This window comes from Patagioenas fasciata, chromosome 12, assembly GCF_037038585.1.
Source record: "Patagioenas fasciata isolate bPatFas1 chromosome 12, bPatFas1.hap1, whole genome shotgun sequence".
NCBI lineage: Eukaryota > Metazoa > Chordata > Aves > Columbiformes > Columbidae > Patagioenas > Patagioenas fasciata.
In genome coordinates, this window is record NC_092531.1 from 4784461 (window position 1) to 4845408 (window position 60948).

At 48.6% G+C, this 60948-nt stretch overlaps 10 non-coding genes across 10 annotated transcripts; 6 read left to right on the forward strand and 4 right to left on the reverse strand.

Moving 5' to 3' along the window:
• Window positions 1-9362: 9362 nt before the first annotated feature.
• On the reverse strand, window positions 9363-9434 carry TRNAQ-CUG (transfer RNA glutamine (anticodon CUG)). The gene has a single exon. It is a non-coding gene; the product is annotated as a tRNA-Gln (tRNA).
• Window positions 9435-11552: 2118 nt separating this feature from the next.
• Window positions 11553-11634, forward strand: TRNAS-AGA (transfer RNA serine (anticodon AGA)). Its single transcript has one exon. It is a non-coding gene; the product is annotated as a tRNA-Ser (tRNA).
• Window positions 11635-13114: 1480 nt separating this feature from the next.
• TRNAM-CAU (transfer RNA methionine (anticodon CAU)) lies at window positions 13115-13186 on the forward strand. The gene has a single exon. It is a non-coding gene; the product is annotated as a tRNA-Met (tRNA).
• A 2467-nt stretch (window positions 13187-15653) lies between these two features.
• On the forward strand, window positions 15654-15725 carry TRNAQ-CUG (transfer RNA glutamine (anticodon CUG)). Its single transcript has one exon. It is a non-coding gene; the product is annotated as a tRNA-Gln (tRNA).
• A 21293-nt stretch (window positions 15726-37018) lies between these two features.
• Window positions 37019-37090, reverse strand: TRNAQ-CUG (transfer RNA glutamine (anticodon CUG)). Its single transcript has one exon. It is a non-coding gene; the product is annotated as a tRNA-Gln (tRNA).
• Window positions 37091-39557: 2467 nt separating this feature from the next.
• On the reverse strand, window positions 39558-39629 carry TRNAM-CAU (transfer RNA methionine (anticodon CAU)). The gene has a single exon. It is a non-coding gene; the product is annotated as a tRNA-Met (tRNA).
• Window positions 39630-41109: 1480 nt separating this feature from the next.
• On the reverse strand, window positions 41110-41191 carry TRNAS-AGA (transfer RNA serine (anticodon AGA)). Its single transcript has one exon. It is a non-coding gene; the product is annotated as a tRNA-Ser (tRNA).
• Window positions 41192-43309: 2118 nt separating this feature from the next.
• On the forward strand, window positions 43310-43381 carry TRNAQ-CUG (transfer RNA glutamine (anticodon CUG)). The gene has a single exon. It is a non-coding gene; the product is annotated as a tRNA-Gln (tRNA).
• Window positions 43382-52944: 9563 nt separating this feature from the next.
• Window positions 52945-53026, forward strand: TRNAS-AGA (transfer RNA serine (anticodon AGA)). The gene has a single exon. It is a non-coding gene; the product is annotated as a tRNA-Ser (tRNA).
• A 1358-nt stretch (window positions 53027-54384) lies between these two features.
• Window positions 54385-54456, forward strand: TRNAG-UCC (transfer RNA glycine (anticodon UCC)). Its single transcript has one exon. It is a non-coding gene; the product is annotated as a tRNA-Gly (tRNA).
• Window positions 54457-60948: the final 6492 nt, after the last annotated feature.

The window sequence follows — 60948 nt, forward strand, 5'->3', positions numbered from 1 at the left end:
CAGACAACTTGCCCAAAGAACCTGTGAAAGCTGAGAATGCTAAGGTCGTAAATAAGTGTACTGTCAGTCCTTTTACCAATTTGTATCTGCCTTTACCATCTTTTAACCCTCCAACTTCCACGAGAGAGCAGAAGGAGTCACTGGGTAAGAACTGGACAACAGAACTGTGTGAAAGATCAGATCAGCTATTAGCGAGTGAATCCAACAGTCGGCTATGCGGTCATGATGATCGTGACAGGAAAGGGGGTCCTCCTGGGGACTCAGATAGTACGAATAATTATGATGCTAGAAAGTATTGGCGAGAGTGTGCACTGTTCCGAACCCCCCTGTTACTAATGATTCTCCAGCACCATTCAAGTCCGCATTATCTGAGGACTCGGATGAGGACGGGGGTTTGCAGCATTTTCTTCAAAAGTTAACAGGAAAATGAGTATGTGTACATGTTGCCCTGAGATCAGATAAAAACTATGACAGACTCAACCAAAATTAGACTTATGCAATGTAACAGCTATAGATCATCTAGGACGGAATGATGGGGCAGGTATCTCCCAACTCTTGGAACAGACACTAATTGACACACCACAATTACAGGTGCTATTAGTTTTTGAAATCCTGAGGCAGTCAACAGACCTTGCATATCAAGCTATAGTAGAGGTGTCTGAAACTAACAAAGCAGCCAAATCTTTTATAACTACTATCAGGGTCCCAGTGAGAATTACATGCAATTTATTGACCATCTTCAAGAGGCTATCAATAAGCAGGTTGAAAACTTAAAAGTTAAGGAAGCACTGGTGTTGAAATCAGCAGCAGAGAATGCTAATGTTTGCTATCAACATGTTATCTGTGGGTTTTACAGTACATATTACGTGCTTCTGTGTATTGCCCCTCTGAAAATCAAACAGCTTGTCAGGAATGTGAGTTAAATGTTTCACTGGTTGTTGTTAAAATTGTTTCTTTGTGGTATAAGTACACTGTAAAACTTTCTCCCCACTTTTCCCACTCACGCTGCAAGCAGCCCTGTGCTTTCCCCCCCTCCCTCCCTCTCTCCCTCCCTCTTCGCATGTTTTTTACTTACAAGATGGGGTCAGGAATGACTGGTTTTAGTCGTGTTCCTAAGAAATCGTATTGGGAGGTGTTTTAAAACATAGGAAAGCACTTGGAAATATGAGAAAGGAAGATCTTGTAAAATATTGTGATTAATGGTGGTGGCTGTATAAGTTAAATGATTGGGAAAAGTGTCCAGAGAATAGAATCTTGAAGTATAACACTTGCAATTAATGTTGTTTTTTAAGGTGAGAAGAGTAGGACAAAATAAATCCCTACAAGAGATCATTGAATCATTTCAGACAGTTTTACAGGCAGAACGGTTTGAACTTCAACAAGCTGAGGGAGAGTTAACTGATAACACACAGGTCACAGTAAACTTGCTGAAGTCTGCAAGATGCTTTCCTTATTAACCTGTTTTCTTTGTAGGTATTTGTTTAAGACTATTACAGTTTAATAGGTCTTTGTCTGGTATATGGTACAGTAAGTTCACAGACTGTTAAATCATGAGAATCCATTGACTCAAAAAGTGCGTTTTGTGATATTACAGAAGATCATGAGTAACTTAGTTCCTTACTGCGTGAACGTGATGATAAGATTTCATGTGTAATAGCTGTTACTTTTCTTTCTAGCAGGCTAGCTTTATTCCAATGTCCAGACTTGCGCAACTCTGTGATAGGCCGTGTCTCATCTCGATGTGCTGGATTTGGCTTTTTTGTATGCACACCAAGTAAAGAATCCTGGTTTTGGGATCACAGTTGTAGCACCCCACATGGGACACTATTAAAAGCCTTGCCCGGTCCAGCTTGCTGCAGCGGTAGGGGGGCGGGTGCCGATGGGGCTCCAGTGCGCACTGCCTTGTTTTGTCAGGGAGACCCAGCGGCACCGCTACCTGGCTGAGCAGTAAGCGGTCCAAAGGTGTAATGCAAAAATTGAGATATTGATTTGAATAAGTGTAACACTGATCTGTCTGCATATTTGAACTTGGTATTTGGTTTTCATATCTGAGCTCAGTATTTTAATTTGCATATTTATACTTGGTACCAAGAGAATTTTGTTTGGGAAGATAATTACAAAATGGGAATCGATTCCACTGCTAAAATTCCACCTTACTCCCCCTTAGGATGCATCGTTATGCATTAGAGTAATTGCTTATATTATTATCTAGTAATTTTGAGACCAGAAAAGAATTTAAATTGTTAAACTCTGCTTTGCAAAAAAAAAAAAAAAAAAAAAGGGAAAAAGTAAAACAAACAAAAAAACATCTAAATGCTATGATGGATGTGAACTTGGTATTGTATGAGGTTGTATTTAAAAGTTGCTAGAATATGAACTGATTTGGAATCTAGGAAAATGGAATAATGCATTGATGCTTAATATACTGTTTTTTGACATCTGTAAATTGTAAAAGGTAAAGGGGGCTGAGGAGTGTGGCAACTCTTGAGCTGGTTGGAATTGTGTATGAAGTGTGTTATGGTTGGAGTGAAATGGGAGAATAAACAAGCAAAATATCCCAGGCCTGTGCCTGAACATGGATTTTGGGTCTATGTGAAGCTGCCAGATAAACTCAGGTCATTGTAACCGAGGAGTTTGCCAGAGCCTCCTACTTCGTACCAGCAATTACGCCAGCTGCGTGGCCTTGGCTATGTCTGAACTGCAGCAAGAAGAGAAAGACTAAAAAAAAAAAGGAAAAAACCTGTTTTCCCGCTGCTAAGCAGAGAAAGGGGGGCTTTACTGCCCCCACTCTGTCTTTTTTTTTTTCTTTTTTCCCTGGAGTATTGTCATCCATCCTTGTTGTGACACTGTGTTGCTTCTCAACTTTGAATCAGGGGTTGTTGGTGTTGTTTCTTTTTGCTTCTGTCTTGTTTCCTGGATTTTGACACATCTGGGAAGAGAGCTCATCATTTTACCTCCTTGCTGACATCAGTCTTTTCACACTGGTCAGCTTTTGGGGGTCAGAGTGCTCAGTGCTTCTCTGGGTCAGAGTGGTACTGATTCGGGTGTGGAGTGGAGCCAGGTTGGTTTGATGTGGAGTTCGAACTGATGTGTTTTCACACTAGGCTGGAGATCCTGCCATCCCAGATAGGGGCGAGAGGGAGGTTTTATTCCACCTCCAGCAATGTTACTGCTAGGGAACTGTGATACTGCATCAAGGAGTCTGAGGGTTGAAATTTAAAGGCATTACCAGTGGATCCATAGTTCTAATGGAGCTGGGAAATTAAACCATATTTTTTTTTAATAGACTTATTCTGTGGTAATTGGTTGTAAGAGACTTCTTAGTAAATTCACCGTGCTAGTTTTTGAGGTCATGGGAGAGAATGAAAGAAAGGCTCTTTTTTGAGACCAATAGAATGCCAAATTTGGAACAAAGTTTTAATACATGAATTCTTTTATTTGCCAGAAAGCCCTATACCTCTCTTGAGTCAAGATTCATTAAGAAAATTGTAAGCTCAAATAATGTTTTCTGAGAATTCTGTTTAGTTGCATGTCCTACAAGAAGCTGCTTGGATGGTGCAGATCTGCTTGCTGCAAGTGAGAAATCTCCAAGGAAATTTCGAATGCTGTATTTCCACTAATATTAACAGCCAATGTTTCGATAAAGTAAACACTACACTGATAGATCTGAAACAGGACTTCGATCTGGTAAGGGAAAACACTATCCAATAAATATGACAGCTAAAATGGAGTTGGAAACTTTGAAGAATAAATTTATGACAACCTCACAGGCTGACTGCATTCAGTCAGACTTGCAGATTTGTCAATTTATAGCTACAAGATAGAAACAACCTGTGGCTATTGTGGGACAGTATGACGAGAATGCTAACAGACTGATATACCATCTGTTACTCTGATCCAGAAATGTAGGGAATTAATTTAAGTCTTAATAGGCTATGATCCTTTTGTCATACATGTACCATTTGTGAAATTTAATTTTGACTTTTTATTTGCAATCTACATCCTTGTAAACTGCATTAGCTGATTTTTTTAACAGCACAGCTTTTGGCATGCCTAGATGTAAACTGATGCAGAACCTGCAAGTCTTTAACATCAGGTCACAGAGCATACTTGTAGTTGGTCTGATCCTACATACTTGCACAGTTTTTGTTGATGGTTCTGGGCAGTCTCATAAAGCTGTAGTGGTCTAGTGTGAAGATAACAATTGGCATCATTCTGTAAAAATTATTGAAGGTTCAACCCAATTAGCAGAACTTGGCGCAGCTTTACATTACTTAGAGCTTTTTAAGGAGAAATCTCTAAACTTGATATGTGATTCTGAGTACGTAGTCAAGGTCCAATGCAATTATCTAATTCTGAACTGTTTTGGTTTTGTTTTTGTGGGTTTTTTTAAACAAAAATGGGGAGAAGTAGGGAAAACACAAAACCAATTGTCAAAAGCATTGTATGTGATGAATCACTTATATCTAAGTGATGCAGCCCAAATTTGCCCTGTGATGAAACAGTTTGCAAGTATGACCCAAAACCATGCTAAATCAGGAAGAACCTACATTAGTTATGGTCAAATCACTAGTTAATGGTAAATGGAAAAGACCACGTCAATTGATAACCTGGGGAAAAGGTTATGCTCGTGTCATTACAGGCCGAGGATTGAAGTGGATTCAACATAAATTCAGCGGATGCAGGTGGACAGGAGGGAGATAAATTGTGAGGACTGTTTCAGATGTAAACCACGGATCCTAATTCAGTGTTATAGATGCTCACAGACCTGATGGTCTAGAAGCCTATTAGCAAGCAGGTGGTGTACCTTCTGTGGAGAATGGCAATTTGAGCAAACAGCAGGAGAGTCAAAAGGGTGATATTACACTCAGATAGTCAATGCAAAAATGAGGCAAAATTATGAGACATTCCTACCGTAGTATCTCTAGTATCTAGTATTCTCCCTAGTCTAGCAGCTGGTAAAGCTTTAGGAGACATATCAAAGTTAAGCTATTGGTCTTTTAAACAGGCTAATCTAACTTCTGAGATATTAACTCAATTAATAGTAGATGTTGATGGTATTAGGTATGTTATACTTCAAAATCATGTTGGTATAGATTTTTGTTGTTATCGTAAGGACATGGTTGTGATGAATTTAAGAGAAAGATGTTGTATTAACATGTTTAATCATTCTGGATCTATTCAGAGTACTTTAGACAAAGTAAAACAGCCCTCTAATAAGATTGTCATAGTAGAATTAAAGTTTGACAAATGGTTTAAAAGCTTGGAAATAGGTGGGTAGTTGTTTGATCTTATCATGTAAGGCTTAGCTACATTATATGTAACTGTAATCATCGTTGTTAATCATATGTTGTATGCTACAGTGTATTTCAAAGATGATTCCGTGCGTTGTAAACAAGGCCTGGCTGGTTCAAAAACAAAAAGGGGGAATTACGGGAGATTTAAGGGATTTTCTTAAGGTTGTTGTGTGCGTGGGTTTCTGTTAAATAGAGATTCATTTCTGAACTAGACAAAACAACTCCAAGGCCGGCACAAAGGTTGAAAAACAACACCTGTTATGAGAGTGACGTAATTCTATAATAAGACCTGAACATGGACAACATCTGATCAGCCAATGCATGTTTGGAATGTGGACGCGTGATCAAGAAATAACTGCGTATACAAGGAGGCTTGTGTCTGTAATAAATGACTTTGCTTGAATTCATATTGAATTGTGTGGAGTCCATGAGTTTTCACCCTCACAACCAGTTGGGATGACCATCAGGGCTGCAGGCTAAATGTGTGGGTGAGCAGAGCAGGCAGCAATCCCCTCTCTGTACACTTATCTGCTTGACACTTCATCAGTTCTTCTGTGAGGCTATCAGGGGAGTGAGCTGCAAAAGTCTTGTTAAATTCAAGAAAACCAATATCACTTGCTCTCCCCTTGTCCCCAAGGTAATAATCTCTTCATAGAAGGCTTAGGTATACACATCACAGATGATTTCCCATAAATCCATGTTGGTTACTCCAAATCACCTTTCTGTGCTTTACATGATTTGAAATGGTTTGCAGTATTACATGCTCCACCACCTTCCCAGAAAATCAGGTGAGGCTATCTCAAGTTCCCAGAGTCCTCCTTCTAGCCCTTCTTGAAGACAGGCATCATGTTATCTTTCTTCCAGTCCTCAGGAACCTCTCCTGATTATTATCACTGTTTGAAGACTGTCAAGAGTGGTCTGGCATTGGCATTGGTGAGCTCCCTCAGTATTCATGGATACATTCCACAAGGGCCAATGGACTTGGGCAGACCAGGTATTTTTAAATGTTGCCTAACCTGCTCCTCCTCTACCAAAGGTAAGTCTTAATTGTTTCACATTTTCCCACTGGGCTCAAGAGCCTGTGTTTCCCTAAGGCAAAGCTTACCATTGAAGACTGAACTAAACTGAAGAAGTTGAACTCCTCGTTTTTTTCCTATGTCCTCTGTTACCTCCCCACGCAATTCAGCAGTGGGATCACACCTTCTTTAGTCTTCCTTTTGCAGTGGATGTACTTGTAGAAATCTTACTTAATGGCCCCTGATGGCCCTTGCCAGATTCATCTAAAGGTGGGAGGTCAGGTCAAGAAATTCTCCCTGAAGTTGAAGACTGCTAGTGCAATGCATGAGGAGCATGAATTTTGGGGTGGACAATCAAAGAAATGAGGTAGTTTCTGATTGCCACATGAACAGCTCTTTCATGTGTCTTTAAGCATGGGAGTTCAGCCCCTAGAGATTCAAGGCATTTCTGCTTTTGCCCTGGTTGCTCCAACCTGTCCCAGAACCACTGTGTCCACTCAGGGGAGTGCAACACCATGTATGCCATCTGTCCCAAGTGCTTTAGCCTTACCTCCCATGGTGAAATGAATGCCAGGCCCACCAGCCCCTTTACATATGACCTCCCAAGGCCACAACCCACTGTACAGTGTTGCAGAGCCCAAAGACTCAGCCAGGACTCATTCTGGGACACCAATACCTTCATCATAGATATCCATTGGCTCTGAGGAAGGAGAGAGCAGCAGCCAAAATTTCAGCTGTCCCCAGGAAAAGTAAAATTTTCTCTACGCATGCATTAGCCAAAAAGCAGACAGGAAGTGTCAGGGATGCAGGAACTTTGAATGAGGGGAGCCAGGATGTGAGAAAAGCCTCTGCCAGAAGCAAGAAGACAGAAACCCCCATGGAAGGAGGAGAAGTGCTCAGCCACCATCCTACTTAGGGAGCAACAGGATATTCCCTGGGTGCAGCCATGGGCAGCTCAGGCTCTTGCAGCTTTATCGTTGCCTATCAGAACTCTGAGACTATTTTTATGGACACAAGTCGTCAACAGACTGAGGCCCATACCCTGAGGATGTTTGTTTGCAATGGAGTTTCTTGGCATGCCACAAAGCCACTCCAGACTCTGGCAGGAGCATAGATGACACTGAACCTGCACACCCCCACAGCACTGAGGGTGAAAGCTTCAGAATGACCAGTAGGCAAAGACACAAACGTAATTAATTTGGCATGCTTTGGAAATGCACTTAAGCCAATCCTCCTTGATCTATGCATTCTCCTCCTCCTTCTACCTTCACCCTCTCTTTTCCCCCTTCTCTTCCCTGCAATTCACTGTAGTGCCTTCTTTTACTGAACAATTAGATTATACTTACGAGAGACAGAGGCGTTCCCTGAAACTTTCTAGGATGTGGTGCAACAAGGAGTCAGCAGAATTACTTTGGCTTCAGTTCAGTTGTTGCAGACTGAAATGAGAATACCCAAAATGTCCATGGGATGGCAGCAAGAGAACATCCATGGAGTTTTCATTTTATTCTATCTCAGCTGTTGACTCTCCAGATGCACTTTCACCAGTTGCTCAGACTGACAAAGGGACCTTTCCTTCCAACCTTAACCAACGTCTTCTGAGGCCTGCTAAACCTGCACAGAGAGAGGAAAAATGCATCAGAGATATTAGGTGTGGGTAGTCGGGAGGGAAAAAGAGAGTTTGGATGGGTGGAATTGGATTGTACAGGGCATTTTCTCATCACTGGCAAAAGAGCTCTAATTCCTGACTGGACACAAAAAAATAAAACCACCCTACAATCACATGATTTCTAGCACTGTATGAAAGTACCCTCAATTCCCGTTTAAGTATGAAGTAACTAAAAATAAGACACATTAATTTATCTTGCAACTTATGGCTTGTGGGCCAAGGGAAACACAAAGAGCTAAACTCTGGCCTTCACTGTGCTGACACTCAAAACACCAATCTAGGCAGTGGGGTCATATGTGGGGTTGGCTTAGTACAGAATTTACAAACTTCTACTCTGTCATTGGCAGTGCTACAAGAAGATGAAGTTACAAAGAGCGGGATTGCGATTGCGCGTGCTCGGTTCCCTACTGGAAAGCCCGCCCTAACCTCATCTTGTAGTCACACTGCTCACCTGAAAAACAGTGCTTTCCTCTTTTCTACTCTGTACTCAACCCCTGGAGTTTATTCCCACAATTTCTCTGAGAGAATTTCCATGACTCTGTGCTTCTCCCCTGTGGGTATCCAAGTGTAGCCCTGGAAGTTCTCCCAAGCTTTGGCTCCCAGCAGACACCTTCACATGACCCACATCTCAGCCCAAATGGGCTCCTGGTAGTCTGCAAGGCCAGAGGCACATGACCAAGCCACTCTCTAGCTTGCCAAGGCCTGCCATCAGCCAGAAAGACTTTCCAAGTTCTGCGAGAACAGCATCCCCACTGGGTCCATCAACAAAACCAGAACCTGAAAAAAAAGGCCCAGGAGGAAGCAGGCAAATGTCCAGACATAGAGGACTCAGCCCAGTGGGACCTGTAGCATCCTTGAGATTAGTTACTGCCTGTAACCCACGTGTGTACAGCTACCCAAGAGAGCAGTGCCGCTGGAAACCCTCTGGCAGGGGCTGGACCCCTGTTAAGGAGACTTGGGAGCATGAGGTATATCTGGTCTTCAGGGCCAGCTGTAAGGATTCAGGGCCCAGAAGTGGTCTGGTCTTCTGTTAGGGTCAGTCTGTTAGGGTCATTCTGGCCTGAGCTGCAGCCCCCAGGTGCTGGGGAGCTCTGTGAGATCTTTGCTATTCATTGAACCTATAAGAGAGGAACAAAGTACTCTCCCTGCAGTGTCACCCAGGGCAGAGTAGCATCGAGGGCTGAGGTGGAAAGAACATTTGCCATCAACTTCTGGAAGCAAATGGGCTGGAGACTGCGGCAGACTGAGCAGGCAGGGGGAAAAGGAGTAGGCATGCTGAGGAAAACCTTGCGGCCGATGGGAATGTATTAAAGAAGTGACCCAACAGCAAGGCTGTTGAGGTGTGTGCATGCTGAGGAAAGCCTTGAGGTAGCTAAAAACTTGAGGTCCCACTGAGATTTGAACTCAGATCGCTGGATTCAGAGTCCAGAGTGCTCACCATTACACCATGGGACCTACTGTTCTCTTTCTCCTGTGACCAGCCTTGTGGAGCCATATGGTCCTGGGTGAGCCTGGCACTCTCTCCAGCTCCCTGGCCATCACCAAGTACAAGCTCCCTTCCTCCAGGGCCACCAGGCACCTGCAACTCACAGGACCTTCCAAGAAAGTGGCAGAGCTCTTTGCACAAGCCTGGCATGCCCTCTGTTACAAGACTCAGGCTGCTAAGCCCTTGTCTTCTCCTCATAAGACCTGGTTATTCCATGACTCTCTTTCAGATGAAGTTTGCAAATAACAGTGAAGACACTGAGAAGTTAACTCTAAAGATTTATATTAACATTCACATCTGAACATTCGTTATCACCCAGAATTCCAGTAACCTCATCCATCACTCATAAAGCCTAAAAGGCCCATGGCTCCATGTTCACAGAACACCTTGTGAATGGTGTCATGCTACACCATCAGGACAGGCAGCCTTTTTAGGGAACCTTGGGAGAATGTTTTTAGAATCAAACGTGTGTCATCTTGACTCTTCTTGGTGCCCAGTACCCCTTCAAAGGAGAAAGGGGGATGTGACCCCTGGCTTAAGGCCGTCTGCCCAACAAGATGGAGGATCAGGGATTAGGAGTGGGAGGCGCCAGTCACAATGGCATCTGGAAACTAAAATTATTTTTACACTCTGGTATAAGAAACTTTTTGTGTCTCCCACTATGCTCTTTTCCAATAAAGACGGGATGAATAAATGAAGACAGGAGATGGAGACAGCTTGTCCTGGGTCTTCACCGCCAGCTTTCCCAGAGCCCTGATTTTAAGACAAGCACATGCCCGGGGACGGTGGCTTTGCCCTGGAGATGTGATTGTTGCCAGGTCTGTACTTTGCTCCTGAGCGCAGTGTGTGACGTGGTCACTATGTGGTGGGAAGGGAGGGCTTAGTGCTACTGAGCTCCTCCAGAGCCCTGCAATGCTCAGGGCTCCTGGGGTGCTGCACAAATCCTGATGATGTTATGCCTTCCTACACATGTAACAGGGATGAGAGAGGGGTGGGCTTTGCCCTTTGATCAGCCCAGTGATGCACCCAACGGCAGGTTGAGGTGCCTCATACTGACACATGATCCATGCTGGTGCAACTGTGTATAAAGGACACAGCTCACACTACATCTTTGCAGACTCTGTGTAGGAACTCTTACGGACGTAGGACCATGTCCAAATCATTTCTCATTAAATCTCTATATTTAAGTGCAAATGTATATTTGATTTACCACAAGAGGTGCAACAAAAATTCCCCAACAACGATTGCCTCACCACCTCCACACTGACTCCTTAAAACCATTTTCCAAGTATTCTTGTTCCAGAATTAAAAGGTAACTATATTTACTTTCAGCTCATGAAGAAAATGATCATCTTTGCACACTGTTTAGCTTTCTTGTTCCTGCTTAGGCATTGGGCATCCCTTGCTAGTGTGGACAAAAAGCTTTAAACATATCTATTCTCCCAAAAAACCCTCTCTCCTGTCTCCCACCACATCACCCACTTATTTTTCCTTTGCCCCTCCTCAGTAGTCAGCCAGGCTCCACCTTGTTTTTTCTATATCTCTCTCTCACTCTTACAAGCCATTACCTCTACACACCACTACCTGCATGACAGTCAGAGTCTTTGTTCAAGGATTGACAACACCCCATGTCTCCCAGAAGATTGTGGTGTTGTGTGGAGGTCACCATCTTCCCTGCAGGAATATCCCTACTTTAGTGATCAAAGGAGGCTTGAAGACCTCCTCAGATAAATTAGAGAAGCAAAGTGGAGTCTAAAAGCCCACCCCCACAACTACCACCATCTGTGGTTGTCTCTGCGCCGTTGCCTTCCCTTCTTCCCTGGAAGCAGACCAAATACCATCTGGAGAGTGAAACCATCCTTCCATGGCAGGATATGCCAGGAGCCTGTGTGAGGAGAAGGTGCTGGGATGTGCAGCCCTAGGCCCTGTGGTGACAGCTGTCGAGGCCTGCGGAAGCCTGTCACCTGTCCTGTTCAGTGGAGCTCCCAAATGCAGGGCTAGAAGTGAAGCCTGGCCCTAAAGCCCCCAGGGAGCCGGGTGTCATTGCACGGATCATGTGAAGAGCAGGGTAGAGAGGGCTGGAGCAGGTAGTTGTGGCCGAGTGGTGAAGGCGATGGACTAGAAATCCATTGGGGTTTCCCCGCGCAGGTTCGAATCCTGCCAACTACGGGCTGCAGTTCCCTTTTGGGCTGCCAGCAACTGACCATTCTGCATCTGTGGGACTCAGCTCCACACTGGACCTGCTGTCCAGGGAGACAGTCATAACCCCTTGCTTACAGCACCTGTCCTCCTTCCCCACAGAACCTCTGGGATGAAGGGGAAATCCTGTTCCCATTGCCAAGCTAGGCAAGCTGGGGGAAGGGAAAGGGCCAGTGCTGAGCAGGAGCCATGAAAGGGGTCCTTCTGTGCACACATGGCCCTTGTTCGTAGTGATGACAGCCTGCCTGAGTGGTGAAGCATCCTAAGAAAAAAGTAAACCCTAAGGGGCTGATGTGGAGAAAGCCCAGAGAAAAAAAAGAAGGTGGTAAACCCCCATTTCTAGTCCATGGTTTGTGCCCCACAGTCAAACCACTGGGAGTGGGGGATGCTAATGCTAAGGTGCTAAGTGCAACACAGTTTGCTAACAAGAACAAATACTATGTGAAACCATGAATTTTATCCTAAGACTTGATATGACCTCAAGATCCAACCTAAACTGGCTCTTGCCTGCTGAGAACACGCAACACTGATGATAAAAAGACTAGGAGATTAGCCTTAAAAAGCTAGGCTGATAAACATGGCCTTGGTGCATAATCAGATCTCTCTGACTGGTTATGCATGCTCACATCTGCACACCCAGCCCTCTCTCTCGTGTCTTTGCTCTCTCTCCTCTGCCTGGCTCTGCGTACTCCGGCATGTGGATGAGACAGAGATCCAGCAGACATGCACAAACATGCAAGCGTAAGCACGGCCACCTCATCCCTCATCTTCACCAGCAGGCTCTACCAGCTCAGCCTGCACAGAGCATTTCTGGGACACCTGCCAACATATAAGACTAGACACAATCCAACAGTGCTGGATTGAGCCTGTGTTGGGGGAACTAGGAGCCACCTCTACCACAAGCAATTTTGGTTAAGTCAGGCACAGAGAGGAGGGGTTGCTCTGACTGCCTGCAGGGTTGAAGAGTCAACGGGGCAGCCCTCCAGTGTCACAGAGCAGAAAGGGCAGGGCTGCACCAGGAGGGAGGACAAGCCAGGAGTGCTGCACAGCATGGGCTGGGCAAGGCCCTTGTACCTGAGCACAGTCAGAGAGACCCTGGGAGCTGGTTTCCCAAGCAGATTGCAGCACTCACGAGCTCTCTGCAGAACAGCTCCTCTCCCTCCTGCAGAGCAACAGGGCTGACACTCACTTCTAGGTTTCCTGCAGAGCCAGGCTGGGTGATAAAGAGCAAGTCTGCAAGAGGGGTTATGGGAAGGATATGTGGGGAGAAGGACAACACTAGGCCCTTGCGCTTGCCAGCCCGAGTGCGGGGGCACTGAGGTTTGCAGGGAGAGCTTGAGGCAGCCTGGTGATGGGTGCAGGGAAGAGGAGGGCAGGAGGCCTGAGCAGCAGCGCTGGTGCTGGCAGGTCCAGGCAGGGCTGGGGAGGTGCCTGCAGAGCTGCTGGGCGGAGCAGAGTGGCGCAGCGGGAGCGTGCTGGGCCCATAACCCAGAGATCGATGGATCGAAACCATCCTCTGCTACTTGCTTTTGGCCTCGCTCCAGCCCCAACAGACACTGCCTCTCCCTTGCAGCGTTCACCAGGTACTCTCTGCATTGCTACCCTCCTATCCTCTGGACACCCAGGGCTGTCCCACACCCGCAGCCCCCTCTCTCTGCCACTCACACCTTCTCCTTTGCTTTCTCAGCTGACATCTCTCCCAAAGTACCCATCAGGAAGGCTGAAGGGGAGTAAACATATTCCAAAAAGGGCCAAAAAAGCGAGGCTGAGAGAGGAGGAAGGAACAAAATGAGTGGGAAAGAGCAGAGGGAAGATGCACACAGCTCAGGCAGTTAAAGGAGTCTGGTGTAAAGAAGTGAAGGTAAGCCTGGGCCAGGGCAGAGGGAGGTGTTTTATGCTTGAGTTTTCATTTCTCATGACGTGAACCTTTTTTATTTGGCAGAAGTTTAATTCTCCCCAAGTGAAGCCTGGCTTTCCAACAACAGTTTTTGCTAAGCCTTGTCCTTATGTTTACCCTGACCTATGGGATTTCTCACCCTGTTTTCTTTACCCTGCACCCCACTGAGTGTGGGGGAAGGACTGAGCAGTGGAGTGGGTGTTTGGCTGTTGTTGAACCACCACAGGTACATGCACACAAACACACATACACTTGCATAGTACACGCACAGCTGGCACAGATGTGAGTGGAGAAAGGGAACATCACGGTGCTTTCTTCGTCCAGGTCCAAAACAACCCAGCTTCCCTCTGCAGGTTCAGGCAGTTGAGCTACTCCCCTTGGCCTTTCCCACAGTTTTCCCCCATGGCCAGGCCTCTGGGCACCTCCAGGCCTGTGGGAACTGCTTTGGACCATTCAGAGATTCCCAGGGAGTGTTGGAGAACAGGAGCAGGTGCTCAGAGAACTTGGAGATTCTCCACAGCTGGGTACCACACTCAGGTTTCCATGAGGCTCAGACACTCAGTAGCCTGCACTCCACTGAACTCGCTCCAGTTTATTTTGTCACCTCCCCTTGGGGCTCCATAGTTTTTCTTCCCCTTTTGTGGAGATGGGAGCAACTTTTCCCTCTCCATAGTCATGACAGAGTTCCCCTGCCCTCTTCTCCTGAAGCTGGAGAGCCTCTGAGATGCACCATTCCCACTTTCAGGCAAACTGGTACATTCTGTAGGTGCCAATTAGGATAGGGCTTTGATCAGCAGGGCTTCAAAACAGAAGGTTTCTATGAACTGGCAGTTCCTCACTGGGAAATGCAGCCAGCACCAGTGTGGAGATGGACAGGTGGGATTAAAGGCCCACCAGTAAGAGGCCAGCAGGGACATCGCAGCTTCTAGCGCATTTCTCTCCAATGATAAGAGGATCAAAAACCTTTTAGAAAGCCCTCGGCATAATGTAGCAAGACGAAGCCTAATGTAGCAAGACTAGGCATAATGTAACAGAAACCTAGCAGAGAAACCATAGCTCTACAGAGGCCGGAGATGAGGCGAAGCAGGTTGTCTTTGGCTTGCAAGCAGGTGAAGTGGAATGTTCCGCTGAAGGAAGAAAGAGCTACATGACTTTTGCTGAGTAGCAGCATAAAATGACAATATGTTTGTTCAAGGAATCAGATCAAGAAGCCGACACCGGGGGGGCACCAGCTGTGAAGACAGCCGGAACCACTAGAGACTGTTGATGAAGACTCTCAAATACCAAAGATGGACTTCTGGCAAAGGGTGGGGTTATATAAATACTTTATCTTTTATGCCTTAACTGAGTGGTACAAACAAATGAATATGCGATAGGAGTACGTAATAAATACCAAGAAGTGTGAATCTTGTGCACGCTTGATTAGAGGAGCAATCATCTGTGTCTAGCAAGCTGTAATAAAAGTGCCAGCTTTTTAACACTTTCAAAAGAGGGTTAAAGATCCTTTTTGCCAACTTTTCTGTATCACCAGCACTGCTGGCCAGAGGGATACTTCATCACACAATCCCACCACAGGCTGCACAAGCACTGGTGGTGTTTTTCAGACGGATCACAGTCGGGATATTTACTAGGTAGAGGGAACGCATATGGTGCTATCATAGCATGTTGGAGCAAGTCATGATTGAGGGAGATGCTGAAGGAACTGTGTTTGTTCAACCTGGAGAAGCAAAGGTAAGAGGGCTTCCTCTGTGTGAAGGTGGCTCTCTGGCTGGCCAAGGCCTACTGGCAGCCAGAAAGCATCAAATCACACATTGCTGTCCAAGAATGCACTCTGTGAGGTGCAATGTTGAAAAGGTTAAGTTGGAAACTTCATAACCAGGTCCAATCAGGAGAAAGCAAGATTCTCATGGGTTACCAGCCAGAGTCAGGAAAGAGCTCTGGCACTCCCTTGAAAAGCCCTGTGAGTGGTGGCCCTGGAGGAAGGGAGCTTGTACTTGGTGATGGCCAGGGAGCTGGAGAGAGTGCCGGGCTCACCCAGGACTGCATGGCTGCACCAGGATGGCCACAGGAGAAAGACAACAGGTGTTTAGCAGGTCCCATGGTGTAATGGTGAGCACTCTGGACTCTGAATCCAGCGATCTGAGTTCAAATCTCAGTGGGACCTCAAGTTTTAGCTCTCTCAGAGCTTTCCTCAGCATGCACACACCTCCACAGCCTTGCTGTTGGGTCACTGCTTTAATGCATTCCCATTGGCCCTCCTCTCCCGTGCTCCCACCCCTGGGACTGACATCAGTGCCCCTTCTCCTGCCTTGTACCCAACAAACCCCTGCAGCTTTCCCGAGCTCTGGCCCTGCCCCGTCTCAGCTCCCTTGTTCCTGATGGCTGCTTCTGGATGGGGGATCCAGCAACGGCTCAGCAAATCACACAAGAGCTGAGGTGCAGATCATGCAGGCCAAGCCTGGCTCAAAGCAGGGTCAAGAAGAGGAGGCTGTTGAGGGCCTTGTCTGGTTGGCTGTTGGACATTTTCTAAGATGGAGAATCTACAACCTTGCTGGGAACCTTTTCCCCATCTTGACCACCATTGTTTCTGGTATTAAGTTTATTTCCTCTCCTGTTCGTTGCTTCTTGTGAAATCAATTTTCCTGAGGCTTTCCTGCCTTTCTCTTGCCTACTTGATTATTTTTGGAGTTCTGGTGTCAAGTCAGGGTATTCCATCCACCCTGGCACTATTCCTGCATGGGGACACAGTCATTGTCATGGGAAAGAACAGGAACAGAGGAGGAGGACAAACCACCATGAGTCTCCAGCTATGCTGCACAAAGTCTTTAATGAGAAGGAGCAAATGAAGTGGCACAGAACGGAGACCAAGAAACACATCTGCAGGGTTCAGGGGGAGAACTGCCCATTTCCCAGGAAGAAGCTCCACACAAAGCACTTGCCTTTCCGCATTCTGCTCTCCCTGCTGGCAATCCCAGCCCAGCAAGAGCAGTCCCTAACTCCAGCACCCTCCCCCAGCAGCAGGAGGTTCAGCAAAGCAGAAGAGAATGAGCCCTTTCTCGAGGAGCTCAGAGCACAGCAGAGCCAGAGGAGGTACGGCGAGGCCTGACGTGCAGCCAGGAGCTGTGGGCACAGGTCCCTCCTGCCAGCTGGCATGAGGACACTCAGCCCACCTGCAAGGCCTGGCCACACTCCTGCTGTGCAGTCCCCATCATTCTTCCTGTTCCAGAAGGGATGATGCACCAGGTTCAGCAGTTCAGACGGCAGCGGGGGGGAGGCAGGCACAGCCCTGACCCCCCCAGACCAAGGGAGCCCCCAGAAGAGATGGGAACCCCCCCAGTGCTGAGGGAGCTCCCAACAGCAGCTGACAGAGAGGATCCCACCACTGTGTTCTGAGGGAAAGAGGTGAGGATGGGGCCCGGCAGGGTCACCACCACTGGGGCGGCCTCGATGGCCACCGTCGAGTCACCACAGCGGGCGACACAGGGCTCACTGCAGCTGCTTGCAAGTGGGGTTGGGCCGGAGGAACCACAAGGTGGTGGGATACAGGGTCTGAAGCAAGACATCTCTCGGTGAGGGAGGCAAAGCTGAAACACAAAGTAGACACAGAACACGGACCTTATCATCATTCAGCCATATTTCCTGAGTTGTCTCTGCAGACACACTTTACTAATCTCCATTTCTAGCTTCATGTCCAAGAAGAGCCTGCAACTGGTCTTGCTAACAGACTCAACAAGTGTGAGATCTCGGCTTAGGGCTATATGTTAAGGACTAGGATCTCCCATGGCCCTCACTATGCCCTTCAAGTTTTACTGTAGAGGAATGCTGAACCAGTTTTGGTACAAGATCCAGCACAGTGGGTTTAAAACACCTGGGGAAAAATCGATCATGCCCCATCTCCAGAACAATCATTGCTGCATTGAAGTGGTGCTGGATGCCCAGGACCATTTTGTTAGACACCATTCTGCTGAGCAGACCTCCCTACAGCTGAGCCCCATTCATCCCCTTGTGCTTGAAAGAACCTCCCTCTTCCCAGCTCTCCCCAGCCAGCCCCATCAAAAGGGGAAGAGGTGACAGCCCTTCAACAGTTCTATTGCAGGGTCAAGATGAGGCGGCCCAAGGATCCATCAGAGTAGCCACCATGAGAGCAGTCCAGCCCACAGGGAGAGAAGGAGCGCACAGAAGCTTACCTCGTTCCTTGATGAAAGGGAGGCAAGAGAGGAGGATGTAGAGCCTGGAGCAGCACAGGCTTTTATGCTGTGTCCCAGAGCCCCGTCGGGCCACAAACATTCCTTGCCCATGAAACATCTAAACACATAGTAGTTGCTGCTTGCTGAGGTCTCGCTGGTGATTAAGCCCTTACCTCTGCTCCCACTGCATACCACCTCAAATCTTAGAATGAATCATAGTATTATTTGAGTTTGATGAGTCCTTAAAAATCATCTTGTTCTAACTCCCCTGGCAACGGGCAAGGATATTTTTATCAGGTTGCTCAAATTCCCACCCAAATGGTCTTGAACCTTTTCAGGGAGGGACACTGACAACTTCTCTGGACAACCTGTTCCAGTGCCTCATAACCCTTACAGGAAAGAAATCTTCCTTAAATCTACCCCTCATCCTATCAGTACTCTCCTTGATAAAAGGTCTGGTCCATCTTTGCTTTAGACCTCCTTTAAGTCCTGTTATAAGGTCTACTCTCATCTCATCTCCTCTGTCACCCTATACTCATAGCAGACCTGCTCCAGGCCCCTGATAATATTTGTGGCCCTACTGTGGACCCACTCGAGCAGGTCAATATCTTTCTTATGCTGGACGGCCTCAAGCTGAATGCAGTTCTCCAGATTGGGTCTCACAAAAGTGGAGTAGAGCTCTCCCTCTCCCTCTTTCACCTCACCTCACACCTCACACCTCACCTCACCTCACCTCATCTCACCTCACCTCATCTCCCCCAACTTTCTGGTCACACTCATTCTGATGCAGCCCAGGATATAGTGGCTTTCTGGACTGTGAGCAGGCATTGCAATTTGTGTTCTTTTTTTTTCATACCCCAATACTCCCAAGTCTTTCTCTATAAGGCTGCCTCAACCCACTCATGGCCCAGTCTGTACCATGTTTGGGATTGCCCTGATGCAGGTGCAGGACCTTGCACATGGCCTTGTTGAACTTCATGAGCTTCCCATGCCCTACATCTCTAACCTCTCAAGGTCCCTCTGGATGGCATCCCTTCCTTCTAGAGTATCTACCACACAGCTTGATTACATCAGCCTGATGTCATCTGCAAACTTGCTGAGGGTGCACTCAATCCCACTGCACATGTCCCCAGCAAAGATGTTAAATAATATTATTTAACATCTGAGGGACACCAGTTGTCACTGGTCTCCATCCTGACTTCAAGACGTTGACCATCCAGCCAATTTTTCTTATAATCAGTGGTTCACCTGTAAAATCCATCTCTCTCTATTTCAGAGACATGGATGTTGTGTGGTACAGTATTAAAGGTTTCACACAAGTCCAGGCAGATGACATCAGTCGCTCTTCCCTTATCTAACAATGTTCCTACCCCATTCTACAAGGCCGCTCAGTTTATCAGGCATGAAATGCCTTCGGGAAGCGATGCTGGGCATCAACAATCATCTCTCTGTTTTCCATGTGCCTTAGCCTAGTTTCCAAGAGCATCTGCCCCATGGTCTTGCTGGGCACAGAAGTGAGACTGACTAGCCTGCAGTTCCCTCAGTCTTCCTTTTTTTTCACTTTTTTAAGATGGCGTTAGTTATCCCTTTTCCAGTCACTGGAAATTTCACCAGTCTGCCACAGATATTCAAATTTGATGGATATTGGCTTAGCAACTTCATCTGCTAATTCCTTCAGGACACTCAGATATATCTATCTCATCAGCTCCCATGGGCTGGTTATTAAGTCCTTGACTCATTCAAAATGTTTTTCTCTTCATAGCATCAAACATTGAGAAGATTCATCTGTGTCCCAGCTTCTTAAGACCAATTAACTCCAAGGTCTCAGGCTAGCTGTGCAGAGATTTTAAGTGGGTTTGCATCATATATTTTGCCTTTGTCACTTTGCTCTCTTCATGATGACCATGCCCAAGAATCTTGGTGAAATTCAACCATGAAGGACATCTTATGACAGCTCTCAAGGGCTTCCAGTGCAGGCACTCAGGTTAACCCTGAGAAACATTTCCCCCCATGGGTCATTTTAAACACACAGAAGTCTGTAGGCAACTTCAAGCAGAAGCTCAAGACTGCACAATCCCATACACGAGAGGAGACAGACCTCTCTGGGGATGTGGCAGAGCTCAACATCAAGGAAAGGCCATTGTGGGCTGGGGGGAAGTCCCTTGTGGGCAAGAGTGACAGCAACAAGGACCTTGCTTATGCTCATCAGGCTCTACCATGGCTGGTTTCATGTTCAAAAAGACACCTGTGTTCTTTCCTGAAAAATACCCACACCCAAATTGATTTGTTTTGCTCAGAAATTCCACCCCAGAGCCCAGAGGCCTGCATGACCTACTTTTGAGGAGAGGCTCAGGGCAGGGAATCAAATGCTCCTGGCTCTTTTTCCTGGGTCAGAGATGGGGTGGCCCATTCCATACATTTCAGACTACAAAAGCGTCAGTCTCCCAAAGCACCTGGGAGTCATCATGATGTGGTAGAGTTGGGAAAAAACCTGAACTCCAGACAAAAATGAGTTACCCAGCTGTGTAATTCAGTGTACATAATGCCATCATCTCAGGCATACACGGATAACAGAGCTCATAGCTCCAAAGTGTCACTGTCCTCAAAGGCACTTCCTCAGGTTTTAGCACCATTCCTGAAACAACCGGTGCTTCTGTGCAACCTCGTACTGCTACTGCCTTCTAAGCCATTGCTTTTCAGTGGCTCCTCGGGGTCCCATGAGACTCAGCACACCCCAGAATAATGTGGGATGGATGGCACTTCTGGAATTTGTCTGGCCCAATCTCATGTTCCAAGCAGAACAGGCTTTCCAGTTTCCTCAGAAGGCTCCCACCAGCTTCTGAACACTGCCCCTGTCAGAGAGGTCACTGTCTCTTGAACAGCTCTTCCAGAACAACATTGCGCTCCCAATCACTCATTTTCCCCTAAAGACAGCTGGTATATCCCTTGTTGCAAGTTGTGATTTTTGCCTCTTGACCTTTTGTGATCCTCCTCTCTGGAAAGTCTGGCTCCATCCTTTCCATAAAGTCCTGTAACTGGTGAGAGACAGCAGTTCAATGCTGTTCAATTTAGTGCCCTCAGTATGAGGTCTGGTCCCCACCTTACCAGCCAAGGGGTCTCATAGCTGAGCCTCCCAGACCCATAAATTGACCACCAGGAGATGACAGTGAAGGTTCCAACACTGCTGAGAAGATTCCAGGGTTATGGGATGAGGTCTGGAGATGGAATGAAAGTAAATACCAGGATTAGGAGTGAAGGCTTCCTCTGGGTTGTGCAGTGAAAGCCATGCTGGGACAGACTTTCCCTCCTCCTTCCAGCCCAGAAAGATCTATAGTTATTGAAAATGAAATGTGGAACAGTTGGTGTTTCCTGCACAAAATCAGTCCTGGTGCTCTCCGTGGATCCACGGAGCACACTCAGACCTCTTGGCTCATGCAGATCTAACCTAGAACTGGTGAATTTTAAAAGTGGGATGACACAACCAGGCCGAGAATGAGGTAGAGAAGTGGGCATCCTTGAGGTGTCATTATACAGACTACACGAAAACATTTATTCAACTCAATCAACAAGGATGCTAAGAGTCAAGGCGTTGATGAAAAGGCCCTTTACTGCATACAATCTTTTCTCCTAGACAGTGAATTCAGATTGTCTGATGAGCAGGAAGACTTCCCACAATAGCCCTGTCTCCTAAGAATAACCCCCACCCACCAAAAACACTCACAAAGAAAACTGAAGTTCTCAGGCTTAAATTAAGTTATACATGTAGTCTATGTGAATCAAAGGGTTTTATTTAGAACAGCAGCAGCTGCAAAGAACTATACAGTCCTAGGAAATGTGTTGAAAGGCAGTTTTCAGGTGTGCAGACCATCCTCCAGGTCAGTGCAGCACTAACTGCAAAAACAGTGGAGGATCCTTGGTGCCTTGTCCAGTTGATTTTGTCCAGGAAGGGTCTGCCTCTGCCTTCTCTACGAACCATGCTTCACACAGTGAAGAAAGGCTGTAATCAGTTGAACATCATCTTCTCTCCTCTGGGCTGAACAAATCAAGTTCCCTCAGCATCTTCTTGAATCATCACGCGCTTTGTTGACTCTCCGATCGCATCCTGTGCATGTTCCCTCTTCCTCTTTCTGTGTGCACATGAAGATCTCTTCTGTGATTCACACTTCCTGACCATGGTCCATCTGAAAAATGCCACCGGGGCTCATGCAGTCTGAAGTGGGATGTCAGGGGGTTTCTCTCTCCTAGCAGGGGTGTTGGAGAGAACTACCCCAGAACCTGAGCTGGATGTGTGCATGGAATGTCACCTGCTCTGCATTTCACTTTCATGCCAGTTGCCATAAAATCCTTCCAGGTGAAAGGGCTGGGAGAAGGAGAGAAAGTCTGTCCATCACAGCTCTCACTGTAAATCCCACAGGGACCCTTCACTCCTAACCCTGGTATTTACTTCCCATCCACCTCCAGACGTCATCCTATAACCTATGCTGGCACACTCACTGTCATCTCTTGGTGGACCACTCATGAACATGGCAGGCTCAGCTGTGAGATTCCTTGACTGGGACCAGGCTTGAAGCCCCGGCTCAGCTGAAAACACACTGGTTTGGTGGAAACATGGTTAGAGTGGGTCATCTTGAAAGCTCCTTTCCAACACAAGCTCCTTGATTAAAGATGAGGGGAAGGAAAGTTGCCCTTCCCTTGGCACTACAGAGGCCATATCTGCAAGCAGATACGCATGCACATTTTGGGCTATGTGCTTGTGAGCTCCCTTGTACTTCATTGCCTGCTAGGCCAACGCCATGCATGTGGTTTGCATTTTAATATTAAGGTCACTTCTGTGCTGGTGGGATGTTTCTGGAATGGTGCTAAAATGTGTGGGAATACCCTTAAAGAAAGTGGAACATTGGGAGGAATGAGGTTATGGGCTCTGTATCCCTGGTACACCTGAGAATGGGGCATCATGTCCACTGAAGTACACAGCAAGATGACTCATGTTTGCCTGGAGCTCAGGGCTTTTCCCAACTCTACCACATCATGATGACTCCCAGGTACTCTGGAAGACTGATCTCATGTCCCTTTGTAGTCTGAAATGCATGGAATGGGCCACCCCATCCCTGACCCAGGAAGAAAAGCCGTGAGCATTCGGGTCCCTGTCCTGTGCCTCTCTTCAAAATCAGGTCATGCAGACCTCTGGTCTCTGGAATGTCTTTGCTAAGCAAAAAGATCAATTTCGGTGTGGGCCTCCTTCAGGAAAGGACACGGGTATCTCTTTGATCACCCTTCTGCCTATGTGATGCTTTGTTTTTTTCCAACAGGTTCTCCACTTCCCAAGCTGAGCCCAGTTCCCTGTTTGGGAGAAGCATGAGGGCCTGGTTAAGTCATCAAGGGACAAGGCCATGGAGATCCCATGGAGATCACTCAAAAGAAACCTGCCTAACCCTTTGGTCTGTGCATTGTGTTTATGAATCTGCCTTGGTTCCATGAGCTCAGGGGCAAAAATAACAGGCTGTGGAAGAGCCTGATACGTGTATTTAAGCTCCTTGTGGCCCTCACTCCTGCCCACAGGGGACTTCCCTCCAGCCCACAGCGATCCTTCATTGTCACTGAGCTTGGCCAAATCCCCAGAGAAGTGTGTCCATTTTCCCATAAAAGAATGTGCAGTCTTGAACTAAACATCTGCCTGAACTCGATCACTGTCTCCTCTGTGTAGATGATGACCCATTGGAGAAATGTTTCTTAGGGTTATCTTGAGTACTTGCACTGAAAGCACCTGAGAGCTAACTTGAGGTGCCCCTCATAGATGCATTTGACCGTGACTGGTGTTTACGCTCACCATGAAGAGGGCAATGTGACAAAGACAATCCATATGACACAAACCCATTTCAAACCTTGCTGCACGCAAGATTGAGACCTCCAAGTTAATTTACCTTATGAATTTGGGACACAGATGAATCATTTTGATCTTAGGCAGCATCATACTCACCAGAACCCGATCCTGATAGGGGACTTTAACCACCCAGATATCTGCTGACAAAAGCTCAAGACTGGAGGTAGTTTGGGCTGCAGATATCATGCCCTGCAGAAATCATTCTCCATGTGGAGTGGTAGTGAAAGGGTAAAAAGTGGAATCAGGACCCTAAGCCTCAGGAAGGAAAACATTTGGCTGTTTAGAGCCCTAGTGAGTTGGATCCCTTGGGAAACTGCCCTCAGAGTTACAGGAGTAAATGAGCTGAGAAATATTCAAAGACATTTTTCTTAGACTGGTAGAACGCTCAATCTCAGCATGCAAGACATCATGCAGGGGACACAGGAGTCAAGACTTTTTAGCCATAATAAAAACACAAAACCAAAATACACAGGAAGTGGAGTTAGGGACACACATCTGGGGAGATTACAGAGAAATTGCCTGGGAGTGAAAAGAGGGGATCAAGAAAGCCAAATCACAGCTGGAGCTGAACTTGGCGAGGGACGTGAAAAATTACAAAAAGGGTTTGCTCAGGTATGTAGAACAACAAGGGAAGATGAAAGAAGCTGTTCTCCCCTCGTGAGTGGAAGAGGACATCTGCATAAAAATGGCATGGAGAAGGTGGAGGTACACAAAAACTTTTTTGTCACAGTCTTCACCAGCAAGTGCTTTAACCGTGGTGCGTGATTCATAGAATCTGAAGGCAAGGCCTTGGAGAGTGAAGTACCAACCACAATAGGAGAAGATCGGGTTCAAGACCATTTAAAGAACCTGAATGTGCACAAGTCAATGGGAATTGATGAAATGCATCCAAGTGTCCTGAAGGAACTGGCCAATGAAGTTGCTAAGCCACTATCCATCACATTTGAAAAACTGTGGCAGATTGGTGAAATTTCCAGTGACTGGAAAAGGGGAAACACAACCCCCATTTTTAAAGGAGAAAAAGGCTGATATGGGGAACTGGAGGTCAGCCAGTTTCATTTCTGCACCCAGCAAGACCATGGCATGGATCCTCCTGGAAACTAGGCTAAGGCACATGAAAAACAAGAGAGGTCGTTGGAGAGAGCCAACATGGTTTCCTCAAGGCATTTCATGCCTGACAAACTCAGTGGCCTTCCACAACAGGTTTACAACATTGGTGGACAACAGAACACCGACTGACATAATCTACTTGTGTGAAGCATTTAATACTATCCCGCAAAAAATCCTTGTGTCTTAAACGGAGAGACATGGGTTTGATAGATGGACCACTCAGTGGATAAGGAACTGGCTGGATGGTCACGCTCAAAGAGTTATGGTCAATGGCTCCATATCTGGGAGGGGGCTATTGATGAGTGGTGTCCCTCAGGAGTTCATATTTGGACCAATATCATTAAACATCTTTGTTGGGGACATGGACAGTGGGGCTGAGTTCACCCTCAGTGAGTCTGCAGATGGCACCAAGCTGAATGATATAGTTGACATTCTTAAGGGAAGAGAAGCCATCCAGAGGGACCTTGACAGGCTAGGAAGGTCAACCCATGCAAAGCTCATGAAGTTCAACAGGACCAAGTGCAAGCTCCTGTACCTGGGTCAGGACAATCCCAAACATGGATATAGTCTGGGCCATGAGTGGACTGAGAGCAGCTCTGCAGAGAAAGACTTGGTGTTGGTGGATGAAAAACTGAACATGAGCCAGCTATATGGACTTCTAGCCCAGAAAGACAGTCAAACCCCAGGCTGCATCAGACACAGTGTGACCAGCAGGTTGAGGGCTGTACACTGCTCTCATGAAACCCCCACTGGAGTTCTATGTTTAGATCTACAGCCTCCAGCATAAGAAAGACATGGGTCTGCTTGAGTGGGTCCAGAGTGGGGCCACAAAGAGATTTGGTGCTGTAGCACTTCCCCTATGAGGACAGAGAGAGAGCTTTGGGGTTGTTTAGGCTTGAGAAGAGTGAGAGGAGAGGGAGAGGGAGAGGGAGAGGGAGAGGGAGAGGGAGAGGGAGAGGGAGAGGGAGAGGGAGAGGGAGAGGAGAGGAGAGGAGAGGAGAGGAGAGGAGAGGAGAGGAGAGGAGAGGAGAGGAGAGGAGAGGAGAGGTGGAAGGGAAGGGAAGGGAAGGGAAGGGAAGGGAAGGGAAGGGAAGGGAAGGGAAGGGAAGGGAAGGGAAGGGAAGGGAAGGGAAGGGAAGGGAAGGGAAGGGAAGGGAAGGGAAGGGAAGGGAAGGGAAGGGAAGGGAAGGGAAGGGAAGGGAAGGGAAGGGAAGGGAAGGGAAGGGAAGGGAAGGGAAGGGAAAAGAGGAGTACCAGGAGTGCAGTGATAGGATGAGGGTTAATTGTTTTAAACTAAAATTGTGTAGATTCATATTAGATATTTAAAAAGAAACATATCCTGTGATGGTGTGCTTGAAAGAACCTCCCTCTTCCCAGCTCTCCCCAGCCAACCCCATCAAAAGGGGAAGAGGTGACAGGTCTTCAACAGTTCTATTGCAGGGTCAAGATGAGGTAGCCCAAGGATCCATCAGAGTAGCCACCATGAGAGCAGTCCAGCCCACAGGGAGAGATGAAGTGCACAGAGGCTTACCTCGTTCCTTGAGGAAAGGGAGGCAAGAGAGGAGGATGCAGAGCCTGGAGCAGCACAGGTTTTTATGCTGTGTCCCAGAGCCCCGTCGGGCCACAAGCATTCCTTGCCCATGAAACATCTAAACACATAGCAGTTGCTGCTTGCTGAGGTCTCGCTTGTGATTAAGTCCTTGCCTCACTTCGTCTGAAATATTTTGCTCCCACTTCATAACAACTAGAATCATAGAATTAATCATATAATGATTTTCCTTTTAAAGGGATTTTAAAGATCATCTTGTTCCAACTCCTCTGCCATGGATAGGGTTCATCTTCCACAGGATCAGGTTCCTCAAAGCCCCATCCAACCTGGCGTTTTATATTTCGAGGGAAGGCACACACACAGCTTCTCTGGACGACCTGTTCCAGTGTCTCATCACCATCACAGGATATGTTTCTTTTTAAATATCTAATATGAATCTACACAATTTTAGTTTAAAACAATTAACCCTCATCCTATCACTGCACTCCTGGTACTCCTCTTTTCCCTTCCCTTCCCTTCCCTTCCCTTCCCTTCCCTTCCCTTCCCTTCCCTTCCCTTCCCTTCCCTTCCCTTCCCTTCCCTTCCCTTCCCTTCCCTTCCCTTCCCTTCCCTTCCCTTCCCTTCCCTTCCCTTCCCTTCCCTTCCCTTCCCTTCCCTTCCCTTCCACCTCTCCTCTCCTCTCCTCTCCTCTCCTCTCCTCTCCTCTCCTCTCCTCTCCTCTCCTCTCCTCTCCTCTCCTCTCCTCTCCTCTCCCTCTCCCTCTCCCTCTCCCTCTCCCTCTCCCTCTCCCTCTCCCTCTCCCTCTCCCTCTCCCTCTCCCTCTTCTCAAGCCTAAACAACCCCAAAGCTCTCTCTCTGTCCTCATAGGGGAAGTGCTACAGCACCAAATCTCTTTGTGGCCCCACTCTGGACCCACTCAAGCAGACCCATGTCTTTCTTATGCTGGAGGCTGTAGATCTAAACATAGAACTCCAGTGGGGGTTTCATGAGAGCAGTGTACAGCCCTCAACCTGCTGGTCACACTGTGTCTGATGCAGCCTGGGGTTTGACTGTCTTTCTGGGCTAGAATTCCATATAGCTGGCTCATGTTCAGTTTTTCATCCACCAACACCAAGTCTTTCTCTGCAGAGCTGCTCTCAGTCCACTCATGGCCCAGACTATATCCATGTTTGGGATTGTCCTGACCCAGGTACAGGAGCTTGCACTTGGTCCTGTTGAACTTCATGAGCTTTGCATGGGTTGACCTTCCTAGCCTGTCAAGGTCCCTCTGGATGGCTTCTCTTCCCTTAAGAATGTCAACTATATCATTCAGCTTGGTGCCATCTGCAGACTCACTGAGGGTGAACTCAGCCCCACTGTCCATGTCCCCAACAAAGATGTTTAATGATATTGGTCCAAATATGAACTCCTGAGGGACACCACTCATCAATAGCCCCCTCCCAGATATGGAGCCATTGACCATAACTCTTTGAGCGTGACCATCCAGCCAGTTCCTTATCCACTGAGTGGTCCATCTATCAAACCCATGTCTCTCCGTTTAAGACACAAGGATTTTTTGCGGGATAGTATTAAATGCTTCACACAAGTAGATTATGTCAGTCGGTGTTCTGTTGTCCACCAATGTTGTAAACCTGTTGTGGAAGGCCACTGAGTTTGTCAGGCATGAAATGCCTTGAGGAAACCATGTTGGCTCTCTCCAACGACCTCTCTTGTTTTTCATGTGCCTTAGCCTAGTTTCCAGGAGGATCCATGCCATGGTCTTGCTGGGTGCAGAAATGAAACTGGCTGACCTCCAGTTCCCCATATCAGCCTTTTTCTCCTTTAAAAATGGGGGTTGTGTTTCCCCTTTTCCAGTCACTGGAAATTTCACCAATCTGCCACAGTTTTTCAAATGTGATGGATAGTGGCTTAGCAACTTCATTGGCCAGTTCCTTCAGGACACTTGGATGCATTTCATCAATTCCCATTGACTTGTGCACATTCAGGTTCTTTAAATGGTCTTGAACCCGATCTTCTCCTATTGTGGTTGGTACTTCACTCTCCAAGGCCTTGCCTTCAGATTCTATGAATCACGCACCACGGTTAAAGCACTTGCTGGTGAAGACTGTGACAAAAAAGTTTTTGTGTACCTCCACCTTCTCCATGCCATTTTTATGCAGATGTCCTCTTCCACTCACGAGGGGAGAACAGCTTCTTTCATCTTCCCTTGTTGTTCTACATACCTGAGCAAACCCTTTTTGTAATTTTTCACGTCCCTCGCCAAGTTCAGCTCCAGCTGTGATTTGGCTTTCTTGATCCCCTCTTTTCACTCCCAGGCAATTTCTCTGTAATCTCCCCAGATGTGTGTCCCTAACTCCACTTCCTGTGTATTTTGGTTTTGTGTTTTTATTATGGCTAAAAAGTCTTGACTCCTGTGTCCCCTGCATGATGTCTTGCATGCTGAGATTGAGCGTTCTACCAGTCTAAGAAAAATGTCTTTGAATATTTCTCAGCTCATTTACTCCTGTAACTCTGAGGGCAGTTTCCCAAGGGATCCAACTCACTAGGGCTCTAAACAGCCAAATGTTTTCCTTCCTGAGGCTTAGGGTCCTGATTCCACTTTTTACCCTTTCACTACCACTCCACATGGAGAATGATTTCTGCAGGGCATGATATCTGCAGCCCAAACTACCTCCAGTCTTGAGCTTTTGTCAGCAGATATCTGGGTGGTTAAAGTCCCCTATCAGGATCGGGTTCTGGTGAGTATGATGCTGCCTAAGATCAAAATGATTCATCTGTGTCCCAAATTCATAAGGTAAATTAACTTGGAGGTCTCAATCTTGCGTGCAGCAAGGTTTGAAATGGGTTTGTGTCATATGGATTGTCTTTGTCACATTGCCCTCTTCATGGTGAGCGTAAACACCAGTCACGGTCAAATGCATCTATGAGGGGCACCTCAAGTTAGCTCTCAGGTGCTTTCAGTGCAAGTACTCAAGATAACCCTAAGAAACATTTCTCCAATGGGTCATCATCTACACAGAGGAGACAGTGATCGAGTTCAGGCAGATGTTTAGTTCAAGACTGCACATTCTTTTATGGGAAAATGGACACACTTCTCTGGGGATTTGGCCAAGCTCAGTGACAATGAAGGATCGCTGTGGGCTGGAGGGAAGTCCCCTGTGGGCAGGAGTGAGGGCCACAAGGAGCTTAAATACACGTATCAGGCTCTTCCACAGCCTGTTATTTTTGCCCCTGAGCTCATGGAACCAAGGCAGATTCATAAACACAATGCACAGACCAAAGGGTTAGGCAGGTTTCTTTTGAGTGATCTCCATGGGATCTCCATGGCCTTGTCCCTTGATGACTTAACCAGGCCCTCATGCTTCTCCCAAACAGGGAACTGGGCTCAGCTTGGGAAGTGGAGAACCTGTTGGAAAAAAACAAAGCATCACATAGGCAGAAGGGTGATCAAAGAGATACCCGTGTCCTTTCCTGAAGGAGGCCCACACCGAAATTGATCTTTTTGCTTAGCAAAGACATTCCAGAGACCAGAGGTCTGCATGACCTGATTTTGAAGAGAGGCACAGGACAGGGACCCGAATGCTCACGGCTTTTCTTCCTGGGTCAGGGATGGGGTGGCCCATTCCATGCATTTCAGACTACAAAGGGACATGAGATCAGTCTTCCAGAGTACCTGGGAGTCATCATGATGTGGTAGAGTTGGGAAAAGCCCTGAGCTCCAGGCAAACATGAGTCATCTTGCTGTGTACTTCAGTGGACATGATGCCCCATTCTCAGGTGTACCAGGGATACAGAGCCCATAACCTCATTCCTCCCAATGTTCCACTTTCTTTAAGGGTATTCCCACACATTTTAGCACCATTCCAGAAACATCCCACCAGCACAGAAGTGACCTTAATATTAAAATGCAAACCACATGCATGGCGTTGGCCTAGCAGGCAATGAAGTACAAGGGAGCTCACAAGCACATAGCCCAAAATGTGCATGCGTATCTGCTTGCAGATATGGCCTCTGTAGTGCCAAGGGAAGGGCAACTTTCCTTCCCCTCATCTTTAATCAAGGAGCTTGTGTTGGAAAGGAGCTTTCAAGATGACCCACTCTAACCATGTTTCCACCAAACCAGTGTGTTTTCAGCTGAGCCGGGGCTTCAAGCCTGGTCCCAGTCAAGGAATCTCACAGCTGAGCCTGCCATGTTCATGAGTGGTCCACCAAGAGATGACAGTGAGTGTGCCAGCATAGGTTATAGGATGACGTCTGGAGGTGGATGGGAAGTAAATACCAGGGTTAGGAGTGAAGGGTCCCTGTGGGATTTACAGTGAGAGCTGTGATGGACAGACTTTCTCTCCTTCTCCCAGCCCTTTCACCTGGAAGGATTTTATGGCAACTGGCATGAAAGTGAAATGCAGAGCAGGTGACATTCCATGCACACATCCAGCTCAGGTTCTGGGGTAGTTCTCTCCAACACCCCTGCTAGGAGAGAGAAACCCCCTGACATCCCACTTCAGACTGCATGAGCCCCGGTGGCATTTTTCAGATGGACCATGGTCAGGAAGTGTGAATCACAGAAGAGATCTTCATGTGCACACAGAAAGAGGAAGAGGGAACATGCACAGGATGCGATCGGAGAGTCAACAAAGCGCGTGATGATTCAAGAAGATGCTGAGGGAACTTGATTTGTTCAGCCCAGAGGAGAGAAGATGATGTTCAACTGATTACAGCCTTTCTTCACTGTGTGAAGCATGGTTCGTAGAGAAGGCAGAGGCAGACCCTTCCTGGACAAAATCAACTGGACAAGGCACCAAGGATCCTCCACTGTTTTTGCAGTTAGTGCTGCACTGACCTGGAGGATGGTCTGCACACCTGAAAACTGCCTTTCAACACATTTCCTAGGACTGTATAGTTCTTTGCAGCTGCTGCTGTTCTAAATAAAACCCTTTGATTCACATAGACTACATGTATAACTTAATTTAAGCCTGAGAACTTCAGTTTTCTTTGTGAGTGTTTTTGGTGGGTGGGGGTTATTCTTAGGAGACAGGGCTATTGTGGGAAGTCTTCCTGCTCATCAGACAATCTGAATTCACTGTCTAGGAGAAAAGATTGTATGCAGTAAAGGGCCTTTTCATCAACGCCTTGACTCTTAGCATCCTTGTTGATTGAGTTGAATAAATGTTTTCGTGTAGTCTGTATAATGACACCTCAAGGATGCCCACTTCTCTACCTCATTCTCGGCCTGGTTGTGTCATCCCACTTTTAAAATTCACCAGTTCTAGGTTAGATCTGCATGAGCCAAGAGGTCTGAGTGTGCTCCGTGGATCCACGGAGAGCACCAGGACTGATTTTGTGCAGGAAACACCAACTGTTCCACATTTCATTTTCAATAACTATAGATCTTTCTGGGCTGGAAGGAGGAGGGAAAGTCTGTCCCAGCATGGCTTTCACTGCACAACCCAGAGGAAGCCTTCACTCCTAATCCTGGTATTTACTTTCATTCCATCTCCAGACCTCATCCCATAACCCTGGAATCTTCTCAGCAGTGTTGGAACCTTCACTGTCATCTCCTGGTGGTCAATTTATGGGTCTGGGAGGCTCAGCTATGAGACCCCTTGGCTGGTAAGGTGGGGACCAGACCTCATACTGAGGGCACTAAATTGAACAGCATTGAACTGCTGTCTCTCACCAGTTACAGGACTTTATGGAAAGGATGGAGCCAGACTTTCCAGAGAGGAGGATCACAAAAGGTCAAGAGGCAAAAATCACAACTTGCAACAAGGGATATACCAGCTGTCTTTAGGGGAAAATGAGTGATTGGGAGCGCAATGTTGTTCTGGAAGAGCTGTTCAAGAGACAGTGACCTCTCTGACAGGGGCAGTGTTCAGAAGCTGGTGGGAGCCTTCTGAGGAAACTGGAAAGCCTGTTCTGCTTGGAACATGAGATTGGGCCAGACAAATTCCAGAAGTGCCATCCATCCCACATTATTCTGGGGTGTGCTGAGTCTCATGGGACCCCGAGGAGCCACTGAAAAGCAATGGCTTAGAAGGCAGTAGCAGTACGAGGTTGCACAGAAGCACCGGTTGTTTCAGGAATGGTGCTAAAACCTGAGGAAGTGCCTTTGAGGACAGTGACACTTTGGAGCTATGAGCTCTGTTATCCGTGTATGCCTGAGATGATGGCATTATGTACACTGAATTACACAGCTGGGTAACTCATTTTTGTCTGGAGTTCAGGTTTTTTCCCAACTCTACCACATCATGATGACTCCCAGGTGCTTTGGGAGACTGACGCTTTTGTAGTCTGAAATGTATGGAATGGGCCACCCCATCTCTGACCCAGGAAAAAGAGCCAGGAGCATTTGATTCCCTGCCCTGAGCCTCTCCTCAAAAGTAGGTCATGCAGGCCTCTGGGCTCTGGGGTGGAATTTCTGAGCAAAACAAATCAATTTGGGTGTGGGTATTTTTCAGGAAAGAACACAGGTGTCTTTTTGAACATGAAACCAGCCATGGTAGAGCCTGATGAGCATAAGCAAGGTCCTTGTTGCTGTCACTCTTGCCCACAAGGGACTTCCCCCCAGCCCACAATGGCCTTTCCTTGATGTTGAGCTCTGCCACATCCCCAGAGAGGTCTGTCTCCTCTCGTGTATGGGATTGTGCAGTCTTGAGCTTCTGCTTGAAGTTGCCTACAGACTTCTGTGTGTTTAAAATGACCCATGGGGGGAAATGTTTCTCAGGGTTAACCTGAGTGCCTGCACTGGAAGCCCTTGAGAGCTGTCATAAGATGTCCTTCATGGTTGAATTTCACCAAGATTCTTGGGCATGGTCATCATGAAGAGAGCAAAGTGACAAAGGCAAAATATATGATGCAAACCCACTTAAAATCTCTGCACAGCTAGCCTGAGACCTTGGAGTTAATTGGTCTTAAGAAGCTGGGACACAGATGAATCTTCTCAATGTTTGATGCTATGAAGAGAAAAACATTTTGAATGAGTCAAGGACTTAATAACCAGCCCATGGGAGCTGATGAGATAGATATATCTGAGTGTCCTGAAGGAATTAGCAGATGAAGTTGCTAAGCCAATATCCATCAAATTTGAATATCTGTGGCAGACTGGTGAAATTTCCAGTGACTGGAAAAGGGATAACTAACGCCATCTTAAAAAAGTGAAAAAAAAGGAAGACTGAGGGAACTGCAGGCTAGTCAGTCTCACTTCTGTGCCCAGCAAGACCATGGGGCAGATGCTCTTGGAAACTAGGCTAAGGCACATGGAAAACAGAGAGATGATTGTTGATGCCCAGCATCGCTTCCCGAAGGCATTTCATGCCTGATAAACTGAGCGGCCTTGTAGAATGGGGTAGGAACATTGTTAGATAAGGGAAGAGCGACTGATGTCATCTGCCTGGACTTGTGTGAAACCTTTAATACTGTACCACACAACATCCATGTCTCTGAAATAGAGAGAGATGGATTTTACAGGTGAACCACTGATTATAAGAAAAATTGGCTGGATGGTCAACGTCTTGAAGTCAGGATGGAGACCAGTGACAACTGGTGTCCCTCAGATGTTAAATAATATTATTTAACATCTTTGCTGGGGACATGTGCAGTGGGATTGAGTGCACCCTCAGCAAGTTTGCAGATGACATCAGGCTGATGTAATCAAGCTGTGTGGTAGATACTCTAGAAGGAAGGGATGCCATCCAGAGGGACCTTGAGAGGTTAGAGATGTAGGGCATGGGAAGCTCATGAAGTTCAACAAGGCCATGTGCAAGGTCCTGCACCTGCATCAGGGCAATCCCAAACATGGTACAGACTGGGCCATGAGTGGGTTGAGGCAGCCTTATAGAGAAAGACTTGGGAGTATTGGGGTATGAAAAAAAAAGAACACAAGTTGCAATGCCTGCTCACAGTCCAGAAAGCCACTATATCCTGGGCTGCATCAGAATGAGTGTGACCAGAAAGTTGGGGGAGATGAGGTGAGGTGAGGTGAGGTGTGAGGTGTGAGGTGTGAGGTGAGGTGAAAGAGGGAGAGGGAGAGCTCTACTCCACTTTTGTGAGACCCAATCTGGAGAACTGCATTCAGCTTGAGGCCGTCCAGCATAAGAAAGATATTGACCTGCTCGAGTGGGTCCACAGTAAGGCCACAAAGATTATCAGGGGCCTGGAGCAGGTCTGCTATGAGTATAGGGTGACAGAGGAGAGGAGATGAGAGTAGACCTTATAACAGGACTTAAAGGAGGTCTAAAGCAAAGATGGACCAGACCTTTTATCAAGGAGAGTACTGATAGGATGAGGGGTAGATTTAAGGAAGATTTCTTTCCTGTAAGGGTTATGAGGCACTGGAACAGGTTGTCCAGAGAAGTTGTCAGTGTCCTTCCCTGAAAAGGTTCAAGACCATTTGGGTGGGAATTTGAGCAACCTGATAAAAATATCCTTGCCCGTTGCCAGGGGAGTTAGAACAAGATGATTTTTAAGGACTCATCAAACTCAAATAATACTATGATTCATTCTAAGATTTGAGGTGGTATGCAGTGGGAGCAGAGGTAAGGGCTTAATCACCAGCGAGACCTCAGCAAGCAGCAACTACTATGTGTTTAGATGTTTCATGGGCAAGGAATGTTTGTGGCCCGATGGGGCTCTGGGACACAGCATAAAAGCCTGTGCTGCTCCAGGCTCTGCATCCTCCTCTCTTGCCTCCCTTTCCTCAAGGAACGAGGTAAGCTTCTGTGCGCTCCATCTCTCCCTGTGGGCTGGACTGCTCTCATGGTGGCTACTCTGATGGATCCTTGGGCTGCCTCATCTTGACCCTGCAATAAAACTGTTGAAGGGCTGTCACCTCTTCCCCTTTTGATGGGGCTGGCTGGGGAGAGCTGGGAAGAGGGAGGTTCTTTCAAGCACAAGGGGATGAATGGGGCTCAGCTGTAGGGAGGTCTGCTCAGCAGAATGGTGTCTAACAAAATGGTCCTGGGCATCCAGCACCACTTCAATGCAGCAATGATTGTTCTGGAGATGGGGCATGATCGATTTTTCCCCAGGTGTTTTAAACCCACTGTGCTGGATCTTGTACCAAAACTGGTTCAGCATTCCTCTACAGTAAAACTTGAAGGGCATAGTGAGGGCCATGGGAGATCCTAGTCCTTAACATATAGCCCTAAGCCGAGATCTCACACTTGTTGAGTCTGTTAGCAAGACCAGTTGCAGGCTCTTCTTGGACATGAAGCTAGAAATGGAGATGAGTAAAGTGTGTCTGCAGAGACAAGTCAGGAAATACGGCTGAATGATGTTAAGGTCCGTGTTCTGTCTCTGCTTTGTGTTTCAGCTTTGCCTCCCTCACCGAGAGATGTCTTGCTTCAGACCCTGTATCCCACCACCTTGTGGTTCCTCCGGCCCAACCCCACTTGCAAGCAGCTGCAGTGAGCCCTGTGTCGCCCGCTGTGGTGACTCGACGGTGGCCATCGAGGCCGCCCCAGTGGTGGTGACCCTGCCGGGCCCCATCCTCACCTCTTTCCCTCAGAACACAGTGGTGGGATCCTCTCTGTCAGCTGCTGTTGGGAGCTCCCTCAGCACTGGGGGGGTTCCCATCTCTTCTGGGGGCTCCCTTGGTCTGGGGGGGTCAGGGCTGTGCCTGCCTCCCCCCCGCTGCCGTCTGAACTGCTGAACCTGGTGCATCATCCCTTCTGGAACAGGAAGAATGATGGGGACTGCACAGCAGGAGTGTGGCCAGGCCTTGCAGGTGGGCTGGGTGTCCTCATGCCAGCTGGCAGGAGGGACCTGTGCCCACGGCTCCTGGCTGCACGTCAGGCCTCGCCGTGCCTCCTCTGGCTCTGCTGTGCTCTGAGCTCCTTGAGAAAGGGCTCGCTCTCTTCTGCTTTGCTGAACCTCCTGCTGCTGGGGGAGGGTGCTGGAGTTAGGGACTGCTCTTGCTGGGCTGGGATTGCCAGCAGGGAGAGCAGAATGCGGAAAGGCAAGTGCTTTGTGTGGAGCTTCTTCCTGGGAAATGGGCAGTTCTCCCCCTGAACCCTGCAGATGTGTTTCTTGGTCTCCGTTCTGTGCCACTTCAGTTGCTCCTTCTCATTAAAGACTTTGTGCAGCATAACTGGAGACTCATGGTGGTTTGTCCTCCTCCTCTGTTCCTGTTCTTTCCCATGACAATGACTGTGTCCCCATGCAGGAATAGTGCCAGGGTGGATGGAATACCCTGACTTGACACCAGAACTCCAAAAATAATCAAGTAGGCAAGAGAAAGGCAGGAAAGCCTCAGGAAAATTGATTTCACAAGAAGCAACGAACAGGAGAGGAAATAAACTTAATACCAGAAACAATGGTGGTCAAGATGGGGAAAAGGTTCCCAGCAAGGTTGTAGATTCTCCATCTTAGAAAATGTCCAACAGCCAACCAGACAAGGCCCTCAACAGCCTCCTCTTCTTGACCCTGCTTTGAGCCAGGCTTGGCCTGCATGATCTGCACCTCAGCTCTTGTGTGATTTGCTGAGCCGTTGCTGGATGCCCCATCCAGAAGCAGCCATCAGGAACAAGGGAGCTGAGACGGGGCAGGGCCAGAGCTCGGGAAAGCTGCAGGGGTTTGTTGGGTACAAGGCAGGAGAAGGGGCACTGATGTCAGTCCCAGGGGTGGGAGCACAGGAGAGGAGGGCCAGTGGGAATGCATTAGAGCAGTGACCCAACAGCAAGGCTGTGGAGGTGTGTGCATGCTGAGGAAAGCTCTGAGAGAGCTAAAACTTGAGGTCCCACTGAGATTTGAACTCAGATCGCTGGATTCAGAGTCCAGAGTGCTCACCATTACACCATGGGACCTGCTAAACACCTGTTGTCTTTCTCCTGTGGCCATCCTGGTGCAGCCATGCGGTCCTGGGTGAGCCTGGCACTCTCTCCAGCTCCCTGGCCATCACCAAGTACAAGCTCCCTTCCTCCAGGGCCACCACTCACAGGGCTTTTCAAGGGAGTGTCAGAGCTCTTTCCTGACTCTGGCTGGTAACCCATGAGAATCTTGCTTTCTCCTGATTGGACCTGGTTATGAAGTTTCCAACTTAACCTTTTCAACATTGCACCTCACAGAGTGCATTCTTGGACAGCAATGTGTGATTTGATGCTTTCTGGCTGCCAGTAGGCCTTGGCCAGCCAGAGAGCCACCTTCACACAGAGGAAGCCCTCTTACCTTTGCTTCTCCAGGTTGAACAAACACAGTTCCTTCAGCATCTCCCTCAATCATGACTTGCTCCAACATGCTATGATAGCACCATATGCGTTCCCTCTACCTAGTAAATATCCCGACTGTGATCCTTCTGAAAAGCACCACCAGTGCTTGTGCAGCCTGTGGTGGGATTGTGTGATGAAGTATCTCTCTGGCCAGCAGTGCTGGTGATACAGAAAAGTTGGCAAAAAGGATCTTTAACCCTCTTTTGAAAGTGTTAAAAAGCTGGCACTTTTATTACAGCTTGCTAGACACAGATGATTGCTCCTCTAATCAAGCGTGCACAAGATTCACACTTCTTGGTATTTATTATGTACTCCTATCGCATATTCATTTGTTTGTACCACTCAGTTAAGGCATAAAACATAAAGTATTTATATAACCCCACCCTTTGCCAGAAGTCCATCTTTGGTATTTGAGAGTCTTCATCAACAGTCTCTAGTGGTTCCGGCTGTCTTCACAGCTGGTGCTCCCCCGGTGTCGGCTTCTTGATCTGATTCCTTGAACAAACATATTGTCATTTTATGCTGCTACTCAGCAAAAGTCATGTAGCTCTTTCTTCCTTCAGCGGAACATTCCACTTCACCTGCTTGCAAGCCAAAGACAACCTGCTTCGCCTCATCTCCGGCCTTTGTAGAGCTATGGTTTCTCTGCTAGGTTTCTGTTACATTATGCCTAGTCTTGCTACATTAGGCTTCGTCTTGCTACATTATGCCGAGGGCTTTCTAAAAGGTCTTTGATCCTCTTATAATTGGAGAGAAATGCGCTAGAAGCTGCGATGTCCCTGCTGGCCTCTTACTGGTGGGCCTTTAATCCCACCTGTCCCTCTCCACACTGGTGCTGGCTGCATTTCCCAGTGAGGAACTGCCAGTTCATAGAAACCTTCTGTTTTGAAGCCCTGCTGATCAAAGCCCCGTCCTAATTGACACCTACAGAATGTACCAGTTTGCCTGAAAGTGGGAATGGTGCATCTCAGAGGCTCTCCAACTTCAGGAGAAGAGGGCAGGGGAACTCTGTCATGACTATGGAGAGGGAAAAGTTGCTCCCATCTCCACAAAAGGGGAAGAAAAACTATGGAGCCCCAAGGGGAGGTGACAAAATAAACTGGAGCGAGTTCAGTGGAGCGCAGGCTACTGAGTGTCTGAGCCTCATGGAAACCTGAGTGTGATACCCAGGTGAGGAGAATCTCCAAGTTCTCTGAGCACCTGCTCCTGTTCTCCAACACTCCCTGGGAATCTCTGAATGGTCCAAAGCAGCTCCCACAGGCCTGGAGGTGCCCAGAGGCCTGGCCATGGGGGAAAACTGTGGGAAAGGCCAAGGGGAGTAGCTCAACTGCCTGAACCTGCAGAGGGAAGCTGGGTTGTTTTGGACCTGGACGAAGAAGGCACCGTGATGTTCCCTTTCTCCACTCACATCTGTGCCAGCTGTGCGTGTACTATGCAAGTGTATGTGTGTTTGTGTGTATGTACCTGTGGTGGTTTAACAACAGCCAAACACCCACCCCACTGCTCAGTCCTTCCCCCACACTCAGTGGGGTGCAAGGTAAAGAAAACAGGGTGAGAAATCCCATAGGTCAGGGTAAACATAAGGACAAGGCTTAGCAAAAACTGTTGTTGGAAAGCCAGGCTTCACTTGGGGAGAATTAAGCTTCTGCCAAATAAAAAAGGTTCACGTCATGAGAAACGAAAACTCAAGCATAAAACACCTCCCTCTGCCCTGGCCCAGGCTTACCTTCACTTCTTTACACTAGACTCCTTTAACTGCCTGAACTGTGTGCATCTTCCCTCTGCTCTTTCCCACTCATTTTGTTCCTTCCTCCTCTCTCAGCCTGGCTTTTTTGGCCCTTTTTGGCATATGTTTACTCCCCTTCAGCCTTCCTAATAGGTACTTTGGGAGAGATGTCAGCTGAGAAAGCAAAGGAGAAGGTGTGAGTGGCAGAGAGAGGGGGCTGCGGGTGTGGGACAGCCCTGGGTGTCCAGAGGATAGGAGGGTAGCAATGCAGAGAGTACCTGGTGAACGCTGCAAGGGAGAGGCAGTGTCTGTTGGGGCTGGAGCGAGGCCAAAAGCAAGTAGCAGAGGATGGTTTCGATCCATCGACCTCTGGGTTATGGGCCCAGCACGCTCCCGCTGCGCCACTCTGCTCCCCCCAGCAGCTCTGCAGGCACCTCCCCAGCCCTGCCTGGACCTGCCAGCACCAGCGCTGCTGCTCAGGCCTCCTGCCCTCCTCTTCCCTGCACCCATCACCAGGCTGCCTCAAGGTCTCCCTGCAAACCTCAGTGCCCCCGCACTCGGGCTGGCAAGCGCAAGGGTCTAGTGTTGTCCTTCTCCCCACATATCCTTCCCATAACCCCTCTTGCAGACTTGCTCTTTATCACCCAGCCTGGCTCTGCAGGAAACCTAGAAGTGAGTGTCAGCCCTGTTGCTCTGCAGGATGGAGAGGAGCTGTTCTGCAGAGAGCTCATGAGTGCTGCAATCTGCTTGGGAAACCAGCTCCCAGGGTCTCTCTGACTGTGCTCAGGTACAAGGGCCTTGCCCAGCCCATGCTGTGCAGCACTCCTGGCTTGTCCTCCCTCCTGGTGCAGCCCTGCCCTTTCTGCTCTGTGACACTGGAGGGCTGCCCCGTTGACTCTTCAACCCTGCAGGCAGTCAGAGCAACCCCTCCTCTCTGTGCCTGACTTAACCAAAATTGCTTGTGGTAGAGGTGGCTCCTAGTTCCCCCAACACAGGTTCAATCCAGCACTGTTGGATTGTGTCTAGTCTTATATGTTGGCAGGTGTCCCAGAAATGTTCTGTGCAGGCTGAGCTGGTAGAGCCTGCTGGTGAAGATGAGGGATGAGGTGGCCGTGCTTACGCTTGCATGTTTGTGCATGTCTGCTGGATCTCTGTCTCATCCACATGCCGGAGTACGCAGAGCCAGGCAGAGGAGAGAGAGCAAAGACACGAGAGAGAGGGCTGGGTGTGCAGATGTGAGCATGCATAACCAGTCAGAGAGATCTGATTATGCACCAAGGCCATGTTTATCAGCCTAGCTTTTTAAGGCTAATCTCCTAGTCTTTTTATCATCAGTGTTGCGTGTTCTCAGCAGGCAAGAGCCAGTTTAGGCTGGATCTTGAGGTCATATCAAGTCTTAGGATAAAATTCATGGTTTCACATAGCATTTGTTCTTGTTAGCAAACTGTGTTGCACTTAGCACCTTAGCATTAGCATCCCCCACTCCCAGTGGTTTGACTGTGGGGCACAAACCATGGACTAGAAATGGGGGTTTACCACCTTCTTTTTTTTCTCTGGGCTTTCTCCACATCAGCCCCTTAGGGTTTACTTTTTTCTTAGGATGCTTCACCACTCAGGCAGGCTGTCATCACTACGAACAAGGGCCATGTGTGCACAGAAGGACCTCTTTCATGGCTCCTGCTCAGCACTGGCCCTTTCCCTTCCCCCAGCTTGCCTAGCTTGGCAATGGGAGCAGGATTTCCCCTTCATTCCAGAGGTTCTGTGAGGAAGGACGACAGGTGCTGTAGGCAAGGGGTTATGACTGTCTCCCTGGGCAGCAGGTCCAGTGTGGAGCTGAGTCCCACAGATGCAGAATGGTCAGTTGCCGGCAGCCCAAAAGGGAACTGCAGCCCGTAGTTGGCAGGATTCGAACCTGCGCGGGGAAACCCCAATGGATTTCTAGTCCATCGCCTTCACCACTCGGCCACAACTACCTGCTCCAGCCCTCTCTGCCCTGCTCTTCACATGATCCGTGCAATGACACCCGGCTCCCTGGGGGCTTTAGGGCCAGGCTTCACTTCTAGCCCTGCATTTGGGACCTTCACTGAGCAGGACAGGTGACAGGCTTCCGCAGGCCTCGACAGCTGTCACCACAGGGCCTCGGGCTGCACATCCCAGCGCCTTCTCCTCACACAGGCTCCTGGCATATCCTGCCATGGAAGGATGGTTTCACTCTCCAGATGGTATTTGGTCTGCTTCCAGGGAAGAAGGGAAGGCAACGACGCAGAGACAACCACGGATGGTGGTAGTTGTGGGGGTGGGCTTTTAGACTCCACTTTGCTTCTCTAATTTATCTGAGGAGGTCTTCAAGCCTCCTTTGATCACTAAAGTAGGGATATTCCTGCAGGGAAGATGGTGACCTCCACACAACACCACAATCTTCTGGGAGACATGGGGTGTTGTCAATCCTTGAACAAAGACTCTGACTGTCATGCAGGTAGTGGTGTGTAGAGGTAATGGCTTGTAAGAGTGAGAGAGAGATATAGAAAAAACAAGGTGGAGCCTGGCTGACTACTGAGGAGGGGCAAAGGAAAAATAAGTGGGTGATGTGGTGGGAGACAGGAGAGAGGGTTTTTTGGGAGAATAGATATGTTTAAAGCTTTTTGTCCACACTAGCAAGGGATGCCCAATGCCTAAGCAGGAACAAGAAAGCTAAACAGTGTGCAAAGATGATCATTTTCTTCATGAGCTGAAAGTAAATATAGTTACCTTTTAATTCTGGAACAAGAATACTTGGAAAGTGGTTTTAAGGAGTCAGTGTGGAGGTGGTGAGGCAATTGTTGTTGGGGAATTTTTGTTGCACCTCTTGTGGTAAATCAAATATACATTTGCACTTAAATATAGAGATTTAATGAGAAATGATTTGGACATGGTCCTACGTCCGTAAGAGTTCCTACACAGAGTCTGCAAAGATGTAGTGTGAGCTGTGTCCTTTATACACAGTTGCACCAGCATGGATCATGTGTCAGTATGAGGCACCTCAACCTGCCGTTGGGTGCATCACTGGGCTGATCAAAGGGCAAAGCCCACCCCTCTCTCATCCCTGTTACATGTGTAGGAAGGCATAACATCATCAGGATTTGTGCAGCACCCCAGGAGCCCTGAGCATTGCAGGGCTCTGGAGGAGCTCAGTAGCACTAAGCCCTCCCTTCCCACCACATAGTGACCACGTCACACACTGCGCTCAGGAGCAAAGTACAGACCTGGCAACAATCACATCTCCAGGGCAAAGCCACCATCCCCGGGCATGTGCTTGTCTTAAAATCAGGGCTCTGGGAAAGCTGGCGGTGAAGACCCAGGACAAGGTGTCTCCATCTCCTGTCTTCATTTATTCATCCCGTCTTTATTGGAAAAGAGCATAGTGGGAGACACAAAAAGTTTCTTATACCAGAGTGTAAAAATAATTTTAGTTTCCAGATGCCATTGTGACTGGCGCCTCCCACTCCTAATCCCTGATCCTCCACCTTGTTGGGCAGACGGCCTTAAGCCAGGGGTCACATCCCCCTTTCTCCTTTGAAGGGGTACTGGGCACCAAGAAGAGTCAAGATGACACACGTTTGATTCTAAAAACATTCTCCCAAGGTTCCCTAAAAAGGCTGCCTGTCCTGATGGTGTAGCATGACACCATTCACAAGGTGTTCTGTGAACATGGAGCCATGGGCCTTTTAGGCTTTATGAGTGATGGATGAGGTTACTGGAATTCTGGGTGATAACAAATGTTCAGATGTGAATGTTAATATAAATCTTTAGAGTTAACTTCTCAGTGTCTTCACTGTTATTTGCAAACTTCATCTGAAAGAGAGTCATGGAATAACCAGGTCTTATGAGGAGAAGACAAGGGATTAGCAGCCTGAGTCTTGTAACAGAGGGCATGCCAGGCTTGTGCAAAGAGCTCTGCCACTTTCTTGGAAGGTCCTGTGAGTTGCAGGTGCCTGGTGGCCCTGGAGGAAGGGAGCTTGTACTTGGTGATGGCCAGGGAGCTGGAGAGAGTGCCAGGCTCACCCAGGACCATATGGCTCCACCAGGCTGGCCACAGGAGAAAGAGAACAGTAGGTCCCATGGTGTAATGGTGAGCACTCTGGACTCTGAATCCAGCGATCTGAGTTCAAATCTCAGTGGGACCTCAAGTTTTTAGCTACCTCAAGGCTTTCCTCAGCATGCACACACCTCCACAGCCTTGCTGTTGGGTCACTTCTTTAATGCATTCCCATCGGCCGCAAGGTTTTCCTCAGCATGCCTACTCCTTTTCCCCCTGCCTGCTCAGTCTGCCGCAGTCTCCAGCCCATTTGCTTCCAGAAGTTGATGGCAAATGTTCTTTCCACCTCAACCCTCGATGCTACTCTGCCCTGGGTGACACTGCAGGGAGAGTACTTTGTTCCTCTCTTATAGGTTCAATGAATAGCAAAGATCTCACAGAGCTCCCCAGCACCTGGGGGCTGCAGCTCAGGCCAGAATGACCCTAACAGACTGACCCTAACAGAAGACCAGACCACTTCTGGGCCCTGAATCCTTACAGCTGGCCCTGAAGACCAGATATACCTCATGCTCCCAAGTCTCCTTAACAGGGGTCCAGCCCCTGCCAGAGGGTTTCCAGCGGCACTGCTCTCTTGGGTAGCTGTACACACGTGGGTTACAGGCAGTAACTAATCTCAAGGATGCTACAGGTCCCACTGGGCTGAGTCCTCTATGTCTGGACATTTGCCTGCTTCCTCCTGGGCCTTTTTTTTCAGGTTCTGGTTTTGTTGATGGACCCAGTGGGGATGCTGTTCTCACAGAACTTGGAAAGTCTTTCTGGCTGATGGCAGGCCTTGGCAAGCTAGAGAGTGGCTTGGTCATGTGCCTCTGGCCTTGCAGACTACCAGGAGCCCATTTGGGCTGAGATGTGGGTCATGTGAAGGTGTCTGCTGGGAGCCAAAGCTTGGGAGAACTTCCAGGGCTACACTTGGATACCCACAGGGGAGAAGCACAGAGTCATGGAAATTCTCTCAGAGAAATTGTGGGAATAAACTCCAGGGGTTGAGTACAGAGTAGAAAAGAGGAAAGCACTGTTTTTCAGGTGAGCAGTGTGACTACAAGATGAGGTTAGGGCGGGCTTTCCAGTAGGGAACCGAGCATGCGCAATCGCAATCCCGCTCTTTGTAACTTCATCTTCTTGTAGCACTGCCAATGACAGAGTAGAAGTTTGTAAATTCTGTACTAAGCCAACCCCACATATGACCCCACTGCCTAGATTGGTGTTTTGAGTGTCAGCACAGTGAAGGCCAGAGTTTAGCTCTTTGTGTTTCCCTTGGCCCACAAGCCATAAGTTGCAAGATAAATTAATGTGTCTTATTTTTAGTTACTTCATACTTAAACGGGAATTGAGGGCACTTTCATACAGTGCTAGAAATCATGTGATTGTAGGGTGGTTTTATTTTTTTGTGTCCAGTCAGGAATTAAAGCTCTTTTGCCAGTGATGAGAAAATGCCCTGTACAATCCAATTCCACCCATCCAAACTCTCTTTTTCTAGTGCTCTAGTGCTCTCTGCCCTGCTCTTCACATGATCCGTGCAATGACAACTGGCTCCCTGGGGGCTTCAGGGCCAGGCTTCACTTCTAGCCCTGCATTTGGGACCTTCACTGAACAGGACAGGTGGCAGGCTTCCGCAGACCTCGACAGCTGTCACCACAGGGCCTAGGGCTGCACATCCCAGCGCCTTCTCCTCACACAGGCTCCTGGCATATCCTGCCATGGAAGGACGGTTTCACCCCCCAGATGGTGTTTGGTCTGCTTGCAGGGAAGAAGGGAAAGCAACTGCTCTGCCTTCTCTAGTGCTGTCAGCGTATGTGGGTTTGTGTTAGCACGGTATTTACAGATGCCAATTCTGGCATCTTCAATGCTACAAGAAGGTGACCTGCAGTCTCACTGCTTCTTTCTGAATCTGAAAAACAGTTATTTTCTCTTTTACACTCCATAGTCATCCCCTGGAGTATATACCGAAACACTAATGAAACAGAGAATTACCATGACTAGCTTTCATACAAAGTTTGTGAACATTGGTTGAGAGGATGGAAAAGTTAGGTCAAATATCTGTATGTTACTGTCAATCTCTATGTAACTATTAATCCACAATGAAAAATTCGGGAGCTAGTCCTGCAGAACCGTGATCACCAGGTTCCAGACTGAAGCTCAATGCCTGAGGGTTTTCTGGGGATTCTGGTTAAAGGATCTCTTACCACAATAGTGGTAAGATGAAGAGAGAAGCCAGTATTCTTCCTGTCAGAGCAGATGGCTACGTGAGGGAGAAGGAGAAGAAACACCACGAGTCTCCAGCTATGCTGCACAAAGTCTTAAATGAGAAGAAGCAAAAGCAGTGGCACAGAACAGAGACCAAGAAACACGTCTGCAAAGTTCAAGGGGACACAGAGAACTGCCCACTTTCCAAGGACAAGCTCGAAACACAAAATGCTTGCCTTTTCCCATTCTGCTCTCCCTGCTGGCAATCCCAGCCCAGCAAGAGCAGTCCCTAACTCCAGCACCCTCCCCCAGCAGCAGGAGGTTCAGCAAAGCAGAAGAGAACAAGCCCTTTCTCAAGGAGCTCAGAGCACAGCAGAGCCAGAGGAGGCACGGCAAGGCCTGACGTGCAGCCAGGAGCCGTGGGCACAGGTCCCTCCTGCCAGCTGGCATGAGGACACCCAGCCCACCTGCAAGGCCTGGCCACACTCCTGCTGTGCAGTCCCCATCATTCTTCCTGTTCCAGAAGGGATGATGCACCAGGTTCAGCAGTTCAGACGGCAGCGGGGGGGAGGCAGGCACAGCCCTGACCCCCCCCAGACCAAGGGAGCCCCCAGAAGAGATGGGAACCCCCCTGATGCTGAGGGAGTTTCCAACAGCAGCTGACAGAGAGGATCCCACCACTGTGTTCTGAGGGAAAGAAGTGAGGATAGTCCTCACTGGTGTTTGATGCTTGCTCCTTTTATCCCAAATGTTGTGTTCCTTTTTCGTACTGCTGGACACCAAAATAATTAATCTGTGTCCCAGCTTCGTAAGACAACTTACTTCTGAGGTATAAGGCTAGTACTCAGGTAGATTTTTTTGGTTGTTTGGTTTTTGGTTTTGGTTTGTTTTTTTTCTGATATGGATTGTCACATTGCCTTCTTGGCGGTGAGCACAACCACCAGTCATGAAGTTCAGCTTTAAAGGATACATTGAGTCAACTCCCCTGTGTTTTCAGTGCAGACACACCGTTAAACCTTAGAGACGTTCCTCACCACAGGTCATTGTAGACACAGAGGACACTGTGGGTAAGTTGAAACAGGACATCAAGATTGTACAGTCTCATACAGGAGAACAGATGCACCTCTGCAGTGATTAGGCAAAGCTTAACAGCAAGGAAAAACCATTTTGGGCTGGAGGGAAGTCCCTTGTGGGTTGGAATGACAGTCACGAGGACCTTGGTCATGCTCATCAGTCTCTACCACATTCAGGTTTTGCTCTGTAAGGGAATCCCAGAGCCCAGAGGCTTGCAAGGTCTGCTTATGAGGACAGGTGCAGGGCAGGGAGCCAAATGCTCATGGCCGTTTTTCTTGGGTCGGGAATGACATGGTCCATTCCATGCATTTCAGACTACAAAGGGACATTGGATCGGCCTCACAGAACACCTGGAAAAACCCTGAACTCCTGGTAAGGGTGAGCCGCCCTGCTGTGAATTTTAGTGGGCATGTTGTCCTGGCCTCAGGTGCACCAGCGATACCAGAGCTCATGGCCTCATGAAACCACTGGTGCTTCTACGTGATCTTGACCTGTTGCTGTGTTCCAAGGCATGACCTTTTGCTGGCTGCTCAAGGACTCATGTGACAGCGTTAGGTTAACAGCTGGACTTGATAATCCTGAGACTCTCTTCCAACCAAAATGATTGTTTGAATCAGCATACCCGAGAAGTACAACAGTTGGAATGGGTGTCTGGAGGTCCTCTGCTCCAATCTACTGCTCTGAGCAGACCAAATTCCCTGATAAGTCAAGAGCTTCAGGCCTATTACCCTCTTGCAGTTATATCCCTCTCCTGCTCCCCACCTTGCTCATCTCCACTAGGCTCCACAACCCTAGTGCTGTTAACCTTACCCTATACATCATTTGCTCCAGCCCTCATGTTCTGCCCAGTCCTCAAGAGCCCTTGAGCAGCAAATGAAGGGCAATGCCTTGGAAGGTGGCAGCAGCACAAGACTGCATATAAACAGCAATTGCTTCAGGAATGATGCTAAAAGGTGTGCAAATGTCTTTGAGGAAAGCAGAATTTTCAGAGGAATGAGGCTATGACTCTGGTATCTCTGACATGCCTGAGGCTGGGGCACCTTGTCCACTGGAGTCCACAGCATGATGACTCACGTTTCTCTGGAACTCAGGGTTTTTCCCAACTCTTCCACATCATGATGACTCCCAGGTGCTCTGCGAGACTGATCCAATGTCCCTTTGTAGTCTGAAATGTATGGAATGGGTCACCCCATCTGTGAGCAAGAAAAAAGGCCATGAGCTTTTGGCCCCTTGCCCTTCCTCTCTCCTTAAAATCGGGGCATGCAAGACTCTAGCCTCTGAGATGAAATTAGTGAGTAAAGCAGGACAATTTGGATGTGAATCTCTTTCAGAGGTGAATGTGGGCATGTCTTTGAGGATCCTTTTATGCGCTGACTTGCTTGTTTCCAACAGGTTCTCCACTTCCCAAGCTGAACCCAGACCCCTGCTTGGAAGAAACACGAAGGCCTGGCCCAGTTTATCAAGGGACATAGCTGTGATGATCCCATGAAGAGGTTACTTGAAAGAGACCTGCCTCACCCCCTGGTATGCCCTTCAGCATTATGAATCTGCCTTTGTTCCCTGGGCTCATGGGAAGAATAAAAAGGCTGCGGCAGAGCCTGATAGGATGTTTGAGGACCTTGTGGTCCTCAGTCCTGATTGCAAGTGACTTCCCTCCAGTCCACAATGATCCTTGTCTGCCACTGAGCTTTGCCACATCTCTGCAGAAGTGGGTCTATACACACTTGAACCTTCCCGCTCTCTCCTGTGTGTCTATGGTGACCCACTGGAGGAAGCATCACACTCACAAGGCCCTGATCCTGAGAGAGAACTTCAACCACCCAGACATTTGGTGCCAAAGCAGCACAGCAAACTGCAAGCAGTCCAGGAAACTACTCGAGCCTATTGAGGACAACTTATTGTTACCGGTGATGGAGAGTTGATCCAGAGGAGAGGCACTGCTTGATCTGTTGTGTACTAATGTAGAAGAACTTATCAAAGGTGTCAAGACTGGCGTTAGGCCGGGCTGCAGCAATCATGCCCTGGAGGGATTCTCCATCTTGAGAGATACAGGATGGGTAAAAAGTAGAGTCAGGACCCTAAACCTCAGGAAGGAAATCCTTCAGTTGCTTGGGGCACTTGTGCAGCGGATCTCTTGGGAAACTGCACTCAGAGATACAGAAGTGAACAAGAGTTGGCACATATTGAAAGACATTTTTCTTAGACTGCTAGAACGCTCAGTCTCGGTGTGCAAGTAGTTGTGCAGGGGAAGCAGGAGACCAGCCTGCCAAATACCTCTTAGGCAAACTAAGAGGCAAAACTAAAATGCAAAGGCAATCAAGGCAGGGATACACATCCTGGGGAGATTACACAGAACCAACCCAGGCCTGCAAGGAGGGGATCAGGAAGCCAAGGACACTATCTTTGTGAGGCAGGTAAAAAATTACAAGATGGGTTTCTTCAGGTGCATAGGACAACAAGGGAAGATGAAAGAAACTGTACTCCCCTGATGAGTGAAAGGGAATACCTGGCTACAACTCACATGGAGATGGTGTGCTTTAGCCATCATACGTAGTTCACAGAAGCCAAAGGCATGGGCTGCAAGAATGAGGTACCAATAATAATAAAAATTAAAATTAAAAAAAAAAATTATAAAAAAATAAAATAAAATAAAACAAAACTAAATAAATAAATAAAAAAAAAGCAACACCAGCAAACCAAAACGTCCAAAAACCAAAGAGCAAACCAAACACACAAAAAAGCACCATACCAAACCCACATTTCAACATCAGTGGACACCGGAAGAGCGTTTAAGGTCATCTACTTGTCCAGAGCATTTAGTACTGCCCCACACAACATCTTGATTCTATAATAGAGAGGCATGCATTTGACAGGAGGACCACTCACTGTATAAGGAATTGTCTGGATGGTCACACTCCAGGGTTGCCATCAACGTCTTGAAGTCCAGATGGAGACCCATGATGAGTCATGTCACTCAGGGATTTGTGTTGGGACCAGTATTATTTAACATGTCTGTCATGGACATGGACAGTGGGATCCACAGGGAGTTTGCGGATGACATCAAGCTGAGTGATGTGCTTGGTACACTGGAGAGAAGGGATGCGATCCAGAGGGACTTTGAAAGAATAGAGAGAACTTTTGTGCAGATGACATGAAGTTCAAGAAGTCCAAGTGTAAGTTCCTGCACCTGAGTCAGTGGAATTCCAACAAATGGGTACAAAATGGGTACAGGCTGAGCCATGATGGGACTGAGGACAGCCCTGTGGAATAGGAAATTTCAGATGAAAGAGGTGAGGGCATAACCACCAAAAATAACTTTGGAAAGCAGTAACTACTAGGTGATCAGAGGTTTCATGAGTAAGGAATGTTTGTGGCCCCACGAGGCTCTGGGACACAGTATAAAAGCCTGACTGTTCCAGGCTCTACATCATCTTCTTTTGCCTTCATTTCCTCAAGGAACGAGGTAAGCCTCTGTGCGCTCCATCTCTCCCTGTGGGCTGAACTGCTGTCATGGTGATTACTCACCTCTTTCCCTTTTGATGGGGCTGGCTGGGGAGAGCTGGGAAGAGGGGGATTCTTTCAAGCACAAGGGGATGAATGGGGCTCAGCTGCAGGGAGATCTGCTCAGCAGAAGTTCTGCTTTAGACAGATGGTCTCTAACCAAATGGACAAGTGCATTCAGTGCCTCCTTCAACGCAGCACGGCCTGTTCTGGAGATGGGGTATGATCAGGCTCTCCACGGGGGCTTTAAATCCACTGAGCTGGGTCCTGTCCCGAAAGTGGTTTAGCCTTTCTGGACCATGCAACTCAGAGAGCACAGTGAGGGCCATGGCAGCTCTATGCACACTGTGTGTTCTCGAGAGCTGATTTCTGAATCATTTGTTCCACGCAGCCGATTTGTGCTGGACTAGTTGCATCAACCTTCATCTGTGCTATGTCACTGGGTAATGCATGAGGAGGTCCTCGTGGAATCAGCAAGCAGTTAGGTACTTCTTTGGTTCTAGGCGTTCAAATCTAGTCCTAAGATGAGATGTGATGCCTGTTGTACATGGCAGCAGGATCAATTTCAGGTCCTTTCTAGACATGGACCTCCAAAAGGAGACGGAGGGCAGTCAAGTGTATCTGCAGTGAGAACTGAGGACAAGAAAGACAGACTGACGTTGGGGTTCTGTGTTGTCCCTGTCTTCTGTGTTTCAGCTTTGCTTCCCTCACCGAGAGATGTCGTGCTTCAGACCCTGTATCCCACCACCTTGTGGTTCCTCTGGCCCAACCCCACTTGCAAGCAGCTGCAGTGAGCCCTGTGTCGCCCGCTGTGGTGACTCGACGGTGGCCATTGAGGTCTCTCCAGTGGTGGTGACCCTGCCGGGCCCCATCCTCACCTCTTTCCCTCAGAACACAGTGGTGGGATCCTCTCTGTCAGCTGCTGTTGGGAGCTCCCTCAGCACTGGGGGGGTTCCCATCTCTTCTGGGGGCTCCCTTGGTCTAGGGGGTTCAGGGCTGTGCCTGCCTCTCCCCCGCTGCCGTCTGAACTGCTGAACCTGGTGCGTCATCCCTTCTGGAGCAGGAAGAATGATGGGGACTGCACAGCAGGAGTGTGGCCAGGCCTTGCAGATGGGCTGGGTGTCCTCATGTCACCTGGCAGGAGGGACCTGTGCCCACGGCTCCTGGCTGCACGTCAGGCCTCGCCGTGCCTCCTCTGGCTCTGCTGTGCTCTGAGCTCCTTGAGAAAGGGCTCATTCTCTTCTGCTTTGCTGAATCTCCTGTTGCTGGGGGAGGGTGCTGGAGTTAGGGACTGCTCTTGCTGGGCTGGGATTGCCAGCAGGGAGAGCAGAATGCGGAAAGGCAAGTGCTTTGTGTGGAGCTTGTTCCTGGTAAATGGACAGTTCTCTGTGTCCCCCTGAACCCTCCAGATGTGTTTCTTGGTCTCCGTTCTGTGCCACTTCAGTTGCTCCTTATCATTAAAGACTTTGTGCAGCATAGCTGGAGACTCATGGTGTTTGTTCTCCTCCTCCCTCACGTAGCCATCTGCTCTGCAATGAAGAGCATTGCCTTCTCTCCTGATCTTACCACTATTGTGGCAAGAGATCCCTGAACTGATACCAGAACCCCCAGAAAACCCTCAGACATTGAGCATGAGTCTATAACCTGGTGATCACAGCTCTGCAGGACCAGATCCCCAATTGTTTGTTGAGGATTCATAGTTACATACAGATTGACATTAACATACAGATCTTTGACTTGACTTTTCCGTCCTCTCAATTGCTGTTTACAAACTTAGTATGAAAACCAATCATCTCAATTCTCCCTTTTATTTGTGTTTTGGAATAAACTCCAGGGAATGAGTATGGAGTGGAAAAGAGAAACGAACTCTTTTTCAGATCCAGACAGAAGCAGTGTGACTGCAAGGTGGGGTTGGACTGGGCATTTCAGTGGGGAACATAGCATGCGCAATCATGATACCCTCTTCATAAGTCCACCTTCTTGTAGCATTGGAGATGCCAGAATTGGCGTCTGTAAATACTGTGCTAACACAAACCCACATACACTGACAGCAGAGAAAAGAAAGTTGGGTTTTTTTCTTTAGGCAAGCCTGGAATCCAAACTCGAGAAGCTTCGTCCTCCAACCACACTCTACAGTTTTATATCTGGGCTTATGAAGCACCGTCTGTCCCTAGACCACCACCTAGATGTTGTCAATTTTCATCTGTCCCCCATCATCGCAGGATGCTTTTCTTGCCAGGTGCAACCAATCATAGCAGCAGGTGCAGCTCTGTGCCAGACCAAACATGCCTGTCTCCTGGCTCCTGTACCAGCCTGGTGTCTTCCCAGCATACTGAAAATAGCAGTCCCAGTGTCAAGAGTGCAGGGAGGCGGTGGGATTAGTTTGAAGCAGAAGAGGCTGCCTGCAGAACACATAGGACACCCATCCTGGAGCCAGGATGAAGAGACATTTGTCAGCATTGGCCAGGCTCAAAGCTGGCTCAGCTCCTTGGAAGGCAGCTCTGCTCACCATTACACCACCCGTGGGCTGTTCTGTCTCCTACTCCTACAGATCAGAGAATCGTCAGCCTCCTGCTCATCCAGATCAGAGCCTCATCAGCTTCCTGCTCCTCCAGATCAGAGCCTGGCCTCTGTCCTGCTCCTCCATTGAGCAGGCTGACCACCCTCCACCTTCCAGCCCCCACCAGACACTTTCTCAAGCCTCTCCTCTTGGTCACTCTCTCAACTGCAACCACCTCCCACATGTGTTCTGTGTGCAGACAGGCACTGCTACGTGGACCACCTCAGCACTGAGTCCTTACAGGGCTAGAAGTGAAGCCTGGCCCTGAAGCCCCCAGGGAGCCGGGTGTCGTTGCACGGGGCATGCGAGGAGCGGGGCAGAGAGGGCTGGAGCAGGTAGTTGTGGCCGAGTGGTGAAGGCGATGGAATAGAAATCCATCTGGGTTTCCCCGCGCAGGTTCGAATCCTGCCAGCTACGGGCTGCAGTTCCCTTTTGGGCTGCCAGCAACTGACCATTCTGCACCTGTGGGACTCAGCTCCACACTGGACCTGCTGCCCAGGGAGACAGTCATACCCCCTTGCCTACAGCACCTGTCGTCCTTCCCCACAGAACCTCTGGGATGAAGGGTAAATCCTGCTCCCATTGCCAAGCTAGGCAAGCTGGGGGAAGGGAAAGGGCCAGTGCTGAGCAGGAGCCATGAAAGGGGTTCCACTGATGTTGGATCTTCAACAGAACCTTACAGCCTCATCTCACCTGACATCCCAAGCTGCACAACCCCACTGTCTGTCTTCCCTACACCTGAAGCTACAGCAGCTCATCTCCAAAGAGAGCCTGCACACCATGGCCCTCATTGCTATCAAAGAAGGCATGACACCTCATGGAAATCATGCCAGCACTCACAAAGTGCTCCTTGCTTTAGGTGTCATGAAGACAGACTGGTGTGACAGGTCGTACCTGGCATCCTGGGGGAATTTTGCCTGACACGTCCCAGCTTTTGCACACATAGGCAGCTTTCCTAGGAGGTTTCCATATTGGCCGAAAAATAGATGGGGGCAGGGGTTGGGTTTCTCCTGTCTCCTCCTCTTCTGGGAAAGACACAGAAGTGCAAAAGAGGATGTGGTGTGACTCTGGCATCAGGATGCCCTCACTTTCCATTGCAGACCCTGATGGGTGGATCAAAAAGAGCTGGAGGCTTCCCAGATGGCTTCTTTCAGACGCATGCAAGTTGCTCCCAAGAAAGCAACAGCAGAGGAAGGGATGCAGGTATCATGCCTGGGTGGGTTCTTGAAAAGAAAGGGAAGCCCTGAGGGACCCATGCAGAGAGGGCCCAGGGAAGGAGAGAAAACCCCATTGTTGGTGCGTGGTCTGTTCCGCACAGCCTTGACACTGCGGGTGGTTAAGCAGTGCAAGCCGAAGGGAAGTTCAGGCTGGTTGGCAGCAATGATGAAGAAGGAAAGGATAGCAGAAGAGCAATCTGGAGTTGAGCCAGGGACCTTTTGGTCTGCAGTCAAATGCTCTCCCCTGAGCAAGAAACCCTGCAGCAGGCAGGCTGCAGCTGTTCTCTCTATGCTCCCATCTTCACTCACATCTCAACCCTCTCCATCCTGCTTTTACGTTTGTCTCCTCTGCCTGGTTGCTGCGTGCTCTCATCAACGGATGGAAGAGGCAATGAGCAAAAATGTTCCCAGATTTGCAGGTGTCACCACTACCACCCTGTCCCTTGCCGCCACCAACAGGTTCTGCCAGCTCAGCCTGCCCAGAGCCTCCCTGGGACACCTTGCAGTGTACTTCAAAGTGGTGAAGTGCAGCAGCAGTAGACAGAATTGCAACCAGCTGCGTTGGTGGTATAGTGGTGAGCATAGCTGTCTTCCAAGCAGTTGACCCGGGTTCGATTCCCAGCCAGCGCAAGGAGGTTTTTCTTTCCCTGGGAACCAGAGCATTTGGCAGCTCCTCAGCTGCTCCTTGTCAAAGCCACTGAGCTCGGCTCCTCCTGCTGCCCGCAGCAGCTCTGTCTCCACGCCTCCATGTTGTCCAATCCAGAGGGCAAGCGGGAAATTCTCAGCCATGCTGCTGCACCCCGGCAGAACAGCCCCATGTCCTGGAAGCTGCGCTGTGCAACCAGGGGGTGATCATAGTAGCACAGAGACAGGTGCTGTCCTGTCTCTGTAATGCAGGGTCACAGGTAACAGCCTCTAGTGTGGTCCTTTGTTCCCTGCCATGACACAGCTGCTTTTCCTGGCCAGACTCTCCATCTCTGGTGCTTCCCACTTTCTTTCCGAGGGATCCCAGATGAGGATTCGTGAGAAATGCTGGTACAGCATCAGGGTCTGTACAACTTGGACAACACCCACTGAGACCAGGGTATTCTTCCTGCTGAGATGGCTCCAGGCTGGGCTCAGGAGCAAGGAGACAGGGATATTTGGACTGACCCAGAGCTCAACCTGCTGCTGCTGGTTGCACCTGGAAATGGGCCATTCTCTGTGTCCCCCCATACCCTGCAGACATGTTTCTTGATCTCTGTTTCGTGCCACTGCAGTTGCTCCTTCTCATTAAAGACTTTGTGCAGCATAGCTGGAGACTCATGGTGGTCGGTCTCCTCCTCTTCTGTTGTTCAGCGCCCCTGCAAGAAAGAGGGAGAACCTGCTCTTTCCCATGTCAGTGACTTTGGCCCCATTCAGGAACAGTGCCAGGGTGGGTGTAATTCACTGACATGACACCAGAACACCAAAAAAAGAGCAAGCACGCAAGAGAATGGAAGAAAAGTGACAGAGAAATTTGTTTCACAAGAAGCAGTTTGCAGCTCCTTCAGGAATATCCAGCTGCTCCAGCACGGGTGCTCCAGGTGCCAAGAGTATCGCAGATGGGTCAGTGCTGTGGTGGCACCTGAAAACAGCTGTGTGCAGCAAATAGACTGAGACAGAGAAAGCCACATGTGCTGGAGGCGATTGCATTGGTGTTTCCCAGACTAGGTGAAAGCAGGCTTGTCCTCCTCCCCAGCTGCAGAGCCCTGGAGGTTCGGTTCCCTCTTGTGTCTGAGAAGTTGGGAACTTATCTGCCTGGTGGGAAGGGAGAAACAGCAGTGTCCCCAGGACATCCTCTGCCTGCTGGGGTGAACTCTGAGCTGTGCTCTGCTGCTCCACAGTCCCCTCTGCTGAGGGTGTGGGACAGCCCTGGGAAGCCCTGGGTGTCCAGAGGGCAGGAGGGCAGCAGAGCAGGGAGCACCTGATGAACACTGCAAGGGAGAGGCAGTGTCTGTTGGGGCTGGAGTGAGGCCAAAAGCAAGTAGCATCGACCTCTGGGTTATGGGCCCAGCACGCTCCCGCTGCGCCACTCTGCTCCCCCCAGCAGCTCTGCAGGCACCTCCCCAGCCCTGCCTGATGCTGCCTGGACCTGCCAGCACCAGTGCTGCTGCTCAGGCCTCCTGCCCTCCTCTTCCCTGCACCCATCACCAGGCTGCATCTAGCTCTCTCTGGAAACCTCAGCGCCCCCACACAAGGGCTGGCAAGCGCAAGGGCCTTGTGTTGTCCTTCTCTCCACATATCCTTCCTATAACCCCTCTCGAGGAGTTGATTTTTGACCACCCGACCTGGCTCTGCAGGTGCTGTATGGGAGGTTCTCTCCCGCTGACAGGAGTTTGAGTTTGGCTTTTCAGATCACATTGACCTTGCGGTAAAAGCTCTTACTCCTAGACACTGTTGGCTCCTGTAACCAAGATGTATAGCAGTTGGGGCCATGTTTTTCACACTGGCTTGCAGGGCCTTGCCCAGCCCATGCTGTGTTGCACTGTCACGCAGCTCCCACCTTGTCCTCCCTCCTGGCGCAGCCCTGCCCTTGCTGCTCCCTGACACTGTGCAGGTAGCCAGGGAGTCAGATGAACCTGTCCTCTCTTGCCTTCAGCTTCTCTTTCCCAACACTGCTGGCTGTGGAGGTGGCACCCAGTCACACCAGGGCAGGGTTGTGAAAGCTGGACTGGGCGGTAGACAGTCTTAGATGCTGCAAGTTGTCCCAGCAAAGCTCTGGGCAGGGTAAGCTGATAGAAACTGTTGGTGAAGGTGAGGGACAGGGTGGCAGTGCTGAGACCTGTGTCTTTGGGCACGTTTTTGCTCATTACCTCTTCTGTCCATTGAGCAGACCACACAGCAACCATGCAGAACAGACAAACGTAAAAGCAGGGTATCCTGATGCCACAGTCACACCACACCCTCTTTTGCACTTCTGTATCTTTCCCAGAAGAGGAGGAGACAGGAGAAACCCACTCCCCATCTCATCTTTGGGCCAATATGGAAACCTCCTAGGAAAGCTGCCTATGTGTGCGAAGGCTGGGGATGTGCCAGGCAGAATGTCCCCAGGATGCCAGGTATGACCTGTCACACCAGTCTGTCTTCATGACACCTAAAGCAAGGAGCACTTTGTGAGTGCTGGCATGATCTCATAATCGTGAAGTGTCTTCTCTTCTTTGATAGCAATGAGGACAATAATCGTTCCAAGGAGTTTATTCCAAAACACAAATAAAAGGGAGAATTGAGATGATTGGTATCAATTTAAGTTTGTAAACAGCAACTGAGAGGACAGAAAAGTCAAGTCAAATATCTGTATGTTAATGTCTATCTGTATGTAACTATGAATCCTCAACAAACAATTGGGGAACTGGTCTCGCAGAGCTGTGATCACCAGGTTATAGACTCATGCTCAATGTCTGAGGGTTTTCTGGGGGCTCTGGTATCAGTTCAGGGATCTCTTGCCACCATAGTGGTAAGATCAGGAGAGAAGCCAACGCTCTTCATTGCGGAGCAGATGGCTACGTGAGGGAGGAGGAGAACAAACACCATGAGTCTCCAGCTATGCTGCACAAAGTCTTTAATGAGAAGGAGCAACTGAAGTGGCACAGAACGGAGACCAAGAAACACATCTGGAGGGTTCAGGGGGACACAGAGAACTGTCCATTTACCAGGAACAAGCTCCACACAAAGTACTTGACTTTCTGCATTCTGCTCTCCCTGCTGGCAATCCCAGCCCAGCAAGAGCAGTCCCTAACTCCAGCACCCTCTCCCAGCACCCAGAGATTCAGCAAAGCAGAAGAGAATGAGCCCTTTCTCAAGGAGCTCAGAGCACAGCAGAGCCAGAGGAGGCACGGCGAGGCCTGACGTGCAGCCAGGAGCCGTGGGCACAGGTCCCTCCTGCCAGGTGACATGAGGACACTCAGCCCATCTGCAAGGCCTGGCCACACTCCTGCTGTGCAGTCCCCGTCGTTCTTCCTGCTCCAGAAGGGATGATGCAGCAGGTTCAACAGTTCAGACGGCAGTGAGGGGGAGGCAGGCACAGCCCTGACCCCACCAGACCAAGGGAGCCCCCAGAAGTGATGGGAACACCCCCAGTGCTGAGGGAGCTCCCAACAGCAGCTGACAGAGAGGATCCCACCACTGTGTTCTGAGGGAAAGAGGTGAGGATGGGGCCCGGCAGGGTCACCACCACTGGAGAGACCTCAATGGCCACCGTCGAGTCACCACAGCGGGCGACACAGGGCTCACTGCAGCTGCTTGCAAGTGGGGTTGGGCCAGAGGAACCACAAGGTGGTGGGATACAGGGTCTGAAGCACGACATCTCTCGGTGAGGGAAGCAAAGCTGAAACACAGAAGACAGGGACAACACAGAACCCCAACGTCAGTCTGTCTTTCTTGTCCTCAGTTCTCGCTGCAGATACACTTGACTGCCCTCCATCTCCTTTTGGAGGTACATGTCTGGAAAGGACCTGAAATTGATCTTGTTGGCATGTACAACAGGCACCACCTCTCATCTTAGGACTGGATTTGAATGCCTAGAACCAAAGAAGTGCCTAACTGCTTGCTGATTCCGCGAGGATCTCCTCATGCATTACCCAGTGACACAGCACAGATGAAGGTTGATGCAACTACTTCAGCACAAATAGGCTGCGTGGAACAAATGATTCAGAAATCAGCTCTTGAGAACACACAGTGTGCATAGAGCTGCCATGGCCCTCACCGTGCTCTCTGAGTTGCATGGTCCAGAAAGGCTGAACCACTTTCGGGACAGGACCCAGCTCAGTGGATTTAAAGCCCCCGTGGAGAGCCTGATCATACCCCATCTCCAGAACAGGCCGTGCTGCGTTGAAGGAGGCGCTGAATGCACTTGTCCATTTGGTTAGAGACCATCTGTCTAAAGCAGAACTTCTGCTGAGCAGATCTCCCTGCAGCTGAGCCCCATTCATCCCCTTGTGCTTGAAAGAATCTGCCTCTTCCCAGCTCTCCCCAGCCAGCCCCATCAAAAGGGAAAGAGGTGAGTAGTCACCGTGACAGCAGTTCAGCCCACAGGGAGAGATGGAGCGCACAGAGGCTTACCTCGTTCCTTGAGGAAATGAAGGCAAAAGAAGATGATGTAGAGCCTGGAACAGCCAGGCTTTTATACTGTGTCCCAGAGCCTCGTGGGGCCACAAACATTCCTTACTCATGAAGCCTCTGATCACCTAGTAGTTACTGCTTTCCAAAGTTATTTTTGATGGTTATGCCCTCACCTCTTTCATCTGAAATTTCCTATTCCACAGGGCTGTCCTCAGTCCCATCATGGCTCAGCCTGTACCCATTTGTTGGAATTCCACTGACTCAGGTGCAGGAACTTACACTTGGACTTCTTGAACTTCATGTCATCTGCACAAAAGTTCTCTCTATTCTTTCAAGGTCCCTCTGGATCGCATCCCTTCTCTCCGGTGTACCAAGCACATCACTCAGCTTGATGTCATCCGCAAACTCCCTGTGGATCCCACTGTCCATGTCCACGACAAACATGTTAAATAATACTGGTCCCAACACAAATCCCTGAGTGACATGACTCATCATGGGTCTCCATCTGGACTTCAAGATGTTGATGGCAACCCTGGAGTGTGACCATCCAGACAATTCCTTATACAGTGAGTGGTTCTCCTGTCAAATGCATGCATCTCCATTATAGAATCAAGATGTTGTGTGGGGCAGTACTAAATGCTCTGGACAAGTAGATAACCTTAAACGCTCTTCTGGTGTCCACTGATGTTGAAATGTGGGTTTGGTATGGTGCTTTTTTGTGTGTTTGGTTTGCTCTTTGGTTTTTGGATGTTTTGGTTTTTTGGTGTTGGTTTTAATTATTTATTTATTTAGTTTAGTTTAATTTAATTTAATTTAATTTTATTTTATTTTATTTTATTTTATATGATTTTATTTTTTTATAATATATATCTTTTTTTAATTTTATTTTTTATTATTATTGGTACCTCATTCTTGCAGCCCATGCCTTTGGCTTCTATGAACTACGTATGATGGCTAAAGCACACCATCTCCATGTGAGTTGTAGCCAGGTATTCCCTTTCACTCATCAGGGGAGTGCAGTTTCTTTCATCTTCCCTTGTTGTCCTATGCACCTGAAGAAACCCATCTTGTAATTTTTTACCTGCCTCACAAAGATAGTGTCCTTGGCTTCCTGATCCCCTCCTTGCAGGCCTGGGTTGGTTCTGTGTAATATCCCCAGGATGTGTATCCCTACCTTGATTGCCTTTGCATTTTAGTTTTGCCTCTTAGTTTGCCTAAGAGGTATTTGGCAGGCTGGTCTCCTGCTTCCCCTGCACAACTACTTGCACACTGAGACTGAGCGTTCTAGCAGTCTAAGAAAAATGTCTTTCAATATGTGCCAACTCTTGTTCACTTCTGTATCTCTGAGTGCAGTTTCCCAAGAGATACGCTGCACAAGTGCCCCAAGCAACTGAAGGATTTCCTTCCTGAGGTTTAGGGTCCTGACTCTACTTTTTACCCATCCTGTATCTCTCAAGATGGAGAATCCTTCCAGGGCATGATTGCTGGAACCCGGCCTAACGCCAGTCTTGACACCTTTGATAAGTTCTTCTACATTAGTACACAACAGATCAAGCAGTGCCTCTCCTCTGGATCAACTCTCCATCACCGGTAACAATAAGTTGTCCTCAATAGGCTCGAGTAGTTTCCCGGTCTGCTTGCAGTTTGCTGTGCTGCTTTGGCACCAAATGTCTGGGTGGTTGAGGTTCTCTCTCAGGATCAGGGCCTTGTGAGTGTGATGCTTCCTCCAGTGGGTCACCATAGACACACAGGAGAGAGCGGGAAGGTTCAAGTGTGTATAGACCCACTTCTGCAGAGATGTGGCAAAGCTCAGTGGCAGACAAGGATCATTGTGGGCTGGAGGGAAGTCACTTGCAATCAGGACTGAGGACCACAAGGTCCTCAAACATGCCTATCAGGCTCTGCCGCAGCCTTTTTATTCTTCCCATGAGCCCAGGGAACAAAGGCAGATTCATAACGCTGAAGGGCATACCAGGGGGTGAGGCAGGTCTCTTTCAAGTAACCTCTCCATGGGATCTTCACAGCTATGTCCCTTGATAAACT